At 41.4% G+C, this 70,255-nt stretch overlaps 5 protein-coding genes across 7 annotated transcripts; 2 read left to right on the top strand and 3 right to left on the bottom strand.

Moving 5' to 3' along the window:
* Positions 1-1,970: 1,970 nt before the first annotated feature.
* On the bottom strand, positions 1,971-4,260 carry LOC148102890 (uncharacterized). The gene has a single exon (XM_087839620.1). The coding sequence runs from the start codon at positions 4,129-4,131 to the stop codon at positions 2,071-2,073; it is 2,061 nt and encodes a 686-aa protein (XP_087695746.1). The 5' UTR covers positions 4,132-4,260; the 3' UTR covers positions 1,971-2,070.
* A 2,338-nt stretch (positions 4,261-6,598) lies between these two features.
* On the bottom strand, positions 6,599-13,683 carry LOC148102889 (uncharacterized). The gene is made up of 5 exons (XM_087839622.1): positions 13,648-13,683; positions 13,045-13,076; positions 11,687-11,789; positions 11,054-11,605; positions 6,599-8,069 (listed from the first exon to the last, which is right to left on the bottom strand). Exons 2-5 carry the CDS (start codon positions 13,069-13,071, stop codon positions 7,651-7,653), a joined length of 1,101 nt encoding a protein of 366 aa, XP_087695748.1. The 5' UTR covers positions 13,072-13,076; positions 13,648-13,683; the 3' UTR covers positions 6,599-7,650.
* A 4,396-nt stretch (positions 13,684-18,079) lies between these two features.
* Positions 18,080-28,808, bottom strand: cdc42ep1b (CDC42 effector protein (Rho GTPase binding) 1b). Of its 3 annotated transcripts, XM_035910794.2 has the most exons (5): positions 28,644-28,808; positions 27,838-27,997; positions 23,718-24,233; positions 22,174-22,728; positions 18,080-19,272 (listed from the first exon to the last, which is right to left on the bottom strand). In XM_035910794.2, the coding sequence occupies exons 4-5, from the start codon at positions 22,625-22,627 to the stop codon at positions 18,641-18,643; spliced, it is 1,086 nt and encodes a 361-aa protein (XP_035766687.1). In that variant the 5' UTR covers positions 22,628-22,728; positions 23,718-24,233; positions 27,838-27,997; positions 28,644-28,808; the 3' UTR covers positions 18,080-18,640. The 3 variants fall into 3 exon arrangements, with proteins under 3 accessions (XP_035766687.1, XP_035766686.1, XP_087695741.1); XM_035910793.2 differs by lacking the exon at positions 27,838-27,997; XM_087839615.1 differs by lacking the exons at positions 27,838-27,997; positions 28,644-28,808 and having other exon boundaries at positions 23,718-25,158.
* A 7,670-nt stretch (positions 28,809-36,478) lies between these two features.
* Positions 36,479-51,854, top strand: zmp:0000000896 (caspase recruitment domain-containing protein 11). Its single transcript, XM_087839614.1, has 24 exons — positions 36,479-36,619; positions 39,767-40,012; positions 41,189-41,322; positions 42,454-42,644; positions 43,108-43,246; positions 44,810-44,980; positions 45,096-45,215; positions 45,311-45,436; positions 45,555-45,734; positions 45,834-45,938; positions 46,319-46,355; positions 46,533-46,570; positions 46,658-46,746; positions 46,830-46,876; positions 47,013-47,133; positions 47,875-48,052; positions 48,203-48,326; positions 48,452-48,692; positions 48,906-48,975; positions 49,096-49,198; positions 49,315-49,473; positions 49,569-49,681; positions 50,461-50,576; positions 50,808-51,854. The coding sequence occupies exons 1-24, from the start codon at positions 36,613-36,615 to the stop codon at positions 51,013-51,015; spliced, it is 3,063 nt and encodes a 1,020-aa protein (XP_087695740.1). The 5' UTR covers positions 36,479-36,612; the 3' UTR covers positions 51,016-51,854.
* A 757-nt stretch (positions 51,855-52,611) lies between these two features.
* Positions 52,612-69,992, top strand: LOC102778811 (trinucleotide repeat-containing gene 6B protein-like). The gene is made up of 21 exons (XM_006797957.3): positions 52,612-52,930; positions 54,286-54,373; positions 55,159-55,180; positions 55,432-55,866; positions 56,175-58,967; positions 59,099-59,251; positions 59,453-59,637; positions 59,768-59,830; positions 60,264-60,419; positions 60,856-60,993; positions 61,797-61,988; positions 62,187-62,309; positions 62,591-62,798; positions 63,202-63,354; positions 63,511-63,678; positions 63,935-64,081; positions 64,980-65,072; positions 65,240-65,455; positions 65,571-65,641; positions 67,679-67,818; positions 67,915-69,992. Exons 2-21 carry the CDS (start codon positions 54,317-54,319, stop codon positions 68,486-68,488), a joined length of 6,087 nt encoding a protein of 2,028 aa, XP_006798020.2. The 5' UTR covers positions 52,612-52,930; positions 54,286-54,316; the 3' UTR covers positions 68,489-69,992.
* Positions 69,993-70,255: the final 263 nt, after the last annotated feature.

Raw genomic sequence — 70,255 nt, 5'->3', positions numbered from 1 at the left:
ATATCTGGACTTGGGACCGGCAAAAGTGACCCGAAAAAAGTCGTCATAAGTCTTCAATAACAACGGAAAAACTCGACAGATTTGTCGCTTTTTAGGGGAAAAAAAGTTGCTAAGGGAGTCTGAAAACTCAACAAAGTCGCTAAGTTGGCAACACTGTACAGGACAGCTTGGATCAGACAGCCTGCAGGGAAAGAAGGGAGTTGATTGGGATGCAATAAACTGAGCGCTCTCACTATAAAGACTGTCTGAAGAATAGTTTAATATTAACTTAGATGCTTTAGGCAACACAGGATCTGTACATGGACGAAATGCCTGAGGAGTTTTAGCATGAAACAACCAGAGGAGGAGCCCTTTACCCATCTCGTGTCCTGTGTCTTCTAAAGCTGTCTGTACTTTTACAGACAAAAGTTCATCAGCAAACAGTTTGCAGGCCTCTAATTATCAGGCTGTACTCAAGCACTTGAATTCAACCTAAAAGCTGTGCTGTCATACAGAACCAAGTACCCTCCGCGGAAACTATAGCTAATGTCACAACTGGATCTGATGAGACAGCTATGATTTCTGGACTCGAAGTAAATAATCCTGAATCAATTTATACAACATCAGTTTTTTTGTTTTGCTTTCATAACAAATAGTTTGAGCCATAAAAAAAATAAAAAAATTAAAAAGAAAGTATCATCAAGAGAAAGACAATAAGCTGCCTAGTTTGTTCGAAAGACACCGCAGTATAATATTATATCACATTTTTTATCTCTAGTTTTTCGTGTCCGGTTATTTACAAATGAATACTGTGTAATGCTTGTGTAAGTGAAAACCTGTCCGGCTACCTTGATCAGATTTTTACTGCACTACAAACCTGTAGTATGATTAAAAAGAACAAAGAAAGCACAATGAATATAAACAGAATATAATGCTTTTCACTTAAAAGTAAATACTGCCCAGAGAGTGAACTACTGTGGTGGAGTGCTTCTGGTGTACGATATAATTTACACGTGAGCCTTGAATTCCAGTTTATGAAATGGCTCTTGCTGATCATGCAAATACCTCTGCCCTGTCCTCACTTTCTTATATCTTTGTTCCATGAAGTTGGGACATATTAATGATATTTTTTCCTGTAAAATTCAGTAACTCTTGCTTTAGCTAACAGTTCCAATGTGTGTCAAAGTGTACAGGTCCTTCTCAAAAAATTTGCATATTGTGATAAAGTTCATTATTTTCTGGAATGTACTGATAAACATTAGACTTTCATATATTTTAGATTCATTACACACAACTGAAGTAGTTCAAGCCTGTCATTGTTTTAATATTGATGATTTTGGCATACAGCTCATGAAAACCCAAAATTCCTATCTCAAAAATTTAGCATATCATGAAAAGGTTCTCTAAACGAGCTATTAACCTAATCATCTGAATCAACGAATTAACTCTAAACACCTGCAATCATAGAATGATTACAATATTGAAAAGAACAAATGCCTGAATCCTAAATTGTGGATATCCTATTGTTGTGATCTAAAATGTAACACTAAATGTGATTAAAACACTAAAAATCTGGACTCCTGGGCTCAACGACTGGAAGGATCACCAGCCCAAGGAAAACACAAAATACACATGACCCCGTGACAAAGACAATTCATTCTTGAATGAAGACATTGATCTGACTTTTTAACATTTTGCCAATTGTGTTTATTATTAATTTGGGAAATAGAAAGTGTGTGTGTGTGTGTGTGTGGGAGGGGGGGGGGGGGGGGGGTTGTAAAGAAGAAGGGAAAGGAAAGGGATAGAAAGAAGGAAAGAGAGAGGAGAGAAAACCCCAACAATCCCCTCTGAGCAAGCACTAGGTGCGACAGTGGATAGGAAAAACTCCCTATAAAGGAAGAAACCTATGACAGAACCAGGCTCTAGAGGGGGCAGTCAACTGTCGGGACTGGTTGGGGGGTGAGGGTGAAAAGAGGGGGGGGGGGGGGGGGGGGGGGGGAGAGATGGGACAGGTGTTAGGAATTGAAGGGAGACTGGTGAGGGAGAGGTGTCAGGAGAGAAAGGGAGAGAAAGGGAGAGGAGAGGTGGAAATTAAGATGGAACAGAGGTGGAGGAAGACGAGGTGACATCAGCAGTAGAAAAAGTAGAAAAAGAGGAAAAAGCAGGAGTGTTCCTCCTCCAGAAGAAGTGGAAGCGTTTTTTCTTCTTTTCCACGAGCTTTTCCACGAGCACTTTTTTCTCTAGGATGAGGGTTCTCAGCTGATCGATTGTCTCTGCATTCTCCTGCTCAAGTTTCTTGCATGTTTTCTCCACTTCTTCTAATTTGGCTTGTTTGTCTTCAAGCCTTTCTTTCATTTCTTTAGATGTTGCCTCCTGCGTTAGCTTTGCCCCGTGCAGCTCTGTATAACTCTGTTGTAATTTGTTGTGCGTGTCTTCCAACTGCTGACTGCTCCTCTCAATTTCTTGAAGTGTACACTGCAGGTCTTTGTTTGTTTTCTCTAGTTGTTGCTTTAGCACCTGCATCTCAGTGTTTTTGCACTTCAAGTTGTCTGAAAGTTCCTCGAGTTCTGTGTTTTTTCTCAGCATGTCATTGAGCTTACTCTGCATCTCTGAGCATTTGTTTTGCAGTTTTTCCTTTTCCCCTTCCAGTTTAGTTGTTTTGTAGTTCAGTTTGTTATAAAGTTCATGCAGGTTTTGGTTTTTCCTCTCAAAGTCCTGAAGAATTTCTTTGTCTTCTTTCTGCTTTATCTCCTTTTGTTCTTGGTCTTGAAGCAGCTCTTGATATTTGTGCAGTGTTTCATCAAGCTTTGCCTGCAGTGCTCCGTATTGTTCCTGCACACCTTGCATGTCTCTCTGGTTAATGTCCAGTTTGTCTTTCTCTTCAAGGATTTCTTTATTCTTTTGCAGAGCTTCATCAAGCATTACTTGCAAGCCTTTGTTGTGTTTCTCGATGTTCTGAAGCTTGCAATCCAGATGTTTCTGTTTCATGTCTTGCTGTTCTTTCTCTTGAAGGAAATCTTTATTTCTCTGCAGAGCTTTATCAAGCTTTATTTTCTGCGCTGTGTATTTTTCCTGCACGTCTTCAAGCTTGCAGTCCGTTTGTTTCTGTTTAATTTCTTGTTGCTTTTGTTCTTGAAGCAACTCCTTATTTTTGTTCAGTGTTTTATCAAGCTTTACCTGAAGTGCTTTGTATTTTTCCTCCGTGCCTTGGAGTTTGCACTGCTTCATGTCCTGTTGATCTTTTTCATGGAGGAGCTCTTTAATTTTTTGGAGAGCTTCATTAAGCTTGATTTGCAAGCCTTTGTTGTGTTTCTCCATGTCCTGAAGCTTGAAATCCATTTCCTTCTGTTTTATCTCCTGTAGCCTTTTTTCTTGAAGAAAGTCTTCCTTTGTGTGCGGTCTTTCATCAAGCTTTATCTGCAGCGCTCTGTTTTTCTCCTCCATTTCTTGGAGTTGGCACTGCATGTCTCTCTGGTTAATGTCCAGTTTGTCTTTCTCTTCAAGGATTTCTTTATTCTTTTGCAGAGCTTCATCAAGCATTACTTGCAAGCCTTCGTTGTGTTTCTCGATGTTCTGAAGCTTGCAATCCAGATGTTTCTGTTTCATGTCTTGCTGTTCTTTCTCTTGAAGGAAATCTTTATTTCTCTGCAGAGCTTTATCAAGCTTTATTTTCTGCGCTGTGTATTTTTCCTGCACGTCTTCAAGCTTGCAGTCCATCTGTTTCTGTTTAATTTCTTGTTGCTTTTGTTCTTGAAGCAACTCCTTATTTTTGTTCAGTGTTTTATCAAGCTTTACCTGAAGCGCTTTGTATTTTTCCTCCGTGCCTTGGAGTTTGCACTGCTTCATGTCCTGTTGATCTTTTTCATGGAGGAGCTCTTTATTTTTTTGGAGAGCTTCATTAAGCTTGATTTGCAAGCCTTTGTTGTGTTTCTCCATGTCCTGAAGCTTGAAATCCATTTCCTTCTGTTTTATCTCCTGTAGCCTTTTTTCTTGAAGAAAGTCTTCCTTTGTGTGCGGTCTTTCATCAAGCTTTACCTGCAGCGCTCTGTTTTTCTCCTCCATTTCTTGGAGTTGGCACTGCAAGTCTCTCTGGTTTATTTTCAGGTGTTCGTTCTCTTCAAGGATTTCTTTATTTATTTTTCTCTGAGACATGTTTGAATCTGTAAACTGTCACTCTCAAAAGGATCCAAATGTTTTAAAAGATTTCTCTGGCGAATGTTTGAACGCTACGAACATAAATGCTGCGAATAACGGACTAAAAGTGGTTGTGTCTCACCCCTATTTAAGGATTCTTTAGGATCAAAGGATCAAAGGACAAAGTGGTCATAAGATTCTAAACGTGTCATAGTTGCCATGGTGGCAGTTTAGTTTCCTTTTTGCATTTGAAAATAAACACTGGGCTGATTTTAACACCATTACAAGAAGTGTTGTTAATCATTCTTTTTAAATCATAATCAGGTTACCACAAATTGTTTTTTAATTTAGTAGAACTCAAAATATTTGTCAGTGGGTAAACAATTCATAATGCTACCTCAGAAACATCAAGTTATTCTTAGTACAGCATACTTGCAATGAATAAGTTGTCCTAACAGTCATCTTAAGTAAACTTTACTCAATTTTTTGGAGGTAACGAGTTTGCATAGTTTTTTGAGTTCTGGGAACTAATTAGATTTTACAGTGCAGTAGTTTGAACATTTATAATAACATTTCTGCACACTGGAACAAACCTGTCTCCTTTTCTAGAACTGTTGCTAACACTTATGAGATGAAAATGAATCTTCCATCGTGAAGATAGAGAGTGACAAATGTTACTTTTCTTTTTTTCTTTATATCTAAACTTTAAAAACAAAAAACTGTTGAAATTACCTGGACTGCCTCAGCCCAGGTGATGTAACATTAGCAGACAGAGGGTTTGATGTTGCAGAATCTTTGGAGCTGTACCATGCTGAACTGAAGAGCCCAGCTTTCACCAAAAGGAAGAACTAACTGGTGTTATGTGTCAAATTAACTGACATGTTAGCTGGTGGAGTACCCCCTGCATTATATATATATATATATATATATATATATATATATATATATATATATATATATATATATATATATATATATATATATATATATATATATATATATCATCTCTTTTTTATAATAAATAATCAAAAACTTTATTTAAACTAAGATTTTAAAAATATGTGCAGTGATTGATGTGCTTTTAGGCACATGCTTCAATCCACACACAAATACAAACCGATCTGACCACACGTACAACTGTTTCACAAACTCTATAAAGCATTCACACTCCAACGGATGCATCAGAAAGCAACTTGGGATTACAATCTTGTCCAAGGATATTTCGCTTGCAGATTGGAGCAGCCAGGGATCAAACACGAAAACTTATTTTCAATTGATGAATTTAAACTTATGGGAATGATGGAGCATTCTGATTGGCACATTAACTTCAGGCTTATTTTCCCTGGTGGTTTTGTCTTCAGCAGACACGTGGTTCAAATCTGGGCAGTTGGAGTCAGTTTTTGACTTTTAGAATCATCTTTTCTGTCTGGCTAATTAGAAATGAAACCATTTACCTGTCTGTAGTGGATTCTCCTACATTTCAACTCATCTAACCTAATTTAATGTCTCTGATTTTAATCTGTATAGTTTATCTCCCCACTAACACACAGTCTTAAAAGAAAAACAAAACATGCACAGACACTCAGCAGGTTAGTGTCACCTGATGACTTCCCAAAGATTTGAATGAGCTCTTAAGACGGAGAAGATTAAGATTCCTGATTTTAGACATTTAAAATACATAATTCCAATCTTCAAGTGGTTTAAACAATATTTAATATTTCAACATTAATTCAGATATTTTGCTAATTCAAAAATTTATTTTGCCATTAGTAAGCTTTTCCTAATGTACATATATGATGTTCAGCTACTTGCCAACTTTAAAGCTTTGGTACTTCAGCTTTCAACAGTTCTGTACTTTGGCTTTCATGTGAGTGATTTGGTATATTTCAGTTCATTTGCCTTTTTTTTTTCTCACCAAAGATTCAGCAGTTATAAAAATTTAACTCGTATCACTCAGCATTCACACTGCATTTTCCTGAGGAAATGCATTCTGTAGTTTTCTCTTAAAAACTGGAACTTGACATCCGAACAGAAGTTATACAGCTTTTGAAAAAAAAAACTTGTATTTCTGATGATTAGCTAGAACATAAGTCTTACCTTTTTATTGAAAATTGTATTGTCCATCTCTTTTGATGCAGGTTTAAGGGGGAGGGGGGGGAGCAGAAATCACAAGGTTATAGTTTAACAAAATTGCATTCTTTTAGTATTGTACATTATTGACTGAATGAAAGAAAGCATTTAGCATTGATAAAAACTCATCTATAGAGTCAAAAAAAAATAGTGTTTAAAAGATATTTTTGGGCCTCTTCAGATCTGGATGTAATAACCACAAAGAATCCAATAAATAGGCATTAGCTTTTTGTTTTTTTGTTTTTTGTTTGTTTCTAGAGGCTTGATTACAAAACTGGTGTTTTTATTAGTCTGGTTAATATCTAATCTAATAGCTAGTATTTCCTAATTAAAAATAGGCTTAAAATTGTGCAACTTTTGTTTTGGTAACATTTATTTTATTATGACTTTGTACACAACAGTAACAGATTATAAGTGTTTAGATACATAAAGGTTTGAATACATGTAGAATTCTCATGCATACTTTTAATATTTATTATTAAACATTGAAATTAATTTTATTAAAGAATGAAATAAATATCATGCATGTACTATATTCGCATGAAAAAGGTTTCAAAATATCAAAGAAAACAAAATGAAAATATACAAAATACAGTACTATTCCCTTAATAGTAAGTACTGCCCCGACAGTGAGTTGCCTTGGTGAAGGCTTGTGTTGTTGGAGTGCAACAACTTGCTGTTGTAAATTAACTCATGATTGTATAATATTAGTTGTCTGTGAGCTGAGCCACTACAAATAAGTAAACAGTAAACAGTGCCCTCTACTGACTGAAATCACATATGGCGCTATTAAAATGTAGTCTCACACATCCTTTGTTTAGAGACTGCAAAGTAAAGGAGTTAGGGAACTACAACACTCATTTTTTTCCAAATCAACAAATATATTGTTTTATATATTTGATTAAACCAAAATCTTTTGGTGTTTGTATATGATTTAACATTATTAACCTCTTAAGAACTGAGGGAAAAAACGCACCTCTCTGTTTATCTGTGTCAACTACAGAGGACATAATGAATAGGCTCAGTCTCAGGGGGAAATTTACATAATTAAAGTGATGATATTAGGAAAGAAAGCTTTCCAGATAAATAGGGGAGCTAGTCATCATTATCGCAGTTGTAATTTCTGCCCATTGGGTAATTTTAATGATTTCTTTTGATAAAAATTTCCCTGAGATTTAAAAAGTTATTTTCCAGAGTGACCTGGGCAACAAGGAAGCAGACATTATGATAAATGAACATAAAAACACAATGAAAATGCACAAAAATTCAACTGGGATAGATTACTACTGGGTGGACACAATGTTGCATCATATATAATACAAAATCTAGCTCAAAACGGGAACAATTTAGTCTGTTTAAAGCAAATTCTGCATTTGGAAATTTGGTCTTTAAAATATAAACAAGATATTAGAGCAGTGGCATACAGTCCCAACAATGCCGCCTGACCATCCAACACCAGCGAATGAACTTCCAGCATCCGCGGATGACCTTCCAGTAGCAGCGGCTGACTGCCCAAAACCAGTGCCTGAAATTCCAAAAGCAGCGGCTGAATGCCCAGCCACAGTGGCTGACCACCCAGCAGCAGCGGGTGGCCAACCAAAGGCAGCAGTTCATCGCACGACCACAACGGCTGACTGTCCAAAAACAGCGGCCAACCATCCAACCACAGCGGCCAACCTTCCAACCGCAGCGACCAAATGCCCAACTGCATCGGCCAACCGTCCAAAAACAGCGGCCAACTGTCCAACAAGCAGAGGCTGACTGTCCAACAGCAGATGCTGATCGCCCAACAGCAGATGCTGACTGTCGAAGAGCAGAGGCTAGTTCTAAAAGTAATAATAATAACATCAAAATACATTTCAATAATGGTATAATACACTACAGTAGCAGCACAATTGTATATAATAAAAATTAAAGAACATATCCGATATAATCTGTACAATGAGTAAATAAACAGTCAAACTGCAGCAAAAGTATTTCATGAACTTTTTTGAAATGCACAATGAGGTAAATTTGCTGGGGGAAGCATTGTGTAGCCAACTTGTAAAATTAGTGTAAAAAAAAAAATCTTACACCTCCCTCCTTGTAAGTTTACATACATGCAGATTCAGACAAACACAAACAGTTTCACTTAAAGTTCCTAACTGAGAGAAGTGACCCATGTCGACCATATTAGGAGCTAATTAAGTTCTCTAAATAATTAGGAATGGTGGTTCCATAATTAGTAAAATGAAGATACTATTTTTGTAGTTTTGCCCCTATACTCCTCCACAGTGGATTTTAAATCAAACAATCAAGATGTGAGGGAAGCAAAGACTTTTATCTTTAATTAAAGGGATTTTACAAAAAAGGTTGTATTAATTGTTTAGGAATTGCAGCCATTTTTATTCATAAGCCTCCGTTTTCAAAGACTTAAAATTAATTGGACAGAATGACATCATCCTAGATCCTAGGTCAGGATTGTAGAACAATTGTAGAATTGTCAGAACAATCCTAGATCAGGATTATTTTATCATTTGGATGAGAATCCATTGCAGTCAATGACTGACTGAACTCTAAAAAACATGGACCAAATGCTGTTTCCTCTACTGAGATGCTCTGCCAGGCCTTTAATGCAGCCATCTTCAGTTTCTGCTTATTTGTAGGGTTGTCTGCATTCAGTTAGATCTAACCAGTCCAGTCCAAGGCCAAGATGCAGTGAAGCCCAGACCTCCCTCTCCTGGGTCCTGGGTGCAGGTTTCCCCAATCTTCCCCAATATACTATTTATACGATTGGGGAAACCTGCAGTCGGCTGAGACTGAAGAAGTCTCAGCTGACTTTGTTGAGTGACAAAACATCTCTCGCACTGAAAACCCTACGCCCAGATGAACAGAATCAACTTTTTGGGATGCACAGAGTTCTCTTGTTCCCCTCATTTGTGAACAACACTCCAAGAAACTTAAACACTTCCACTTGGGGCTGCAACTCATCCCTGGGCACTAACCCTTTTCCAGCTAAGAACCATGGCCTCACAAAAATGACTTACTGTTGGTAATGCAAACTAGGGTCTCACTGAGATTGTGCAGGGACCGAAAGGCTCATAAGAATGGGCCAGGTACCCAATACTCCAAAAGTACCCACCACAGAATCCTTCGACATGGTGACTTATTTTCTGCAAGTCTACAAAGCACATGTAAAGTGGTTGGGAAAACTCCCATACACACTCAAACAGCTCAGAGAGGACAAAGAGCTGGTTTAGCATTCCATGACTTGTTCTTCAATCTGAGGTTCAACTAATGGATGGACTCCCCTCTCTGGTACCCTAGCACAGGCCTTCCTGGGAAGGCTGAGTAGTGTGATCTGCCTATAGTTGTAGGGAAACAAGAATGGAATCTTCCTCATCCACCTAATTTTCATCTCCAAGGATATCTTTGTTAATATCCTCCTCATCATCTTCTCTCTGCCCTTCTTCAGAGTCTAGGACAGGGGTGTCGAACTCCAGGCCTCAAGGGCCGGTGCCCTGCAGGTTTTAGATCTCACCCTGGGTCAACACACCTGAATCAAATGATTAGTTCATTACCAGGCCTCTGGAGAACTTTAAGACATGTTGAGGAGGTCATTTAGTCATTAAATCAGCTGTGTTGGATCAAGGACACATCTAAAACCTGCAGGACACCGGCCCTCGAGGCCTGGAGTTCGACACCTGTAGTCTAGGAGGGAAATGAGCCTCCGTGTCCTCGACTATGTCCACCCAGCAAGCAGCAGCTGAACTGAATTCACCACTAGGCTTCGCTGTTGTGTCAGAAACACAAGCAATGGCTTTTCAGGCTGCCAACACCTGCCAACACCATTCCAACAATCTGCATTATGCAGCAGTGCTCGCAGGAGTCTAGGTCTGGCAGCAACACTGTGTGTGCTTGACACCCATACAAACATTGAAAATGGGGGATCTTCCTCTGAGATGGTCAACCTGGAAGCAGCTGGGTGAGGGCGGGGCACGACCTCCTTAGCCAGCCGCCACTGGCATTCCCCTGACAGGATCCAGTAGCCATAATTACTAATGCTCAGCTTTGACAGCTACCAATAGCCACAAATACGAAAGCCCACAAGGTACTTGGGTAGCTAGTCCTGTGTGCAGCAACACAACAACCCCTATTAGAGGAAAATATTTTCTCCACTAAAATATTTAATTACAGCGTAATAGATATTCCTGAAACCCAGAAAACCCATGTTCATGGACTACTGTAACAGCTGCGTCATTGAACAGTTACATGAATTATCCTGATCCTGGACTGAGTAACTCTTATGAGCTTCTCAGGGAAGAAAGTGTTAGTGGGATTGGGAAGCTATATTTTTTCATTTCTATGTGAAGACATGTTATTCGTGTTTTTGTTTCTATTTAAAAGCTATATGTTCTGGTAGTAACTGGTGAGGATTGTTTGGTTTATGTATTCAAAATAATAACTATAAACCAGTGCCTCAAATGTTAAACTAAGGAAAAAGAAACCGACCCCTACAATGAGGGGATCTGATATATAGTTGGGGGCATTTTGCTGACATGAGGTAAATCCTGTTAAAACGAAATGGTCACTGTAAACATTCAAGCAAACCAGTTATGGAGTTAATAACATAAAGCTTCTACTACATCTACTGCTAATTTCTACGGTAATTGGGAATTGGATGTTAATAAAAAATATTTTTTGGAAAGCCAAGAGCAAAAATCAGGGGAAAAAAACAATAAAAAGCATTAAAAGTAAAATAAAAACAACAACATTCAACATAAAAACCTGTATTTATGGGAATTAAGTTCTCTCCATCATAACATCTCACCTTTTTGTTTTTGCTGCAGATGATCCTCCTCTTTGTCTTCATCACACATTAGTCCACTGTAGCAGTGGGGATTGTTTTCAGAGACCATGATATCTATTTTCTCTAACAGAGCTATTATCTCATCTTCATCTGTCATATTTCTTGTACATGTGTGGAATCTTTTTTCAGTCAAACCACTGTTAGCTTTCAGGTCTGCCAGTGCACTTTCACATTTTTCACCTGGCTCACGAGTTACAACAGTCATTACATAAGGAAGAAATCCTTCTCCAAACGTCTTTTCTAGCCACTGAATCCCTGAGCTGTAATGGCTGCTATGCAGACCATATGGTACCAGTAAGAGAAAGACATGAAATGCCTGATTTGATGGGATTTTATCAACGTTTTGGAGACCGATCATATTAATGACAGAGATTCGCCGACCACACATATCATACAACTTGGATGAAAACTGATCCACATTGGATTTCTCTGCATGGTCAAGTAAAATGTTGTTTGGCCCAATCGCCATGGAATTTGTGTCACCAAGTAACACAATTGTGAGCTCAGGCAGTTCTGAAACAAACCAAACAAAATCAGTAAGTTTAAAATGCAAATATAAGCTATAAAATCCAACTTTCTGATTAAAAATATTACCTTTGTCTTTATCTGCAACTGATTCAGACGTAGTTTTAGTCTTGCCCTTTTCCTCATTCTCTTCTGGTTGTTGAGCTTCATGAGCATCATTCGCTGGATGGCACTAAGAAAAGAGTTACAGTGTGTTTTTCCATAATTTCACTTTGCATGTACAATGACAATAAAGAGCTATTCTGTTCTTCTATTATAGGGCAAAACATTCAATCAAAACATTTTAATCTCAAATGAAAAAGAGAGGTTCGAGTATATTTAATAAATGCTCATTTGAATGAAAAAAATAATTACTTAAATATGAGACGATAAAAATCTAGAACCACTCATATCACAATAGGATTTCAGACTAAAACAGTTAGGTGTGTTTTATTTACAGACAGCCCGACAGGTTGGGACTTCAGACAAATACAACAAACGCCCACATCATTACACTTAATCACTTTTTAAATCCGGAGCATTAGTTCAACCAGTATTTCAGTGTTCAGACTAAACCATTAGGTGTAAACTCACATTTACTCTGCATCCTGTAAAGATTATGTTTCTTTCTTTGTGTAAAAAGGCCAAAACTGGTTATCCAAACACTGAACAGAGAAACTTGAACTACAACACACACCAGGTTGGTGTGACTTTGTTATTTACACAGGATGCCATAATTCTACTAAATCTTTACATAGAAAATACTACATAGTATTGTTTAGAATCCGGTATTCATGACTCTGTTTAGTGAAATTAATCTTTGTGACAAATCTGACACCATAAACCAAATGCAGGTCACAACAGGTGTGTGGAATGTAGAGGTGAGGGCCCAAATGTGGGATGCAGGCTGAACTGTTCCAACAGTAAGTGAGCCTTTAAAAACCAGTAAACAACCCCAACATTAACAAAAACAAACACAAAAACCAGCGATGAATGACAAGGACCTCCTTCTGGAGAGCACACGAGGGACCGTACACAGTGTTCGTGACAATGAGGGCTGACGGGGAATGAGAGACAAGAGCGGAACAAAGCTGTGAAAGTAATTTCACACAGTTGAAAGCATGCAGAACAATCACAAAGGAGAAACAAACGAACGCGAGCCACCAAAGTAACTTGTGGAACTGGAAATAAACAAGAGGCAAGTGCACTGACACACAAAGACTAACACTAAACAAGACCCAAATAAACAGGACCGCAGGAGGACAAAGGTGCAAACACGGAACAGTTAGGACAAGTCAAAAAAAAAACAAACTGAAGCAAAATAAAATAAAAGTTAAACTAAAAACGTAAGAATGATAATAAAAGATGAATCCAAATCTCAAAGTGACACAATCCTATTACCATGACGATGTAACTGTGAGATAAGGACATCAGTGAAATTCCTTTACCTTGTTGTCAGCTGCCGTCTCCTCCATCTGAGCTGCAGAGTCATGTAAGAGAAAGAAAAACAGATATCTTGCAGTAATAGGAACAAAAGCTATTTAAAAATGAAACACATGACAAATGCACTTCACTATTATAAGATCCAGTGTGTAAATATGCACCGGTGTGTAAATATGAGCTCTATTTCAAAATCATTTCAATTCTGCTTCATCAGCCTCTCATTTATCTGACTGCCGTGAACCCTTTACTGTCTCTTTTGCTCCACCACCGTGTTTGATCCGCTGATTTGCTGTTGATTTCTTCATAGACTGTAGTTCTTTACTGAAACGAACTGGCTGCATCTTTGTTAACAAATTAGCGCATTATTAGTAGAAAATAATCTGTGCTTTTCTCTCACATCAGCATTTTTTCTGATTTACCCCGCTTAGTAAATTTGCCCAAACAACATCCTCACAGTGCTCCTTTTTAATGTTGTGACTTCAGGCAGCTTTTCAGTATCATTTAGACCTAAAGGCAGCTTCACATTATTCAAAATGATAAAATGAAAAGGTTTAGTTTGAATCATATATTTGAAAGTGTATTCTGTAAGCTCCTTAGCATGGACTCACCTTGTGTTCCTTTCCTCGGGTCTGCTTTATCTGAGATCTGAGGTACTATTTAACTCCCTACCTTAACAAATCCCTCCTACCTCCTTTTAACAGAACTGTGTGCAGTGATCCAGGAAAACTAATTGTACATAAAACTGGCCATTCAGCAATGAAAACAGGTAAAGAGAGAGAAACAAAATTCAAGTCAAGACTTGCAACTTACAGAAAACCCCGCGTATGTTGCTGTTTGATACTGAGACCTGTAAGGCTGGTCAGACTTGATTTTAAAATACCACCAGTTGGGTTTTGGTTTTATGGTGTGAACTAATGCAACAGGGACTTGACTGCAAGATTTATCTGGAAACAAAAAGACTGTAGGCTGAGTGCAGCCCAAGTGAAGCAGGTACTATTCTACAAGCAGGAATTATAGTAAGAGATACAATATTTCCTGGAAACATGGAGGTGACATAGAGCGTTAAATCCTACATTTATGCTCACTTGGTTTTACCTTTTCAGCTTGTTATTGAAGGCAAATACACACACACCCACACACACACACAGATTTTATCTTTTCTCACAGGTGGCTGCCCTACTTATTGGAATAAATAGGAATCTGACAAGATATGAGGGAATACTTCCAATAGACCACAATGCACAACAGAGGAAGCTAAAGAAAACCCTCCTGCATGCAGATGACTCATAAATAAGAGACAGATAAAATCATTAGTACATAAAAATACTTAGAAGAGTATTTCTGTCTGACATGCTAAAACTTGCCAGCCATGCCTGCTGTTTCTGTCCACTATCTCAAATCACCTGAAATATGATCCACAGTTAAAAACACTTGTATGTATGCATCCAAAATGCTGCAGCACGAGTACTGACTGGGACTAGAAAGAGAGAGCATGTTTCTCCTATACAGCTTCCCCTCATCAGCTCCCTCCTAAATCCAGAACTGAATTTAAAATCCTGCTCCTCACATTCAAGGGCTTAAATATTAATGCCCCATCTCATGTTAATGACCTTATAGCACCATATAACCCCATTAGAGCACTTCGCTCTCGCACTGCAGGCTTACTTGTTGTTCCTAGAGTATTTCCTAGAGTTTTCAGGCCCCTCTTCTATGGAACCAGATTCCAGTTTGGATTTGGGAGAGAGACACTATCTCCACTTTCAAGATTAGGCTTAAAACTTTCCTTTTTGCTAAAGCATATAGTTAGGGCTGGACCTCATGACCCTGACTCCTCCTTTAGTTATGCTGCAATAGGTGTAGGCTGCTGGGGGACTCCCATGATGCACTGAGTATGTCTTCTTCAGTCACCTCTCTCATCACTGGCTCTCTTCCACAGCATGTCTTTTGTCCTGTCTTCCTTCTCTCACCCCAACTGGTCACGGCAGATCGCCCCTCCCTGAGCCTGGTTCTGCCGCAGGTTTCTTCCTGTTAAAAGGGAGTTTTTCCTTCCCACTGTCGCCAAAGTGCTTGTGCATAGGAGGTCATGTGATTGTTGGGTTTTCGTCTCCATGTATTATAGTAGGGTCTACCTTACAATATAAATTTAAAGCACCTTGAGGCGACTGTTGTTCTGATTTGGTACTGTATAAATGAAACTGAATTAAATTGAATTGAGGTCATTTGAAGAGAAGTGGAAGAAATCAAACAAGCAATGATTTAAAAAAAAATCACACAGACCTTATAGACCTGGGTTTAAACCTGTTTTTTAAGTCTTTACTATCGGGCGCAAATAGACATAAGAGCAGTCCAAAGGTCCTTTATTGTTAAAAAATTGGAAAAACACTGATAACAGGCTCTGCCAGCTTTCAGATGAAACTGTAATACTAAGAAACATCTGCAAATGAACCAGATTAAGCCTGAATGTACCAACCAGACGTCATGCTTCAAGCATTACCAGACTCATTGAAGGATTCTGTGAAAAGGTGGTATTTGCAGAAGGTGTGACAAACACTTCAGTGCTAGTCTGGACGTAGCGTTTTCAGTGGGAGAAACGTTTCGTCACTCATCCAAGTGACTCCTTCAGTCTCAGCTGACTGCAGGTTTCCCCAATGATTGAAACCAGACCACAGAAGGAACAATGGGCTGGGAGGCCAGTGGAGGTCAGTGGTCTTTGATCAGTGGTCTTTGATCAGTGGGCTTTGATCAGTGGGCCTTGATCAGTGGTTGTTGATCAATTGTCAGGAGAATTTGCATAATTATGATAAAGAAACTGACCTCCCAGCATTAAAAATTTGATTTAATTTCATTTATACCAACAAAGTGACTCTATTTTAGGACCAAAGTAATTATCACAAGACACATGAGCCATAGACGTCCAGGGTAACTGGTGACCTAAAGAGCCTAAAGCCAGTATGCATCTCTTTGTTTGAGGTGATAATACTATTTAAAAATTCATGTATATAATTATCACTATTAAAAAAATGTTGTATTTTACTGTATATAGTAACCATCTGTAAATATTATAGGATTTTGGCTTTTTTTAATGCGCTGATATAATATATCTCCAATTCACTTTTCTAGCTGTCAGTTGTGCTGCTGTAACAAGTGAATTTCCCAGTGTGGGATTAAATATATTCTATATTTATGTATGTTTGGTGTCCACTCTGGGCATCAAATGCATCAATAGCTTCTATACCTGACGTCGTGTTTGGTTATATCATCTGACTCTCCACTGCAATCGGCATACTATTGCATTTGAATGGCATACAGCCTATTTTTAGTGAGATCTATAAAATCCACCACAAATGGTTTCAAGTTGGTACACAACACGGATTGTAGCTCCAGTTTGTCTTTAATGGTTGGAACCCTCCTGAAAAAGATTCATGTGTGTATGAGTGAGTAAATCAAGTCTCCCATGAAGAAATGTGGCTCTCAATGATGTCCCATTTTGTTCTTCATAGTATGTTTAATCTGGACTAAACTAAGGCTCGGATATTTACTGGTTATTATGTAAGGTAGTTTTAGAAAATACATTGATCTGAGCGTTGTCATTGTTATATTCGCAGGCAAAGCAAGCACATCAGATCGACTGTAACAGCAGTTATGCTGAGTGTTGAGGTAGCACAGAGTGAAAATTTGGATGCTGATGCTTCCAAAGCATTTCGCAATCCAGCCAAAAGATGTAACAGTTCTGACTCGGCTGCTCCTCCTGATGGGACACATCTGAAACACCTCACCTAGGAGTGTCCATCAGGCTTCTAGCTGGCCTAACAAACTCATCTAATCACACTGATAATCTCCATTTGGCAGCTAAATACATTTTAGCTCGCTTGCTGACAAAGAAAATGTACTTACACATACCAGTGTACTTATTCTATCACCACACGACCTGCGCAGCTGCAGTTTTGCACACATATTTTCAGGTGTGCTTTTGCACGTCCTTGCAACAAACGTGGTGAACACAGTTGTCGAAGACATGACTGAACCCTAAGAATCAGTCTACTACATTCACTATTAAACATTTACTTAAGTGAAAAAAAAATCATAAACTGTTTTCAAATAAATGAAAATTTAGAGATTTAGAGATTATGATTGTTAAATTAATACATACAATGAAGTTGCAGGACATGCAGCTCCATTACGGTTTACTAAGAGAGGCTGCAGCAGCCTCAACATTACTTCTTCCAAATACAAACCAGACCAGAAGTCAGGCTTAGTACACAACCTTGAAGGATGTATCAGTTCCTAAAATTAATCTGGAAGATAGATAAAAGAGGAGGTTTGTGGAGGAGTTATTATCAAGGATGCACAGGTGTTTCTTTTCTTGTCTTTAGTTTTGCCTCCTGTCTTTTTGTTAGTGCCACTGTGTCCAAACCAAGCATCACAGCAGATTTTACTCTCATCTTATAAACCTTTGCTTTCACTCTTTCTGCTATCATTGTCACACATCATCCCTAACACTGGTCTCCACCTGCTCCACCCTGCCTGCTCTCTCTTCTTCGTCTCTCTTGTGCACTGACCATTTCTTTGGATGGTTGTATTTAAACTCCTCTGCCTTAACTGTCTCTGCTCCTTGCATGTTCTGTTTCCACCTGTCTCCCTCTAATTCAGACACATTTCTTTTGTAGAAGTGTTGTCAGCTTTAGTGTATATGAGGCAGGGTGCACAGCTGAAACACTTCTCAGAGTTTCTTATTTGTTATCACAGATGTCTGACGTTGTGCAGCACTTTATCACAGTTAAACAGGACTTGTAAATAAGCTGACTCCGGCCACTGTAGTGGTGCAGACCATCCCCTCTCAAAGTAGGTCATGAGTCAGAGTGATTTACAGTCTGACTCATGACTGTTCACAGAGCCAATCGGAGTCATGAGGCAGGATCACAGTAGACCGAGCTGCATTGTATCAGGATCAGCCACGTAAAACATTAAGATAAGGAAATCCAGAGGAAAGACTAATAGTGGGAGTGGGATTACATCATTAATGGATAACGTAAGCAGATATTTCATGTTTTAAATCAGTCTTTTATTACACCAGCCCACACTTTATTCAACATCGAGTCTAACACTGATACATGTTTACTGAGTATTATAGTTGTTACAGGAGGTCATCATATAGACTTTGGATTAGTATTAGAATTGAACCTGTAAAAAAACAAAATAAAAACAAAACAATCCCTTCTGTTAAATTTATTTACAGGGACTGTAATGTGTTAATATTGAAACATAATGCAGCTACTTTGTTCCTTTAAATCCCAGCTTCCCTTTGACACCTCAGCCCTGCGAACTCTTCATTGTTCTTTTAATTTGCTTCAGAACATCATGACTACATAGTGTTATTTGTCTGTATACTGAAAAGCAACAAATAAATAAGACAGTTTAATATCACAACAGCAGTGTTGTCCAGGAAGAGGGGGGAGGTCTGGCATCATGACTGAGTACTGGTCAGTTACTTCCATGTATATGCATGTGTAAAGGATGAAGGATGTTTCTGTTGAGGAACAGAAAGTCACACGTTCCTCCCTCGTGAACCCAGGTCGCTGGACAGTTTCAGAGTTTTGACATCTATACTTTTATCTCCTCCTCTTCTTCACTTGATTCGTGAGATGCTTCGCGGCTTTGGGAAATAGATTGGTTTGTACCGCTACTGCTCCTCCTCACTCCCTTCGTGAAGGATCCTCCGCCGTAGTGGCGGGACAGCACGTCAGCAGCCTTCTGGAACCTTTCTGCCTCCATGACAGGCTCCGATCTATGAGGAGACCGAGCGGACGCATCCGGTGTCCTTACAGACTTCCTGTCCTCCTCCTCTGTCAAATCAGAAGTACCAGAGCACCGCCTGTTGTTCGTGTCCTGCCCGATTGACCCGCTGCACACGGAAAGGTCGGGTGAGGTGACTAGAGGGGTCTGCACGGGCGTCTCTGTTAGCGAGCTGTTGTCGTCTCCCTCCTCACCCTGCTCTTCCTCCCCTGCCTCTTGGCTGTGATTGGATATCCGAAGGCGGTTGGGGTCGTCAATCAAGCCCAACACCTCAGCCATGAGAGAAGGGCCGAGGTCCACAGTGAAGGAAGTGAGGGAGTCCGAGCGCGTACGTGTTAGCCTGCCACTGTCTGGTGCCGAGCCTTTCTGCGCGTTTCCATCATGGAATTGTCTGTCGATGCGGGAGAGGCGCGGCAGAGTGACAAACCCAGACTGCAGACCTGCAAACAAAGACAAAAAGATGTGAATTAATTATATTACCAAATCAAACTAATCCTTTTTTTGATCTGCGAACAAGAACAAACATAAGCTGAACCTCAGCTGATCATGAAATGACCACATGTTGCTTAAGTTGCTTATATCTGCCTACAATTACTACAAGCTGCTTTATAACACATCTCCCCTCCAGCTCCTCCCTGCAGTGCCATATATTGATTATACTGATCAGTGTCATATCTGCTCTCTGATCAGTCTGTTGGTCTTCTGCTGCTGGTCCTGCCTCCAGCTTTTCATGTATGCACATGTGAGGTGAGGACAGATCCACACTGCTTTTTACACTTTTTGAGTTACTTCAAAAACAATTGTCTTTGCAGTTTGAAAATCTGAATATCACGATCAGAAAAAGAACAATGCCTGTATGTTAAAAAAAACAATAATAAGCTTTAATTCTTAAGTGTGAGCTGGAGGTTATGTTCTGCAGTTTAGCTCCTTGACCAGAGGGGGCAGCATGTAACAACCCACTGGTAGTGTCAGGCTCCACGGTGCCTAACCAACAATAACTCACGCTGCCGTAAACACTGTGAATTAGTGTCACCATCACTTACTGTTAACTGTCAGTCAGCAGAAATGCAAGAGCGGTGAAGGGTGTTAAATGTTTTATAATGAAAGTCCAGCAACGTTAGTGAAGTGCTGGTGATGTTTGATTGATTTAGTTTTAAATTATATGTGTAAAATTTTGAGAAATAATGTTTAAGAAAAAAATCCAGACTGCAGAGCATCAGTGAAAAAACTATATTTGCAAATGACAACAGAGGGCGAATTCAAGACTGATAAGAAAAAGCTCGTGCCTTAGCTCACTGACTCTCTCTCTCTGATGGCTTACATCATCAACTTTGTGTGCATTCCTTATGAAGTGGGTAATAAATCTGGAGAGCAAAAGGGGATTTCCAGTCTCCACACTGCAGACCGCTGCCCGATAAGCTCTGAACGCTCAGCAGATATAATGAATGGTGTGTTTATGGCGTTCACTGAGGCACACGCACACTGAGATGACAGGAAAAGCCCTGGGAGTCTTTCTCTTTCTTCCAAACCAGCTGTGTGTATGTGTAAGTGTGTGTGTTTATGGGCCTAATTGTGTACAGGGGTTGCCTTGGTGATTCCAAACGATTCAGAAACCGGCGTGTTTACCGGTTGTCCTGGAGGAATGTGGGAATGGTGCTGAAAGAAGGGCAACCTCACCCTCTGAATTTATAGTCCAAGTCTGCTGGAGAGTGAGCTCAGACGACAATGAGAAATTGTATCATAGTAACAGTTTGAATTTGAAGAACAAGCTGAATGAAGATTTGGCATAGTTCATCTTGAATATGACAGCATGGCTTAGATACTGGCTCGCTGCCTGGTTATTTTTGGGCATCACATTTAACTTTCTATATAAATACCTTTTGCAGGAACTTCTATCTCAACAACAAAATAGCACAAATTGGCTGTGATGTTAATGTGGCATTGCAAAGCTTCTAAAAGACTAGAAGATCATGACGTCAAACTCATATAATCACCTTGGTTTGTGCCCCTCCTGCCAATACTAATCGTTCTTATTCTACAATAGAAAACTTTGTCCCATGTGAGGTGAGGAGAAACCACGAGTTCCACATTTATCAAGACTGTCAAATGTCAAATGTCAGACCAAGTACAACAAAAAACAGACGATGCTGATGTGTCTTAAAAAAATAATAACTACAATTTCAGCAACAGGATGCAGTTTTTGGACATTCAGTCCGTCTGACTGGACAAATGTGGTATTCTCTATCCACACAGCTAACAGCACTGCTACTCTAAAACATGCTCTGGTTACATATTGTGTTGTTTTTTGTAGTTCTATCCTCTCTGGCTGACCACACAAACTTCTCTACAGAGTTCAAAGGATTAAAAATATGCATCTGCTGGTGTCAATACAAAAACATCTTTCACAGAACAAATTATTCCAGTCCTTTAACAGCTTCACCGACTTCCTGTAAAATACCACACTCAGTCTAAGATTCTGCTTCTTACTTTAAAGTCTCACCATAACATAGCACCTCCATTCCTATTTTCTCTCTGATGTTCTGCACACTTCCCCTCCTTTATATACTCATGGGATCCCTCTGTTGATCTCTTTAAACCACCTGCTCATCTGACCACCACAAACTTTTGTGGAGCTTTTTTCTTTGGAGTTCTCTCTTTTAAAGCTTCCCTGCTCCGTTTGATCTTTAATTCTATGATGTATTAACTTTTGATTTTGTTTCCACCTGTTATTTTATGAATACTGTGCCTTTTGGCATTTAATCGCTCAAAACCTTCAAATGTCAAGGCAATGTTTGTAGGCATGTTTGACACATGTAGTCTAGCCTCTGTAGCCTCTGTTGGATAATAAAAACTAAAAAGATCAAAAATGTGTGTGAGATAAAGGAGGGGCTGAAGGCTAAAGTATATTCATTATTATAAGAGGTAACAATTCTGGTTATCTTGCTGGGTTTATTTGTGAGGTTTCAGAAAATAAGTTTCAAAATAAGCTTCTGTCACAACCTCACAGGTTTATCTGACGTAACAGGAACAAGCAATTTGTAAATGGATAGTGCTTCTAATGGCTTGTATTGTGACCTTTCACCTTTTCAGCCAACTGTGCAGTCCCACTGTCAACACGAGCGCACGCAGTCTGTGCTCGAAGTCGATTAATCTGTGCCGCCGTAGCTCGTGTGACACTCTTTCAGATAACACGCTGCTGCCTTCTTAATAAACCGTTATATTTGCGTATGATCGCCGCCTCTACATTTTCTCTGCTCACTTTTAATGAAGATAATCTCACCACTAAGATGCTTTACATAAGTCCAGTCCCATGCTGGAAGTGATTATCTGTATTATCTCACCATATGTGCAGAAGGAATCATCTGTTGAGCTGATGGAGCTGGGGAACGGCACCCTCTGCAGGCACCCATTGGGTGAGTCTATGTTCAGCTGGGGCAAGGAGATCGCATTCTTGATGATAGGTGAGATATCTGGCGGCGGGGAAGACAAATCGCGAGAACCCCCTCGTGGCCGCGGACCAGAAGTCTTGCGCACATGCCGAAAGGTGCGTGTGAAGAATCCTGTTGTTTTGGAGCTGCTCGCTGAGTCTGGACTTCCTGGCTCCTTGATGCCTCCGTAGTTGCTGAGGAAGGAAGTGTCGCCAAACACATCCCCGCCACGACCGACGTGCATGGTGTGCCGGAAATCTCCCAGTGGTGGGCTGATCATGTCCACAGAGAGGTCGCTCTTGAAGCGACGTTTCCCTTGAGAGCCAGACACAAGGCCTTTAATCCCTGGCAGCTTTCCAAGACTCATAGTGGCAAAGAAAAGTTGCGTAATTTCCCTTTAAAATTTGAATGGAAACGCCTGGACTCTGATTACACGTCAGTCAAGTCTAAAATCCAGTTTGGGGTCCACTGTAAAAAAAAAAAAAGAAGGAAAAAATGAAAAGCCTGGACAGCGAGGAGAGAGAACAGAAATATGTGGTCGTTCAGTCAGCAGAGAATGTGTGTATAATCAATTCTCAATACAGTCACAGCCAGCTATTCATCCACTGCCTGCCCCCGGCGTCCTTTTACATCTCCACTCTAAGATGCCAAAATGAATGTAGAGCCGTCCCCGTCGATTTCCCCCTCTGTCTCCACTCATTCACCGCTGCTTTTGTCCAAAATGACCAAATGTACTTCTACTGCGCAACTTTAGATTTCGGTGATGACAAAATAACAAAGATAAACGTCAAACCACGCTTCCTCCGGTTACCTCAGCCTGAGAGTATAAGGCTGACTGAGTAGTTATTCAGCAAATTAAGAAAAGAAAATCACTTCACAGCTGAAAGGACACTCAGCTGTCAGACAGCTGTTTGAAAACAATAAACCAGGCTGGTTTTTATAGTGCTTTCACTTAATTTAATCCTTTGTTTACTCTTGAAGAACTTAAATTTTGCTTGCACACATTAAGAGAATCATGTCACCAGGAAGTCTTATGAAGGTGTGCTTAATTTCCCTTTTATGAGGCTTTTCCACAGAAAAAAAACAGCAAACATTAAAGGGTATAACAGAAATATTACTACAGCCCTTCACTTGACGTACTTTCTCTTCTCACTATTACTGATAGCCTAAATTAGCCTAAATTTGAGACAAACACTTGAGTTTGTGCCTGAGGTGTTACTCAGGTCGTCTGTGGTTTCTAACCGCACTTTAGCAACTCATGAACATTGCATGCACACGGGGCAAGCAGTGATGAAATGCATGCATTCTGAATCACTGAATGGAAATTGTCAGTCTTTTGCTTTTATTGGTCAGTGAGCTTTATCTTGTTTGAGGTTCACAAGCTTTCAGGTACTTTCTGTAAAGACTCAAAAAATACAGCTGAAATTTAACACCGCTGCATTTCCGATATTGCTTACTGGCATTAAGTGTTTGTTCTGAGAGGGTCTTAAGTGTCTTATCCACTGCGCTGTTCTCCACTTGTCTTCCTTAGTGTCCGAGCAAACAAAAAACAGAGCGTCCGCTGCCATGCACAGTCTACCGCTGAAAAGATTTATCCATGTGTGGCACCACACTGTCCACAGGACATCCTGTCCCCAGGCCTTGACGCCCGGCTTCTTTGTCCTCTGTTCTCTGTTCCCTGTGCACCCAAGAGGTAAAACCTTTTGAGAGCCAACGAAAGCAATCAGAGCAAAAGAAGAAGGGCGATGCGCTCTTGGAAAGGGCAATAAAGTAAAGCGGTGTAATCCAGTAACTGTTTTGTCTGCATCGTTCTGGAAGAACGATAAAGCTCCTTCAGGATTGTCCGTGCACTGGATTAGCTGCTAATCCCTTCTGTCTTCCCTCCCTCTCGGGCTCCCTCACTAGCCTTCTTCAATCCACTTAGGACTTCAGTGTTTGCCAGGTAGGTTTTCATTCAGTTCACATGGGGCAAGCTAAAGATTAGGGAGAGAAAAGGAGAGAGATGAGAGTTACACACGAGACCAAACCCTAAACAAGGAGTTTTCAGGCAGACAAATGCATCAGAGCTCTAAAATGTTGCACTGCTGGGATTATTTGCTGGGCAGTCTGTGACCGAACTTGACAAATAAAACCTGACGGGGGGCTTACAGAGGTCTTCTGTGTGTACTTAGACTCACCTCCTTACCCTTTACACACTTTAGTTTAGAATCTGATTTAGTTTAATGTTGAAGCAGTGACTTGACAGGTGGGGAAATAATCAGCTCTTTGAATAAATGACTCTCCAAAAACATCCGAAGGTCCCCAGGTTCTGTTTTTCCTGGACAGGGACTGTCTTCCTTCCTGCTGAACGAATGAATCCGAGGCAAAAGGAGCACTAGTAATCTCCAAACACGAGACCTTTCAACAACACAGCCAGCGATGGATTAACCGCACAGGCTGCAGGAGTTACTAGCCGAGGCTGCTGCCAGGCCAATCTGGAAGTGTGATCTAAGAACTTAAGTACGATGATGGCACCACGCTTGGTGGGCATAGGTCTGAGCTAAGATCGCTTTCTATTAATTTTTGTTTACTGATAGAGTTCCAGTGCAAAGATTTTGAAACAGATAACATTTACTGACCTGAAGAAAGGAAAGAAATCAGAGGAAAAAGTAGACATATTTGCAGAAATAGCCAATATCCATTCATACAAGAAGAGGGAAAGTCTGGGGATTTGACCACTTCTGATCTCTCAGCTCAGCTTAATAATACTTAGCTTTAGTGATTTGGGCCTGTGCAGCACAAGAAGGTGAGTGACAGATAACCATTAACCTCAGAGGCAAACATGCAGTGTAGATGACAACACCAGCCTTGGAAAGAGTTGGATTGGAAACTGCTTTGTGCTGTTGGGAGTTTTAGATTAAATCCCCAACTTTTGAATTCCTTCAATTAAAATAAAAAATATGACTAGCTTTTTATTTTTATCCCTATTTCCCATTTCCTAGATATTAGTATTACATTTTGTTATTTTATGCACGAGTGGAGCACCCTTTCAGGCAGAGTGCAACTTGTGTTTTTGGAGCTAAAATTTACAGATGTCCCATAAACACATCGCGTGCAGGCAATCATGACCTCAGTTCTGAAAACAGGAAAGTTAGGAAGATTCACTGGCTGCAGTAAATGCTTGTGTCTGTGTGATTGTGGCTTCAACATGTTGTTGTGTAGAACAGGCAGAATGGTTTGCAGCTTTCTAAAAAACTGCTGATCCAAACATGTCCAGCTTTCTTTGTGGGGAGCAAAGTAATGACATTTAACAAAAGACACAACTTTATGGCCTGTCCTCACTTCTTACACCCATTGAAAAGGACTTTTTGAGAATTCGGACTAAGTTTTGGGTTTGGGTTTAGAACAAGGTCGGGGTTAAGTTAATTTGTCAATTTGTTCTGATGGTTAAATTTAGAAGTAAGAAGCTTGGCAATTATTTAATGTCAATGAATGCCCTGCAAAGATAACAAAACAAATGTGCACCTGTGTTACTATGTGCCCCTCCCACTACATACAGAGTGGAGCAGCTAGCAGTCACTCGAGGGCGGGGTTAGAGTGTTAACTTTTCCAAGTTAACCACATTAGAAACTGGGACTGTTGTGGAGGGCTGCATCAATGAACTCAATTCAATTCAATTTTATTTACATAGCCCCAATTCACAGTCATAGCTGCCTCAATATTCTGCTTATTATTAATTTTATCTCTATGTAAGCATTTTTGGTGCAGCCATCCACAACAGTCCCAGTTCCACATGAGGCCCGTTTAGCAAAATTAATTGCACACCCCTGCTCTAGAGTAAACGCTGCATAAACACTGGCATCATGGAACAACTTTTTGCGTACATATAAGAAGCACTGGTAGAACTGGTCTCAAACTCGGTGCTGCACTCACTCAGGTTCCTAGCGATGTTTGACAAGGACCATATGAATGGCTATCGACGCAAATGAAAAGCAAACACAGGGACAAAGTCTCCTTGAATTATTACTACTAAGTGTGTTAATCAGTCACAGCTTCTCATGGTGCAGCTATTATGTTTCTCCAGCTCTTCTAGCTGCCAAATTCTTCTAGGTACATAACAGACTTTTATATAATATTCTTCCCTCTCCCCTCTTGTGACTTTGTGAGCAGTAATTCAGCTCAGCTCTCCATGTAAAATGAAGTGTAATTCCGGCACATAAACTCAGTTTGGAAACTTCAATCCTACAATTGGCCTTGTTAGGAACACACAGAAAGACGTTTAGATGTGCTAAACATGCTAATTATCCCTAAATTGAACCAGCGGGCATCCGTAAACAAACCTGTTTCACATGAGCGGCCAGGCTGATTGCAGACACAGTGGCAAACATGCAGGTCTGAAAAGTGTAATGGGAACAGCGTGCAGCTGGGAGAGCAGACCGGATGGCATCAATTATGGGCATCAAATAAAGGATCTGGGGACGCTGATGAGAAGCACATTTATACCTCCATCTTTAAGTGTGTGTCCCCATCGGCTTCTATTTTAGGCTTTCACTTTAATTAATCTCACTGTCCTTTGTCTCTGTCTTTCCCTATGTCACAAAAAACACACACTGTCAAACATGCTTCCTGTCTCTGTCAGTCACCCAGCTTCAAGTGGAATTACCGTGTTAGTTAAACATCTGGTACCACAGACCCACAAACTGCAAAAATGGGCTCTGGAGACATCTGAGAGGCTGGCAGTGAAACATGGTCGCATGTAGACTTATATGGAGATGCAGGGCTGAGTCAGAGTGGATCAGATCTGAAGTTGCTTCCTCCCCTGGACCGGAGGGCCGTCGTCCTCTTAGAGCACTGCACCAGCAAACTGTGGTTGAGGTCAGAGCACCCTGACCATTACACACAGCTCAAAAATACAGCATGCGCTCACTTTACAAGGATCGACTGCTGCAACGTGGCAATGCACTTCACGGCCTGCCATGAGGGTGTCTGTGCTGCACACATTCAAGAGCACTATACATGATTTGACTCTGTCAGTGATGACTGAGGGGTGTGACATCTGGGTTTACGCTGATTCAACTGATATCACAGTGCGTACATGGAAGCACTTACTTGTATATGACCTTTCTTTTCCTTCCTCTGTCGCGTACCTTGATGTTCTCTTGAGTCAACAAAACTTGTGCAGAAACACTGAAGATAACAACACTTAAGAGCTCCCCGACGGGTTCACTAACTTATTTTTTAGTGCACAAATACTGTGAGGAAAGCACTGCAAAACAACTGCAGGGTAAGCAAACACATCAGTCACTGTGGCCATGTTTAACACTCGCCATCTGTCACTAGTTTCGTGAATTCCTTTTTTTATGTTTGGGACTTGGGTCAACAAAACTCTGGGGAAACGAGGCCCGGCAACAGTTACGTGCAAACACGTCTGATTCTATTTGAGAGCATCGCCTGACAAAGGCTATAATGAAATCTGCCAAACTTCCACCAAGCAAACACAATGAGAAGGTGCAGTTGATGAAATATTAAACTGGCAGTTTAAAGGAGTAATTATTAAGCACATAAAGCACGTTTAGTTCATTGTCCTCGTTCACTCACCATCCTCAAGAGAGGTCAGCAATTAACACAGGCCCAAGCCTCTGAAAGGACTCCAGTTGTTTAGATGGTTGAAGGGCAGCCTCTCTAACAGTGACGCCCGCTCCCTGACAGGCTGCCAGCCCAGTGATCTGAGACCTGGCACAAATCTGGGACAGTTGTTCTGTGGCTCGGCTGGAGGAGAACACCAACCAATTGATTTAAAACGCTTAAACCAAACAAAATCTCACCACCTCACTTCTAAACGAGCGGGGCTGCAGTGCACGTTACTGGCTTTACAGTCACTTCTGTTTTAATTTGATTAAAAACACAAACCACCTCTGAGTTTGTGGGAAGTGACGCTGTTAAAGAGGATGTACAGAAAAAGTTACGCAAAAAGTCACTTCAAATTAAGTGACGGACAAGCTCGGGGATACAGAGAGACGTTTACTGAACAATAATGCTGCATTTGGATTGATACACCTGCAAAAAATGAACCGTGTGAAGCTTGGATAGCGCTTTTTGTTTGTTTGTTTGTTACTTTGCAGAGACAAACAGACTCTGTCATTGGAACAAAGGCGTGCAACAGGTTATTACAACTGAATAAGACGCAAAAGTGAAACAGCTCCATGCTGTTCTTCTCATATACTGAATGCACGCCTAAAAACGCACACACTGGAGCGTAAATTCATAGGAACGCTTTATTCAGACCGCGTAACTGCACCTCGGCTATAACTTTTTCTGTTCTTATCGCAGGCTCATTAGCAGTTATCGGTAAATTTCAAGCCACATGCACAAAGCCATTAACAAACTCCCTCGATTAATCTTACCTTAGAGAAAAGAAGGAGAAAAAAAAACGCAGAGGGCGGTTTCTTAAAAAATTCGAGGTTACCATCTATTTTCGTTTTCATCCTGCTCGGTTTGCGGTGTGCACCGTAAGTTTCTGCTGGGACATCAGTGCACCGCAGCAGCGTAGCGGATCCGTGCTGCTGCTGCTGCTGCTGACAAGTGAACTGGAAGGGGATGGGGAGGAAGAGGAGAGAGAGAAAGAAGGGTGTGGGTGGAGGTGGTAGGAGGACCTCGGAAGTGTGAAACCCTGCCTTATGCATGCATGTTATAGGTAAAGCAATGCAAAGCTAAAACCTGACCGAGAAGGATCAACATTAACTCAACATAAGAGGAATGAAAAGAAGAAAGAGTGTGAACAACGTGCAGATCTGTTCATCAGGCTTGTGATAAAGCAGAACGACTCAAACAGCAGAAATAGCTGACACAGTGATCTGAGGTCATCAAAGGAGGCAGATGTGAGCCTCATGGAGGGCTGGAGGCTTTAATAAGAAACTATAGTGGCCGTTCCCACACTGTCCAGCCACTGTGAGGTTATACTTATAAATATGAGCACAAGTCTAGAAGTTTTGCTCTTGTTTATTTTATTTTTTTTAATGTGCATTTACTTCCTGTCTGAACTCATCTGCATCTTTGGCCCTGCCTTTGGGCAGGAAGCAGTAACTCTTTATCAAAAACCTGATATGTGCAGCAAATACACACACACATGCACACACCCTGACCTTTATTCAGATTTCCTCATATATGCATAGATGTCATCTGTGGGTTTGTGGCTTTTTGAGGTGAAAAAATACACTCGTGGCCAAGCTTATGTGGCCATGCAACTATCTGTTTGCAGGTAGGTGTGTGATTGTGTGGGATATCTGCGTGAACAGCTCTTTAACAAAGCACATATCTCACACATATATCCACAGCAGACACAAAATAATTCTTTACTTTAAATCTGTTAAACCTTTGCTTCAGTTGACATCCATCAAAACTCTTTAATATGACTTTTTAGAAGAGTTTTGGTGCTTCTTATTCTCACTAGTTTTGCTCTTTTAAACCGAGATTCAGAGATTAAATTATCCCCGTAGGTCCACTAATGTCTACTTATCACTCACACCAGCTGTTGTAGTCCCAGAAATGAAAAAAAAGAAAAGTCTAGAGATTTGACTGGATGAACAGAAGCCCAGATGTCTGATTTGATTACCTTATGATGTATATATGACAATGAAAGATAATTTTGAAACCTGCAAAATATGATCTCATTGCAAATGTTAAAGAGCAAGATAAAAAAAAGGGGGAGAACTGTGGGAGAGAAGCTGATAGCTCACATGAAGTTGGTAAAGTGGAGGCGCTTGAAGAGAAGCAGATGCGATGAAGGGAGACGGTACTGTGGACGGATACGAGACAAGGAGGTTTCATCACTGCTGTGTTAATCTGAGTGGTTGAGCAGCTCCCACTGACAAGTATCACCGGCTCTCTGATGAACAGCGAAAAAAAAAAGAAACAGAAGACAGAGGGAGTGAGCAATAACAGGAAGTCAGACACCATAAACTATTGTGCTGAAAATATTGTCTCTGCTCAGAAGTGTTTGAGATCACATTTTGAATTCTTGTTGCACAAGCAAGTTATGGCAGGAATGGGCTCAAGCGTGGATTAAAGAGGACAAACTGACCAAAAAACACACACAAAGCTTGTGGGAAAAAGAGGAGGAAAGAGAAGGGGGTGAAGAGGAAGGAATGCTAGTCAAACAGGATGAGAAGTCTCAGACAGATGAAGGCTTTCTGCACAGGAAATGGCTTTCTCGCAAATCAGAGAGGACGCCAAGAAGCTAAAACTCCTTTCAGATGCTGAAATTCATTTAGCAGTTAACGGCTCACTATCGCCATCGGCCTGTCAGTGTAATGAGCTCATCCAGTAAAAACACATTTAAACAAATTAGGTATGATTAAATATAAGGGTGATTTCACTTTGCACTTGGCTCCTGATTTAGAGACTGATCTCCACAAACCCAGATGTGCGTTTGTAGAAGACTCTGAAGGTGATATATGGAAGGTTTAAAAGGGACAAAAAAAGAAACTGATCTCTGTGTCTTTGCTGGATCTACGCTCCTGTTTTGGATGGATTCAGGCCTGCCAGGAAGCTGAGTGTTGGCCCGGAGACAATAGAGTATTGTAAAGTAAATCCTCAGTGCTTTCTAGGCTGCAATAAAACAACAGGCATGAACACAAAGACGCATGCTGAAACACTTTGTTTTTAGATACCGGGGTTTAAATTTAGGAGAGCGGTGTTTTTTAAGACAATAACGTCTGACGCAGATTATCTGTTTATTCTATTCTATAATTATACTGAGACTCATTCCCTGGAAACTTTGCAACCAAAAGTTTCTCACCTTTTGCATCACATCAGCATTTTTGCATCAGAATTTTGTTAAACTCTTCCTGCAAAGTAATCTACCTCTTAGCTGTTGATCCACTTAATCCCCAAGAGAAGCCCAGAGAGGCAAGTCAGATGTGTTTTTATGATGATGCAGATCTTTTGCAGGTTCTTTTTAGAGTTGCTAAAAGCTAAAGAAAAAAATATGAGACTAATGAGGAGTAATTGGTAAGTCTTGACATTTGGCTTGAGCTAAAGTTGAACCCCAGTGTCCAGGGCAAAATTCCAGTATTTGACCCACACATCTACCCCTCCCACGTTCAGGGACGTTGCTCTTTAGTTCTTCAGCAAAAGCCATGGGGTTGTGCAATTCATAGTTTTGTGGTTAAGTTTTACAAACAAACACTTTAAAAAAAGAAGAACCACAAAGAAGGAAAGAAAGCAGCTTTTTCACCAGTTCCTGAGAAAACATTTTTCCTCAACCAGTTTTTACCAGTTAAAAACAAAGAAGTCAACAAATTATCCCGGCTGAGCTCTTTTCGAACCTTAATTTATGTCTTAAAGGAAATAAATAAATTTAGATCAGACTGAAAATATGCCTAATAACAATGGTGATTTAAAATGTGGTGAGGTTTTATATGAGTGGGGTATCACACAATTATTGTTGCGTTTCTGCAGTCTGCTTTAGAAAAACAAGACTCTGGAATACTGAGATCTCTTAAGACATTTCAATGCATTGCATCACGTAGTGTCCAAAAATTCAATTTGCATGTGTGTGCTGCATGTCTGTCAATTTTCTAAAAAGTGTGCATGCATGTATGAAGCTTTACTTTGCTCTGTAGGAAGCCACACTCCAGCTCATTTATTCTCACCTTCTGCAGTGACAGAAAACAGCATAAGTAAGTGAGGGCACAGTTTTGTGCAGGGATATTGCATGACCTTTTTAAAAGCCAGGAGGAATCATTAGAGATACAAAGACTCAGCAAGAGTTAATCTCTTGTCCCTTTATGTCTGCCTGTGGAGACAGATGACGGTGCCTAGGAGCACTGGTGAGAAACCAGCCACTGTTCTCACAGAAATAGTTGCTCCTGCTCAGAGCGTACACCCAGATGCTGAGCTGGACATGAAAACAAAGCAGAAATGTGATTTTGTCAAAAGATTATGAGCAACAACTAGATGGCTTCTTGAATTCTTACTGAATAACTTAACCCAACTAATACTCTGTCCAGCTCACTTCTTTCATTTCCAAGAGGGTTGATTGTCCTGTTGGTGAGTTTCATTGATGCCAGTTAACATGAAAAAGCCAGTGGTATGTGACCCAGCAGCAGGTGTGGCATCTGTCAAACCTTTGAACAAACAATGACACCCAGATGCTATCTCTGCTTTTGTCCTCTTCGACTTTATATAAAGCACAGAAGCAGGATCTGCCACAGAAAATAACACCGGGCATGTTGACATGTGAGCTTAAATACTCAGAAAAACGAGCGGAATCCAAAAAGACCAGAAAAATATATATAATGTGTATTGTGACGATTTTATTACTATATAATCCTGATTCTGTCTAAGGCAACTTTTAGCATGCGGTTATAGCAAAAGATGCCTTTTTAACACTGCGTATCTGAAAATTGATGTGCAGCGGTTTGTAAAGTTGTCTGTGTCTGCATTTCAAATGTGTGGTGAAGCTCAGATTTAGACAGCCATGTTACACCCTGTAATTCTACTCAAACCTCACTGCTCTGGAAGGAGAGTGACAGGAAGAGGAGCAGGCCGGGGCGCCAGTTTTCACTGGCACCACAAAGATGTTTGTGTGTGCGTGTGCGAATATTTGTCTGTGTTGGTTTATATAAATGTGAAAACAGACTCTAAGGAGCATAATGGGTCAATTAAGGATGATTGATGCCGTGTTTTAGTGTGGGGGGAAAGGTTTCATTTAGTGGTTGACGTTACTTTTGGACTAAACTACCTTTTTTTACTACTAGAGTGTACATTAAGAGTTTATATATGCCTTTCACACAGCTCTAGATGTGTGCGTCCGTTTGTGTTGTATAATCCCAACTACAAACCAAAGACATTTTCCTCTTCTTTCATTCCAGCAGCTGCAAAACAGCCTGACCAAGACCAATAATGCATGATTTGTATAAAGAAGGAGACACCAAATTGATTATGCACTGTGTTGTGACTACAATACTGGCAAAAGAGCCAACCGTCATTTATATTTTGCCAGGAAAAATATATGGAAATACATATGCAAACATAGAGTTTGTACAATTCTAACGAGCTTGAAAGTGAATGTTTGATATATTTGGCACCTCTATTCTTTAAGTAGTGTTCAGGAATAGTTCTCCAGCTTTCTTGAAGGACATCCAAAGCTCTTCTTTAGATGCTGGCTGCCGTTTGTTTTGTTGCTTTAATAATGTTGAGGTCCGACCTCTGGGGAGGCCAATCAATGAATGATGTCAGTGTTTATTGTGTGTTTTTCTATCCCGGTATGCTTTTACTGCCCTGGCAGTGTGTTTGGTATCACTGTCGTGCTGACAAATGAATGAGACACGTTCTAAATTGTATTGCATAGTGGATCAAAGTCTGACTGTACTTTTCTGTGTCCATCATTTGTGACGAGAATTGAAATATTTCAATTTCTATTATCTTTAGCACTTTTCATAAATTCAACTAAAGAAATGGGAACAAATTATTTTTAACAGGCTGCTAGTTACAAAGTGTCTAAAAGTTATATTTTTGATAAGTTGACACAACACTGGTACACACCTCGATGTGCCATTTTTAAGCTTGAATCTTTCTCAGGTTATTTACTTATGGTCAGGTACAAGGACTGGACTAAAAAATGAGTGAAAAGCAGCAAATGTCTAAAGAAAACTGTCACAGACTTTCAGGAAACCCAGAGAACTATTGCTCAAGATGCCTTTAATAAAGTATAACAAAGTCTGGCTCCTTGGAAGCTAAATATAAATGATGTGTGGCACAAGACCTTTGAGCAACACTGTATATAATAATATTTTACAAAGGCAGGTCAGTTTAAGGCAATTAAAAATACCACCATAACAAGAAGGTTATCAGATGTCATCCCACACATTGTTTTTCTAGGCATGATGTTTGCTTTGCTAAGAATTTCTTCCTTCACTCTGATGTTCTGGTGATTATCGATGTTGATTCCATGCTAAACAGGAAATTGCATATAACTGTGGGATATTTACAAGATCTCATTAAGCTATGCTGGAGTTCCCACATTAGAGGAAAATCAAGTGTATTTCTTGGTCGTGGGAATCTAATCAGGCTTTTTTACAAATCTATCTTCCTCTTTACCAGTAGGGAATAGTTGCTACACATCATTTAATATTAACCTAATATTAATTTCTCACTTATAACCGTTATCTTAAAGTATCCCTTATCAGCAGCCTGATCAGTCAGGGGATCTTCTGTCACAATCTTCTGCCGCCAAAGGAAGCATAAATCACATGTCATCAGATTTAAATCTGTCTCCGTTACTCATGCCCCCGCAGCTCGCTTTCTCTGCCTCTGTTTTCTAAAAAAGCCAGAAAAGATGCATTCTTTGTGGACACAAAGGGGTGATTCTGTGCAGCCGCCAGCCTTGAGTCATCGGTGGGGTCAGCTGCCGGGTGAAGAGCGAGGCCTGTTGTGTTCTGAGCAGGAGCGGAGAAGAACAACACAGATGAACCCAACAGAAATCAGCATTTTTAAGATGTTTTCATTCTGTTCTGGGTTCTTTTTGCTTTAGCTGAAGTTGTTGTAATACTGCATTCTTGTGGTCACGATAGTGCATTTTGCTTTTCAGATGTTGAAGCACGCACTTACTTTTTTATTCATAAAAGAAAAAGTCAAAGAGAAGAAAAATTAAATATGTGCAGTGAACGTAGGAACTCTGTGCAGACTATTTCTGTCTGACTGAACTTCCACAATATCACACATTCCGGCATGAACAAACTGTGGGGTCCGGTGCCGTCTTCAATGGCTCCTCTGTGCCGCTGTCACCTCAGAAACAACAGGAATGCTCATTCACTGCAGCCCTCCCTCACGCCGCAGGCCAAGGCCTGAACCGAGCGTTAGGGGAATGGATTGGGCTGTCTGAAGAAGAAAGCTGATGACAGACAGTAAGGCAAAGTGAAAGAGAAAAGGGAAGAATAGAGAAGATAAAAGAGTGGGCAAGAGGGGGCACAAAAGAGGGGGTCAGGAAGGCAGACAGGCAGAGGCAAGATATGACTTTTTGAGCTATAAGTACAGACGGGTGAAACTGAAAGTCAAAGAAAAATGATACACCAGAAGATAAAAAATAGAGGGAGGAAGCTGAGCTATACTCTGTTTCCCCACCTAGCTTCCTGTAATGTATGGGTGTATGAATGCATATTTTAGTATCTCATTTACAATCCCCTGTCTGCATTAACCCACGCTGTCTCTCAGCAGGACCACAGAGACCCCAAGCCCAGAACTGGGGACGGAAAATGACCTTCTTCTGCTGCCCCCCTGCATTTCCTCTCTGAATTATACTGTAACTGAAGGACTCATTTCACATGACAATCCCTGAGTGAGCCCACTTTAAGTGTTAGCTGCCCTGAAAAAGAAACGGGTCTATGGGTGGCTTTATAACCATATGTTTTGTTTATGTCATACATATTAAAGATGTACTTAAATTTAGTTTAAAGGGGAAACGAACACAGATGTCATAAAGTATTTTACTGCTCCTCTACTTCCTTATATATGACTGGTAATTGCCACCTATCCACACACTGATTTTCCACACCTCCACACCTTCCACAGGCTTGTTACCTATTTTCTTCCTGGATGGATGAGTCAGGGTTCCCACTTATTTGAAACCCTGATTCATTAGACTATATTTACTAAGAGATTTGGAAGATACCGAGGACAAGCCCAAACAAAAGTCTGAAAAAAGTCTGAGAATGAAACTGTGCGTCACTGTATTTTGGGCAAAATGCTCTCTCAGGTGTCCCTTGTCATGGTGACTAACCTGCAATAACAACCGTCTCCTCTGTAGTTTTAAAAGGTAGCAGGTTTGTTTGTATTTTCTTTTACTCTTGTAGCACCTGGCGGATGATTCACAGTGTTAATGACTACTGTTTTCTTTATGACAATTGCGTGGCAACTAACAATTTGACGCAGCAGTGAGAACCGAAGGTAGACGGTCTAATTTTTCCATCTGACAGCCGTGGAAAGTGTGAAATGCGGAGCTTATACGTGACAGCTGTGTGTGTGTGTGTGTGTGTGTGTGTGTGTGTGTGTGTGTGTGTGTGTGTGTGTGTGGACGAGCATTAGTTGAAAGCGCCATCTAGTGCCTCCGGCCTCTGCTACACTGACATCATATATCGCGGTGAAGTCCCGATAAGGAAATCCGCCGTGATTTGGAGAGGAGTGGGACTTTTCCCTCCTTCCTCTTGCCTGACAATTGGATGTTGTGGTTGAGGGTGGAGGAACTGGAGCAGAGTGCGCAAAGGTGTGCGAGCGTGTATCGTGCGCTCCCCGGCTCTGTTTGTGGACCTGACTGGGATGTAAAGACTTGATCGCAGTGCGGTTTACTGGGACTCAGATTCACAGGAGAAAATTATGAGTGGTGAGTCAACATTTAAGATTAAAGTAACAGATTTTTAGTCGCTGTTTAGCGTAATTTTTTAGCTTGATTAGCTTGAACGGTGTTACTAGTAACAGGTTACCAGACTTTTCTAGCAATCATTAACCGAATAAACAGGTGTTACCGGGCAGCAGGAATGTGCTGCTGTTACTGGTTTATTATCAGTGGTACGCTTTTATGTCTGATTTCTGTAAACAAGCATAACAACTGCTGAAGTATTAACAGCTGCAGTGACAGTCTCTGCAAGTTTATTTATTTATTTTTGATTTTTTTAAGGCCAGTTTCTTGCAACAAAATAATTTCAGACCATAGTGATTTATGAAAACTTCTAGTATATTTTTAGTCATTTCAAATACAAACTAGGGATTTTCCCAAAGTCCGACAGAGTCTCTCCTTATTGCTTTATGTTTTAATTGGAAAACTGAAAATGGTTACAGCAGTTTAAAAAATATGCAAACATAAATGGAAATACAGTATAAGGCAAAAACGGAGTCTGTATAATTATAACATACTTGAAAGTCAATATTTGTTATGACCACCTTCAATCAGATTTCTTGTTCTTCAGGAATAATCCAGATTATTCCAGACTCAACAGTGTGTTTTTTCCATTTACACTTTTACTGTATTGGCAGTCTGTTTGGCATCATTTATTCTCGCCAAAAAATGAAATTGTTTCTAATCAAATGCTACTCCACTATTCTGCATTCATAATTCTATCAATTCAGGGAGGATCACCACTGACTGACAGAGTCTCCACGTGTTTTACTGATAGATTTATAAACTCACTTTTGTACCTCTTTCCTGATCTTCTCCAAACTTACAGACGATTAGCCAAAAATTTCTAACTTGGATACATCACTTCATAAGACCTGCTTTCATTGCAGTTCTTCTGTACTTTGGCTACCTCGGCCTTTATTCCCCTTCATTAAGAATGACTTTGTTACAGTAAGCCTTCTACTGAGATCATTTTTGGTTAGGCTTCAGCGGTCTGTTACAGTCCATGGATCAACGGAAGGGCCAGTTGCATCTTTCAGGTCCTGTGTTGGGACTTTTAACAGCAGGACTTCCAGGTACTGTTCATCTGCTTTAAATGGTTTTGTAGGCCTGCCAGTTTTTCTTTTTTTTTATCTACTTCTGCAGTTTTTTATGGACACACTGCACACCACACACAGCACATACTGCCGAGATATCCCAAGTTTCCGGCTAATGGCTCTTTAGCTCTTTAGAGTAGTACTTCTTGGCTGTCAGACTGTGTTGTCTTTTTGTCTTTGACATTTTTCATAGATTCAAAAAACAAATGGGAACAAACTTCTAGTAAAAAAGTAAAAAAGTAAAAAAGCCTCAAGATACAACTTTAAATTGGCTCGTTGCCAAATTTTCTTTTATCTGTAGACACAACAAACACTGTTTCATCCCTCGAGTTAGCCTGAATGCTTCGAAGGTCAGCGTTAAGCAGCTTAACAAACAAAAAATAATACTCCCCTGAAAATTGTCAGGTACAAACACTGGACTGAAAACAAGTGGGGAAAGCGGCCAAAGAAAGAAAGAAAAACTTTGAAAAAGCTTCAGAAAGCTTCAAGAAACATTGATCAAGACTGCTTTTTATATTTACAGGAAAGTCTGAGTCCTTGCAAAATATAAAAAATCAGGGTTGACTCAAGACTTTTGCACTTTACAGAAGGTGTGGGGGTGTATCACATTTCCAAAACAAACAATAAATGAAATTTACTGAAAGATATGGAGATGAACCCTTTGATAAACAGGTTTCAAGCATAATCTTCTCATTGAACCAAACGATACTTAATTTTATCTTATTGGTGTTACTGTGTGCCGCTATTTTTATTTACTCTGAATATAAAACAGGTCTTTGGTTAGCAGTGCAGATGAACTGCTTCCTACAGCTATTGACTATCCAGTATTTGTTTTCTTTGAGTGTAAGGAGTTGCTTCGTAATCCCATGAAAACAAAGCCTTGATAGACTGTTTATGGGTAATAGCAGAGATTCCAGATCACCCAAGCCTGCCTGAACCTGCCTGTTACCTCAGACTGCTTTGATCACCTGCACAGAGTGGCAGGAACTGACATTATCACTCAGGCATCAATATGGGAAAAAATCTCTCTTTTTTGTAATGGATCAGTTTGTTGGCCTTCCTGGAAATATAAACCACTATATTTGCCCCACCAACAAAAATGACATATGTCTGCGATCCATGCAGCGTTTGGGGGCCTTACGGTAGATTTTCGTACTTTATAGTTCACTGATAACTGAATCACCGCCCTTTATGTTGTCTCTTCTTTAATATTGAGGAATTCTGTGTGACGGTTTCTATTCACTTTCTCCCCTTGTCTCGTGAAGTGAATCAGGCTGAGAAAGCTTTTGTCTGTGGTCCCCTGGAGTGTTTGTTGATGTGCAATATGAGTCACACCTATCTTTGCATTCCTGTCCTCTGAGCCCATGATTCGGAGTCCTCCCCGCTACTTCAACAGCAGACCCTTTGCTCTACAACAATTTAACTACTTCTGATTTGTTATGTTGAAGTTCCTGTTCGCTTACTTCATCAAATCAGTTTCTCTTTGTCTCTTTAGTCTTTTTTTGGAGACTCAGTTCCACAACAGTCTTGTCAGGCTGTTTTGTAGTGAGTAGACTCTTCTAAGTAAAGGAGCCCCATCTCATTTCCTCGCTATGCAGCAGATTAATCCAGTAATCCTACCAGGAATTTATAGCCTTTCAGTGTGAGGCACAGTGAATTATGGCATGAAAGTATATTAAACTTGCTCTCAAAAGTTTTTTTTTATTATTATCTGTTAAAAACAGATCGTTAATGTTTAGAAAGCGCATAAATGACACAATGTTTGACCTACTTTGATGTTTGAAGGAATACAGATAAGAGGGGTCAGACAAAAACAAATTCACAAAGGGGAATTCTGCTTGGGAAAATATTTAGTCTGGGAGTGGACATAGGACATGTCTGGAAATCTGGCTCGTAAAGTTGAAGTGGGAGATGAGCAAGGCCCAAGGCAACAAGCATATTTTCGGTAAATGGAAAAAAACATGAACTGAGGGACATTGTTTTATCTTTCCAGACCAGGCGCTTTTCTGAACTGATACGTTTTTTTGGTCGTGTGCAGGTGTCACCGTCTGGATGGAGGAGGAGGACGACATCGCTCAGGAGGAACCACAAGCTTCTCCCTCGTGGTCAGAGGAGCGCTGCGAGGAGCTGTGGGACCGCGTGGAGGGAGTACGGCACAAGCTCACGCGGATCCTCAACCCGGCAAAACTCACGCCGTACCTGCGCCAGTGCAAGGTCATCGACGAGCAGGATGAAGATGAGGTGCTCAACTCCACGCAGTACCCCCTGCGCATCAGCAAAGCTGGTGAGAGGAAGAAGAGCTCGGCTGAAAAGTCAAATCAGTGATCAGCACCTACAGATTTATAGAGACATGAGGAAAAGATAGTGTGTTACTGCTGTGTTAGTTAGCACTGTGATGCTTCAGAACGATACGAACATGCCATACCACAGGGGTTCAGAAGTACTGTAGCTTTCAACAGTGCACTCACCCAGCAAAACCATCAGCGTACATCCTCCGCAGTCAGTGCGACGCCCAATAACTTGTTATTGGGCGTATATATATGAGGTCATATCTTATATATATATATAGGTCACATCCCACGCTTCCTATAGTTTTCTTTCTTAATCCGCTTGTACAGACTTGTACTGCCACAGCTGAAAGTGCAGTAATCCAAGCTTTAGTCACAACCAGCAATGGTCTACTACAGTTCGTGGGAGTGTAACATAACACTGGGCCTTTCTCTGTTGCTCAGGGAAACCCAGATGTTGTAATTTGGCCCGTTAAATGATTGTAACTGAGATATAATTAAATACATTTGAAGTCTCAGTGCGAGCGACGCCTTGAGGAAATGATTCATAAATTGTCATTTTCAGGTTTTCTTTAGAATCAAAGTGACATCTGTGCGTCAGCATCGTTTCAATGGTGTCAGAGCACTGAAATTTAAGCAAACACGTGATTACTCATTTGACGCTGAGCTGCAGTCTTAAAAGACTATAAGAAGTGGGTTAAACATTAGATGTGAATGTTTGTCTAACAATTCATCAGTTAGAAACAGGAAAACTGAATAAATGCTCCAGTGAGAGAAAAAAGCAGGAACTTCATTGCTAAGTCGAGGCACGCAGAGAGAAGGATGAGGATAAAGATGAAAGGTATGTTGTAAATTAAGAGACACTGAAGGCAAACACCTGGTCCAACCCCCGGAGAATTTTGTTGTTTCAGTCTTTTATCATTGTCGTGTTTGAAATACCAACAGCATGTAACTACAGAGGTAATGACACATACATCAAAGAGGTAGCATTCTTGTGCTGAGACTCTTTAATCTGTTAGTTAAATGTGCTGCTTTACCCTAACCTGACCTTTTGTCATCGCACTTATCTTTCAGCATTGTCACTGTATAATGTCATGCAACGGAAAGTAAATTATTCCACACTTGCAGTGTTACTCACCTTGTGTTTTCTGTTCCCTATTTGTCACAAAAAGGCCGTTTGCTGGACATCCTGCGCGGTCAGGGCCAGCGAGGTCTTCAGGCCTTCATGGAGTCACTGGAGTTTTACCATCCAGAGCAGTACACACAGCTGACCGGGCAACAGCCAACACACCGATGCTCCCTCATACTAGGCAAGCAGAGATTTTTTTGTGGATAGAAAGAAGAATGGCATAGTAGTGGGACTTAACCATAAATTAACCTTAAATTAAAACTTTAAAGTTAAAGTAACTCAGGCTTAAGGAAAATCACCCAAAGCATTTACGTGACATGGAAAATGTTCCATGTATGGGGATATTCTAGATTTCATGATGAACTTATACACTCAAATTACTGTGGGTGTGTTTTTTTTTTAATGCATTTTAGCTTAATTCACTATAAATTTTAAAAACAACTGCTGTTTGTATGTTTGCATCTGAGTGTCTGTGAAGACTACTAAAGTATTTTGATGATTACATTTAAGGATTTAAGGTTTATACTTAGGCAGTGCAATGGTTAGTCTGTCACGTCACAGTCATTCAGTCCCAAGTGTTAACCCACTTGGCGGGTACTCTGAGTTCCTCCCACAGTCCAAAAACATGCACATTGGGCTGAATGATGATTCTAAACTGTGACTTTGAACTTTAATGGTTGTCTATCTCTCTCTGTTAGCCCTGTGACAGACAGATGTACCTTACATCTAACCCCTATGGCAGCCAGGAACCTATCCCAGCTGTCATAGGGGTTCTCACAGTGATGCTGTGAGAACCTCTATGACAGGATAATAACATCGATGGTTGAATATACTCATTTTCACATAATTCAGCTCTGGACTGCAAAAACTAGCCTGGCCCAAAGTGATGAGTTCGATGAGTTCTTCTTTACTGACAACCAAATTAAAGCCAAGACATTTAAACTTAAAAGGGGGCCGTATGTGAATCTTATCCGCAAACACATCTGATTTACTTTCATTGCTGACCAACAGAAATGGTTAACAAACAACTGGAACATAAGCGCTTTCTTTGAAAGTGAGCATATGATTATTTGACAAAGCAATTATGTTGCCCAAGAGCAGAGAAAAGAATGAACACATTTGCACATTTGGCATTGATGTTCTCTTGCGTGCCATTTACTGACGACCACAACACATAAACATGTATTTGTCCTTTCCCCCCACACATTAAAGCCAGTTTCTCTGGCTCACAATTCAGTTTACAATTTCCATTGATTCACAATACCCTCCTTCCATGGTAATGACCTCCACGTGTGACTCTCTTTCTACACAGATGAGGAAGGTCCAGAGGGTTTGACTCAGTTTCTGCTGCTGGAGGTGCGTAAACTGAGGGAGCAGCTTCGAAACAGCCGCATGTGCGAACGCCGCCTGTCTCAGCGCTGCCGGATGGCGGAGGAGGAGCGAAGCCGCGCTGAGCGTAAAGCTCAGGAGTTACGCCACGACAAACTACAGCTGGAAAGGTTTTAAACAACTTTTGAACAATAAAAAAACACTTTTATGAACGTTTCATGTTACTTTCTTCAAACTGTTTTACTCTCATTCTGCAGAAATCATTTTAAACACTGAGAAAAACATAAAAAAATAAACATGTTGGTTGTGGTGGCATCTTCCTCTGACACACCATCTCTCCGCGAGTCTTCCTCCACTACATCTATGAGCTTCCTCTGTGGATTTCGTCTTGTCCTCCAGCCTCATGTCTGTGACTTTGTCTTTGCACCACTTAATCTGGTCTGTCCCCCTGATGTTCATTTCTAATCTTGTCCATCCTGTTCACTCCAAATTCAAATCTCAACATCTTCACCTCTGCGAATTCCAGAGTTATCTAAAATTGTTGAGCCACGAAAATTCATCTTTACATTTGTAGAAAAACGAGTTGGTAACAAAAAGTGAAAATGTGTGATCTGGATGGTTTTTGATCTCAAGGCTGCGTCAAGACTGGGAGTTAGCCAGTCGAGAGCTGGGAAAGCTGAAAGACCGACACCTGGAGCAGGCTGTGAAGTACTCCAGGGCCTTGGAGGATCAAGGCAAAGCCTCAACCAGAGAGAGAGAACTGCTGAGTCAGGTCAGTTGGTTTGGGTGAAAGAAAAATATATTTTTATATTAATGTTAGTTCTCTTGCATTTTGCATCTGTTTGATTTCACTTTTAAGCTGCTGTTTTAGGTGCTCCATGTCAGCCAGAAAGGGCTTTGTTTGCTTTGATACGACTTTGATACCTCTTGCTGCCATGCATATAACAGAAACAAGCGCTGTTCTCGGAAGTTATGTGTTGTCTGAAGGCATAAAAAAGGGAACAAATAAAAGCACCTGAGGCAACGAAACTTCTTTGGATGGCATGCAGCAAAAGAGATCAATGAAGCGGCTCGAGCCAGCAGGGGCAGATGTTATCAGCCACCCCAGGATTTGTTACAACATGTTGACAGAACCACTGAGGAATGAACCAGCTGGCTGTAAAAATAAGGCGATATTAATAGCAGCAAGTCAGTGTATGATCTACAGTCTATCTATGATCTTTAAAATCCTATATTTTTATTAGAATAAAATCATCATTATTTAGCCCTGGGTTTTTTCTTATTATTTTAAGTCCAAAATGGCAAAACCAAGAGAGGTTCACCCACCCTATAGGCCTTCCTGTCATCTTCTGAAGAGCCACAGTGGACCAGTTGACACCTTATACTTTTATCCCGAGTCCCAGCCTCTGAATTCAGATTACTGAGAGATTTTCACAGAAACGTAAACTCTGAAAGAAGCAACTTGTGGAATTCTCTTTGGTTTTTGCATTTAAATGTTCCACCTTAAAGCTTTAAGCTCATTTCCAGCTGTTTACTGAAAGTCATTCATATCTCAAAGTGGGATCTTTTTGCCAGCGGCTGCTGTCTACTGTCTAAAACAAGCCATTTAAGATTTCTCTCCTTTGAAGGCCACACACCATTTAAGCCACTTTACTTCTGTTTGCTGTCCCTCGTAAACACAGAGTTTGTTTAGCGGTGGGTGGGGCTTCAGTGCTCCCAGCCTGATCTGTGTGACCATATTAGGGATGCCCGCTTTGACCCACATCATGCTGACCTAAAAGCAGAAACGACTATTTTAAGAACCAAGTGGTTAAAACGTTTCAGTGACATCATTTCCTTTTTAATTTTTTTAATTCTCAGTTAGGTCACACCGTTATCTATTTCCCTTCCTGTCTGTGAGTTTTCCATCCTTCGTGGCTAGATGCCCGTTTTTAAATAGCCAATGCCCCTGCCTCATATACACACCTCCACCTTTGCACTGCTAATATCATCTTGCATTATATTCATTTTGTCTTCTTTGTGACTTTCCTTGGGTCTCACCTTTTGAACTGGTTGTGGATTACGAGTGTAACAAGTCCCCTTAATGGATAATATTTGTAGACTTAGAGATACTGCCATCAGTGGGACCTTTGTGTTATTGTTCACATATTTGCCTGAAAAACAAAAGATCCCTGGTTCAATATCAGGGGGGAAAAACATTTGTCGTGACCTGCTGTGGTAACCCACTGTCAATAAGGGAGCAGCTGATATTAGCTCCTGATATTATTATATAAAAGAGTCCCACGCTAGCAGGTTATTGATATGCTTATTATTTGCTTGTTCTTCATACATGCAGGTAGAGGAGCTGAAGTCCAGGCTGGCAGCAGCAGAGAAAAAAACAAGTGCTGCCCCTGATGCCTCTAAAGCTGTAACTGGTTCTACACCTGCTCTACCAGAAAACCTGCCTAAGAAAACTGAGACTACAGGAAGTCAGATGAGGAACTCGAGCCCACCCACTGGAGTCGTTGTATGTTTTTGATTGCATATTGTGTATCATCTGAAATCATGTTTTTTAAGCTGTTATCATTCTTTGTTGTATTTTTTTTTTTTATCTGTGTTCATTTTGTTTTGGTTCACCTCAGGCTCTGATGGATATCCTGAAGCAGGACCGCAGGGAGGCTGCCGAGCAGAGACAGGAGTTCTGCGATATCATCACCAAACTACAGAGCGAGCTCCAAAACACTGAAGAGCAAAGGGACAAGGTGAGAGGTTGTCTGCCACCATATTATATAATACATTATAACATTATAATGACCTTTTCCTTCATGATGCTTTCTTTTCTGGACTGTACTTGCAGTTGGAGTCTCAGTGCGAACAGCTACAGCTGAAGGTGAGGACTCTCCAGCTGGACTGGGAGACAGAGCAGAAGAGGAGTGTGTCCTATTTCAACCAAATCATGGAGCTGGAAAAGGAGAGAGACCAGGTTAGTGAGAGCACACTGTCTAACCACAAAGAGTTCATCAGTCACTTTAGCTGCTCTGGCTTATCCTCACACATCACCAACCTATTCACTTTCTGCACTTCTGTCCTCTCATCTCAAGGCCCTGCGCAGTCGAGACAGCCTGCAGCTTGAGTACACCGACTGTCTGCTGGATAAGAACCGTCTGCGTAAACGCATTGCTGAGCTGCAGGCCAACCTGGAGCAGCAGCAGAGAGAGCTGGACAAAGACAGGGAGAGGAGCCAGGAGAAAATGGAGCCAAACAGCTCCTGCCTGCACTGTGTGAGTTCAAACGCTAAGTCATGAGGGCAGCGCTCACCTTCCCCTGCCTTCTACAGAAACTTTTTAATGCAAGTGTTGTCCTCCATCTCTGCCCCCCAGTCCCACCTGTCTCTGTGTAGTGAGGAACAGTGCTTTGGCCCCTGCTGTTCCCCCGGCCTGGATCTGAGCCCGCAGCCTAGAAGAACCAATCTGTTACTAAGAAAGGTCAGTGCTGCGGTCAATACCAGTAGTTTAGGTATTATGATGAGAATTACAATAACAACAGAATCTTAACTGCCCTGTTTGATTAAATTAAGATCAAAAGGAATCGAATCAGGCGTTACTGACCTAACTGCTGTGTAATCACCACGTAATTTTATATCATAGGAATTCCCACAGGATAAAAACTTGTTTTTTCATGCTGTTTGTGTGCTATGCATCTTTCTGACTGCAACATTTCATTGCAGCTAGACAAGGCAAGGGGTCCTATTATGAGCAGGAAATGTTGCAATGCATTCTTGTGCAACTCCTTGCATGTTAGTGCCTGTACCTTACATCTCATTATCTGCCAGCTCATACTCTGAGTCATCTTTTCTGTGTCACAGGTGCCCTCTAGTGGCCCAGCCAATGAAAACTCAGAGGGTAAGTCAACCACACTGGCAGCTGGATGATGCTTATCTAGTGTTTCTTTGTGCAAATTCTTTTGCTTTTGTACTTTTCATTTACACAAAGTAGGAAGGTCGGTGGGGGATTTCATCACCTATCACAAATAAGTGTTTTAGGTTAAAGTAAACGGGGTGTTTTTCTGCTGATTCACAGATTCTGGTTCAAACTCAGAGGAGAACCTCTTGCTGTCAGTGAGTATCAAAGCCCTGCTCTTAATAAAAATAATAAAAATAAGATTTTAAAGATCTGCATCTTTATGTTTACCTCCTCACCCTCAGACAGAAACCAATGAAAAGGAAATAAACCGCCTTTCCACATTCCCCTTTCCTCCTTGCATGAACTCCATCAACCGTCGAGTCAACACAGAGTGAGTTCATATATTTTTCACCCTGCAATTTTCCCCGTTATTCTCACGTTGATTACCATTTTCCTCGTTTTGCTTCCACCAAGGTTTGACTTGGACTCATGGGGCAGTGATGAGAATGACAACATTCCAGGTACATTTGACTCTTTGCATTTACAACCAGCACAATCTTTGTTTTTTTTTTAATCAATGTGTTGGTGATTAATCATGTTCAATCTAATAATAACAAAAATGTAAGTGTGCATTAAAAGGCTCTCTGGTGTTTTCAGGTGAGCAGAGTGAGCCTTCTCTGTCAGATTCGTGGAGCTCCTTGCAGTCTCATTTTTTCCCCCCTGACCTGGTCAACCTGCCCATAGTCTCTGCACAGCAGCCCAGTCCCAAAGTGCCCAGGTACAAACTTACAGCTTTAAAGCCTGTCACTGAAACCAGTAAAAGCTCTGTTAAACTGTCATTTTTCCTCCTTAATTACAAGTAATATTAATTTCTGCAGTGCAATCTCTTAATCTTCGTAGGTAAGAATGATGGTCCTAAAAGGTCCTAACATTAACATTAGTATAGAAGAGCATTAACATTTCTTTTGTCAGAGGTATGTTGTGGATATTGGGCCACAGACCATTACACAACTCAAAAATAACTTTATTTATTGTAAACAAACAGACGAGAACAAACCAACAGAGGTAAGAAAAAGAGCAGATGTCAATCTACAGCTTCAAAAGAAAAAATCTTTCCAGCACATGAAGTAAAATTTTCAAATTTAAACAATTGAAGAAAAAAACTTCATGGTTTAGATGTTTAGATGTCTTTGAAATGTATCTGGTTTGTCCTTCATTTTATTTTCTCCTGGTGGATTATTATTATTATTATTATTATTATTATTATTATTATTATTATTATTATTATTATTATTATTATTATTATTATTATCTTTTTGGTATTAAAAAATTGAGTTCATTACATAATTACTGTATGATAAAAATTTAAACAGTTTTGAATGTGATTAATATTATATAAGTGCAATTTTTTGTCATAGTGTACAACATAATGTAAAGAGCACAAAAGTGAATGCCATCACAGACTAATGTTATGTAATTTCATCCTTACTGCTGCTGACGGTCTTCTGCCATCTCTCAGGAACCTACAGTGCTCACCATCTCCAAGTCCCCCAACCTCTCCAAAGCACGGGAGAGCAAGTCTTGCCGATGACATCACCATCATTGGAGGAAGCCAAACAGGGATATTTGTCAGCCATGTGAGAGCAGGTTCCCCAGCTGAACAATGTGGACTGAAGGAGGGCAGTGAGCTGCTGGAGGTGGGCGTCTGCATATGCGATTAAATCATATATGAGCACTTTTAATGTGTTGCTGTGGAAATACGTGTCCCACAAGGACAAGTGTGTGCTTATGCTTCTATGAAAATGAGGCTGTAGAATGACATGCAGTTTTTGTCCTGTTGTTTTTAGCTGGAGCAAGTCCTGTTTGGTGGGGGAACTGTGCTGCTGAGTCAGTGCACTGCTGAGGTGGCCCACTTTTCTTTGCAGTGGTGGACCGAGCCGTCAACACTTAAATTCCAGAGCAACCCAGAGGGTGAGTCTGTTACTTCAGAGGTTTGAAAAATTCATATGAGGTCGGTCAGTCTGCTCTTGAAATCTCCCCTCGTGGTGCAGAAAGGTGACGCTGAGGTGCCCCCTCTCATGCTTTCTCATCCTCAGGGTACTCAAACCTGTCCTCGCAGGTTTCATCGCCAACTTTTTTGGGTCCCGACTCTTTCTATGTGCGTGTTAATCTCAGTATGGAGCCTCATGGTGACCCGCCATCTTTGGGTGTTTCTTGTGATGACATTATACATGTCACAGATACAAGGTACAATGGAAAATACCAATGGCGCTGCTCCCTGGTGGATCCGAGCACAGCCAAGCATTTGCAGACAGGATCCATGCCCAACTACAACCGGTATGTCAGTCAGACTTTGACGTGACTTTGCTTTATTATTATTTTAAAGGCACAATTCAGTCCCGAAAGTTCCACAAGGCCAGTGTTATTTAGTTCAAGTACATATAAGAGAAGGTAGATATATTTACAAAACTGGCGAATAAATTTAGATTGATAACAAAATAGCTGTGTGACTAGTGTAAATAACTAAGAATATATCGACTTCTCTTTCAGGGCTCAACAGTTGTTACTCATAAGGTTACGAAAAATGTCAGTGGAGCAAAAGGACTCTAAGAAGAAGATGGTAAGTTGATGCATATTTAAATTACATGATCAGCATGCACAACGACTGTGGTTATAAGTGCCTCATATTACAGTTTTTGCCCGTTTCCTCATTGGAAGATGTATATTTTTCTTTGCGTAGTTCTTAAAGAAAACATCAGGCCGTGTACGATTGGTCAAAGCGGTGGATCCAAACTGCCGTGGGATTGGTTCCACACAGCAGGTCCTTTACACGCTCAGCAAACGTAAGTTGAAGCCCTGTCGCTCCCTCAATGAAATAGCATGTTTGTGTCATAAATGACTTGTTTGTGTATGTGCACACTTTGTGTTGATGTATTTGTACTTGTTTTTGCCATGTCAGGCCATGAGGACCACTTAATCCCTTACAGTTTAGTACAGTCAGTGCAGGTTCAGACCAAGCGGCCAGTCATCTTCTCCCCGTCTCTGCTGTCCCGTGGTCTGATAGAGAAGCTCCTGCAACCAGCACAGTCTGGATTAAAGTTTAACACCTGCCAGCCAGGTATCTGCACAACACTCAGACCTGTCCACTCGCAGTGACCCAACAGTGCACAGAGTTTGGTGCTGATTTGTTGATCATACATTAAATATTTTCAGAGCCCATTCCAGCTTCAGAGAGACAAGACAAGAGAATATTCTTGTTGGATTCTTGCAGTCCAGAGAAGGCCCTTGGCATAAGGCTGCAGTCAATACAGGATGTCATCAGCCAGGTAAGGTCAGCAGTGTTTTCTGGGGGTGTGGTTTTCAAAAAGTTGCTTTTGCTTTGCCAGACAAAAATGCAAAAATGTCACCACATTTTGCTTTACAACCATCCTACTAAATGTCTTCCTCAAGGAGAATGAAGAATGCTGTTTTTAGGACGATTAAGTAACCAATAAAAGTCAATTACCGACAATCGTGGGGAGAAATTTCCACAGGACTCTGAAATCCTTTAAAAAACTAGGTCCACCCTTACTGCTTCCATAATTAAGAATTAAGAGGAAATTTAGAGAAATTAAGAGAGTAAGGAGCAGCCGGGAGCTGCTAATCAAATCCACTTGATTAATTGATCATCAGCAAGTGTGAGCACCTCTATAAAAGGAGATGTTTTGGCAGTTTGCTGCTCCTGAACATGCAAGTGTGCAGGTTGAACTCTGTTAAGACAAAACCACAGTCGTCCCAAGGTCAGATCGTGCAAAGATCAGAAAAACTGCAAAAAAACATTTAAAATCCCAGGTGCTCAATCTCAGACTCACCTGGCCTCAGTTAGCGTGTTAAATGTTAAAGTTCATGAGAGCATGATTTAAAAAAGACTAAACAAGGATGGCTTGTTGTATGGCAGTATACATACAGAGATGTTTGGTCATAATGGAAGGCACCACGTTTGTAGAAAACCAAACACAGCAGGTTTTGCAATGGCCCAGGCAAAGTCCTGACCGAACCTGATGGAAATGGTGTGTTGGGACCTTAAACGAGCTGTAGATAAACAGATGCCATCTCTTTGTCTCAGGATAAACACTGCCTGCTCGAGCTGGGCTTGTCCAGTGTTGAAGGCTTATTGAGACTTGGGATTTACCCCATCGTCATCCATATTCGCCCCAAGAACAAAAAACACAAGAAGCTGAGGTAAGCGCACACACAGGCAGTTTTCAGTTCAGTGCTACAGTAAGTTCTGGTCTCACCATAGCAGCACTACTGTACTTTATCCAAGCTTTGTATGTATTTAATGGCAATCCACTTTGTGGAGTAAGGAGTGTTTAACTTCTCTAGAGTGATTATTTCTTACCTTGAAATACATATATTTGAAAAAGTCATGTCTTAGATACTCGGTGATTATTTATCCATCACTTGAAACAGAAAGTTTTTTCCACGTTGTGGGGAGGACAGTGTGATGGAGGAGCTGTGCCACGCCGAGGAGCTGCAGCTGGAGACACTGCCCATGCTTTACTACACCCTGGAGCCCAACACCTGGAGCTGCACTGATGAGCTGCTGGCTGCTTTACGTACCAACATCCACAGCCAGCAGAGGGCGATGGTCTGGGTTGAACTGGATAGGCTGCAGTAGAAGACAGAGTGTGTGGTACCATGTATTCACTAGTGCATGTGCCAGTATCTACTAAGAATTTCAAAGGAGCCCACACTAGGCTTGTGTACATACATTTTAACATAATTTTGAAATTCTCATAATTATAGGTCTCTATAATAGCCAAGCTGGACTGGCTAGAATAAATAAAAAAAACTGCAACTTATTTGAGCCGCACAAGGAAGGTACATGTAAGTACAAATGTACTTACCTCATTAAAACTGCAATCTTCCCTTCAACTTACCACACTTAAGGTTTTATTATTATAATACTTCTGTACTTCAAAACTATATTCAATAACACAAGGAGCCTAGTTTTTGGTATTTAGGCCACGGGTCATTTAATTATGTTTTGAGTGAAAAGCTGAAGCTGTGAGAATATTAAGTGTGACAGATGTTGTAGGTTAAGGGAACTGAAGCTTTTTTTCCATACAATGTTATCTGTGCATTATATATCTAGGCCAGTGTTTGTTTGGACAGTTACATTTTATGTCAGCCTGTTTTCTTCAGCTTTTTTCATTTGAAGTGAAATAATGAACGCTCCATTAAGGTGTCGAGTTTAGACAGAGTGGATTCATTATTGTATTTCAATCTGAATGTACTGCAAACTGAACTGAATGCAAAGCAAAGAGCCTGAAACAATAGGTTTAACTGCTCAAATGTCTTCTAGCATGGACACTAAACAACTATACATATCATATTTAAGTGTTAAACAATGTGACTTTATGTGAACACATTTTAAAACACAAACTGTGCATTTTTTGATCATTTTAAGTGGATTGTTTTTGACTAGTCGGGGAGTACTGCATTTCTCTGCTATAGTGTACTCTTTTTAACTGCTATTTGTATCCATTTTAAAAAAATAAATGAATTAAATTTCACTCGTGTCTAAAGTGATTTGCTTTTTCTTTAATTATTGAAATGCTGAAATATATATATATATACGATGGCATTAAATGTGACATAATACAGTGTGCAAAACGGTGCTAGCGTGGTCAGCACTGTGGGCTCACAGGAAGAGGATCCTGGGTTTTAACCCTGCTGGGGGATCTTTCTGTGTTGAGTTTGTTGACCTTAGGTGTAAATCTGAGCAGTAATGGTTACCTAGAGCTGGTCACATGTGCTATAGAACAGATGTGATTTAAGCTCCGGGCCTCACCCTGAATTCGATGAGTGTAAGAAAATGGATGGATGGGTTGATGGTGTGTCACAGTGTTAAACATTTCAATGTATAGCTCACGGGAATAAGAAAATTCAGTACAAGCTCCAAATAGTACCATATACTGTACAATGTCCTATTACAGTATTAATTAAGTAATTATTAAATACTTACATCTGAGCACATTTATTATTTTATCTAAACTAATTAAATGTCAAACATGGAAAAGGGGGTGGGGGTGGGAGGCGCTTGCTGTGTTGTGTTTTGTTTTTTTCAGCACATTTGTTTACTTATTTATGCATGACGTCATGTTCCAGAGTTATCATGTTCCAGAGTTAAAGCGCCCTCTGGTGGACAGTGTAGGCGCGAGCCCTGCTCCTCCTCCCCTCTCTGATCAACAACGAGCCTGGTGATATAATACGCTGCCTAAAAACCTCCACACAGAAGCAAAATGGCCGATAGTAAACTAACCGATCACAGAGCGTCTGACAGTAATCAAGGGGTTATGCATGTTTTGTTTACAGCTTGAGAGCTACAGTCGCGCAAAAAAGGATACTCGCCTTTCTTCAGTTTTTCTACGATTAACATTTCGCCTTTCGGTGATGTCATTTCTTATTCAATTTAGCCTTGAAAGCCTCGAAGAACTAGCTCGCTAGGGTAGCTACCTTGCTAACCTGCTAGCGGTAGGTTTGCAAGAATTTTTGCACAGAAGCACTTTATGTCCTGCGTGATTCCCGAGGTGAGTACTAAAACACGGACGTTTGGCCTTCACACAACAGAAGTACCGAATAGCAACGCGAAGTATTTATTCACTCACACGGCGAGCATTCGAGGTTTCTCGGTTTTTGGAATAGGCTCGCTTGTTAGGCGTTGAAAAGCTGGGTAAACGTCACAGGTTCGTCGTGTGTTTTGGCCCTGTCGACCCCTTGCTACGGACTGGTTTTCGGTGTATTCGCTGACATGTTAGTCCTGGGTTTTGCGCCCGCCGTGACGTTACGAATTACAAGAATAAACCGTGTAAAAGGAGGGGGCAGCGTGTGGAAATAATGGGCCTGACGTGCCTCATTCTCAGCAGTCAACTTCGCTCTGGTTACGATCGCGCGGAGCCACAGAGGCACCTTCCTCTGTGACAGCTCACCGCCGCGAGCCCGGGCTCTCGGGTCAAAGCGCGAGAGCTCACCTGCCTAGCTGCTTTAAAACCCGCTACCATTAGCCAGTTGCTCTCCCGGTGCCCCTTCGTGGCTGCAGGTCTGTTCCCTACCCTACCGACCTGTTATATTTACATGAGGTGCAGGTTGTTTGCTCCCAGTACTGCGCAGATATCTGGCTGTGCTTCTCATCATTACCTGTAATGTCAGCGAGCGACATTAAACAGTGAAGGGTCACGGCTGTAACTTGTCGGGTTAGCATTCAGTAGCGTCTTGTGTCGTGGGGCTAATTATCAACAGCTTGGCTAACAGAATTACTTGGCTTAGTCACATTTACAGCTCTGTAGAAGCTGGGATCCCTTTATGTTTCCCTCTGTGGCCGTTTTTGCTATTTTAATGTCATCTGTTTTGTTGTTAGATGCGAGCTGTGCGTTTGCATATGTCATTTGTTTACTTCTGGCATGGTGGGGAGGTCATAAACAAGTGTCTCCTTCATAACAGTGGACAGGTCGCTATTTCTTTTTCTTTTGTACCCTTTGGGTCATTGCAGCCATTTTACTTCCTACTTTACTGCCTGAAAAAAAATCTAAGTTTTTTTCCCTTTTTTCCCAGAAATGCTGTAGACTATAAAGTCATGTTTGTTTGGCTGCTGCTCTGTTTGTCCACTGGTTCAATTGCAGTTGCTTGCTGGTTAATGAATTATGCAGTGAGAAACAAGACTACCAAGGGCTGTTGTCAAGCTGTCTGCTTCTGGTTAACGTTACAGTTCTTACAACACTGACTGTGTAGGAGTACACTTGGCGGTGATCTCGTGATAGCATGTTATAAATTTCGAGCCAGAATTTATGTGTGTGAAACAATGGTATGCTCTCTTTATAAGCAACAAGCCAAATTCATTGAGGCTTTAGTTAGATAAATAATTGAACATGTATATTTCTCTTTTCAGACAGGAGAATCAAGAAGGGGAACAGTAGTTCATGGAAGACAAGAAAAAGAAGAAAGAAGATAAAAAGAAAAGGGAAACCTCTCAGAAGGTATGCTGTGCTCTGTGTAGTTTGCAGACAGTCTGTTTGTGTATCACTGACTGTTTGTGTTGAACAGGAGTCGATAAAATTTACATTTTATTTGCCAGATTTTTGAGCCCTAATAACATCATTTGAAATTTTCAGAGCTGAAATTGCTTTAACATGCTGTAACTTGACAAGCTGCCTATCCCACACATTGGTATGACTCTTGAAAGTTTAGCCAAAATGCCCTGTTTAGATTAAAAAAAACAAAACAAAATAAACCCCCTCCCAAAAACCAAGCATGCCAAACTATTGTTTTTCTCCCTTTGTGTCATAGACATTGAATTGGTAAAGATTTGCTAGTGAAGCTATTATATCCCATTATAATTTTTGTTAATGCTGGTTATAGAAAAATGTTGAGTCGACCAGAAATGAGATTTTGGCTTTAGATTGTGACACTTGAAGCGGATGTAAAATTGCCGTTTGCTTTATTGTGCACACATGGCCAGCCTCCTGTATTCTAGAGGACTAAAAAAAGGCTGGAAAATAACACTCTGAAATAAAAATCACAAGTTATTTATTTCAAGGGCCTTTACCTCATAAAAGTTTGAGAGTATTGTGGCAGAATCTTCCATATCTTCAATAAATAAACTTAAGGTACTGGACAAAAATCTGAGATTCTCAGATGGGTATTTTATATGGAATGTCCCCTGTGGACATAGGTAGTCACAAACCTTTTTTTGTATTAAAAAAAATCTAATTATCTCCTGCTTTACATCTCAGTTTCTTTTCTTTCTTTCTTCTTTTTTTAGGTGCCAGAACAAAAAATCAAAGGTATGTGTTTTTCATGTCACTCTTCCTTCCTCCATCACTGAGTATTCCACATGTCAGTTTAATGACTTTGTTTCTTCTTCTTAAATATGCTGTAATGAACTTCAGTATGAGGTAACGACGTAGGGAATTTGTTGGATGTGGTTATGCACATGCATACATATATGTTAGACCCATAGTGAATGTTATTAAACTAATCATAAATTGAGTAACGCACCTACAGAGTGATGGTTTCTCTCATTTGTGTCTGCCAGTGCCAGAATCAGCCAAGCCCTCCTGTTCCCAGCCACCTGTCACCCCAGGCTCAGTGTCCCCCAGCCCTGGCCCTGTTGCCCCCTCATCCCCCAGTCCTGGTGCAGCTGGGGGTTCTGCCCAAGTTCCTCTTGGTGGTGGGAACAATGCAAAGCAGCGGACTGCTGTGGCCAACGGACAGCCCTCCACCTCACCCTCTGGAAGTCAGACTACCCAGCAGCAGCGATACATGTCTCGCGAGGTTCCACCAAGATTTCGCTGCCAGCAGGACCACAAAGTGCTACTGAAGAGGGGCCAGCCACCGCTGTCCTCCATGCTGCTGGGTGGAGGTGAGGGGGGCTCTGGAGGGGCTGAAGGAGGCAGCGGCTGGGGGGCCGCCCCACCTCTTCCCTCACAGGGAGCAGATAACCCCAAGGCAAACACAGCTGGAGGCACAGGTGGGTTAATGTTTCAGAACATACGATCAAGTTTAATAGGTAGTCCAGTAACACAGTAGTAGTCTTGTCCTACATTAGAACAGAAACTTTCTTTTAAGGTGAATTTTTACAGATAACGCAATGGAGAGAACCAATCAGTGGCCTTTACAATTAATTTATTAATTATAAAGTTGTTCATGACAGTAGTGATATGCGTTCGCTGTTCTAATTAGTCAGGTAGTGTTAGCAACATGTAGTAAACTCTGAAAGTTTTGAGTGTTGTTCATGATTAATAAAGGTTTAATAAAGGTTTGCAATTTTTTCCGTAGATTCCAACCTGGGTTCATCCTCCCCTTCACCCCCAAACTCCTCCTCATCCTCATTATGTGTCGCTGCTCCGTCGTCTTCTACTACTACTACTTCAACTTATGCAAATTCCACATGGGGGGCAGGCTCTGGCAGCCAGTCCTCTTCTCAGGGCTGCGGGAAGGTGTTTGTGGATGGGACTGACCTGGAGGACTGGCCTACCATTATAGGGGGGGCCAAAGTGAGTTCCGATGGGGCTGGAGGAGGGGTGCAGGACTGCCCCGGAAACAACAACAGTAGTGCCTCATGGAGTGAGATAAGCATCCAGCAGAAGGGAGGAGCAGGGAACATGGACAATCCTTCCCCCCCTCGTTCTTCTCCTCTATCCTCCACTTCCTCACTAAACGAATGTGTTCAGTCAAGTGGTGGTGGTGGCGGCAGTGGTGTATGGGTCTCTCCCACCTCATCTCAGGTGGATGCGGGGCTAGGATTAGCAGCATTTTACAATTCCAAAGTCTCTCATCTTCTTCCTAGCCCTCAGGAGAGCCCTGTAGGTGGCAGCAGCAGTGTCCCTGGTGCCAATTTCAACCCTGACATGAACCCCTCCGCTTGGCCCGCCCTGGTGCAGAGTGGGACATCAACTTCGGCTGGGGACAGTGCTCCACTACACTCATCCGTTACTTCATCTTCCTCATGTTCCGCCAACACCACCCTCATCACCACTCACACTTTTTCATCTGTGAATCAAACTGATCTTTATCAGCAGCACACTGAAACAGCTGCAGGTGCCAGGAGTGGAGAACAGCAGCAGCAGCACTTAGGAAACCCAGGACAGGAGCTGGGTTCAGGCGGGGCGGCACGAGAAGCAGGACCAAATCAAGAAGGTGGCAGTGAGGGGGATTGTGGGGCTGCTAGTGAAGAAGAAGGGAGCAGTAATCTTTCTGGCTCTACGTCTTCCTCCTCTGCCAGCTCTTCTTGGAGATCCATACCCCCAGTGTCCACTGACCTCAGTGCAGGGGCCTCACAGGCAGATGGGTGGGGTGGAGGAGGGACTGGAGCTCAGGGGCAGGAAGGGAATGTTTGGGGCTCTGGTACCCCAGGTAACAAGACAGGGTGGGGCAGGAGAAATGGTGGTGGTTCAACTACCCCAGTGGTATCTCAGGGACCGTGGGAAGGAAGCAGTTCAGATGCAGAGTGGGGTGAAACTGCAGGAAGTGCAAGTTCAAGTAATTTAGCAATAGCCAGTGGAAGAGAAGAAGAGGGGAGCAGCATCAGCAGTAGTGCAGGCAGCCTTGGTGTTGTTGGCAGCAGTTTGGAGGATTCTTCCTCACCAAAGTTTGCAACTATGACAAAAGCTTGGGACAATCAGAAAGGGATTGATACTGGGGACGGGGCAGTTATGGAATGGGGTGGAGGCACTGGAGGTGAAGGACCATCCTCTAGTGGAGGAGGATCCATAGCTGGAAGTGGTGGAGGAGGGAGTGGTAGCGAACAGAAACAAGAGCATTCCTCATCTGAGCACCACCACTCCCATCAGACCTCCAATGCTGAAGTGGCCTTACTTAGCTTGCTCAATCGGCCTGACCTGGACCCCAAGGTTCTGTCAAACACAGGCTGGGGGCAGACCCAGATTCGACAGAATGTGGCCTGGGACCTGGACACCTCATCAGGAGTCGGAAACAGAAATGAAAGAAACACTTCATCTTCCTCTGCGTTTTCATCAGCAACCATGAACACTACCACTAGTCGCAGTCCTAGGTACCCATCTAACACTGGTTCAGTAACTAATGATACATCTGGTGGCAGCCATGCAACCAGCCTGAACTCTACAGTAAGGGATGGCTGGGATGGTGGCGCTACACAGTCCACCTGTGGTCCTCATATGCCAAGTAGCACTATAAGGAAGCTGGGATCACCAGAAGAAGATCTAGAGGGCAGCCAGGGGAAGGCAGCTGGAGGCTGGGGTGATCTCCCACCTGAAAGCCAGGGCAAAGCATGGGGGGCTGAAGAACAACAATGGGGGGATCAAAGAGGAGGTAACTGGAGAGACATAGGAGAACAGGGTAGTGGGTGGAAAGATGGTCCAGAAAATAAAGGAACAGGGGGGTGGAAAGGAGGTGGAAGAGGGGAGACAAGTGGTTGGGGGGGAGGTGACTGGAGACAGAGAGATTCTACACCTGGAGGTGGGTGGGGAGATGGGCGAAGTAGAGGTGGGAGCAACTCTGATGAGGGATCTTCCTGGGGTGCATCGGATGAAGGAGGGTCTCAGCGAGGAGGATGGGGAGATGGGGGTGGCGTCAAATCCCATCCGGACTGGGGGAGTACAAAGCCCCATACAGCAGCAGCACAGATACCAAACAGCCAAGCGACACCAATGAAAGCCCCAAATCAGCAGCAGCACCAATCACAGGGTCAGCAACCACCAGGAGGTCCCATACAAGGAGGGTGGAACAGCCGGCCAAATGTTGGAGGTGGAGGTCCACCTTCCAAGAATCAGAACCAAAGTTCAGGCTGGACCTCTGGCCCGATTCCCCAAATCTCCGGAGGTGGCAGTAGTGACACCCTAGAACCCAGCGGCTGGGAAGAGCCTTCCCCTCAGTCCATCAGCCGCAAAATGGAAATCGACGATGGCACATCAGCCTGGGGAGACCCAAACCGCTACAACACCAAGAACGTGAACTTGTGGGACAAGAACAGTGCAATTGCAGGCCAGAGCCATAGTCAGCAGCCCCCACCACCATCCATGCAGCAACAACCACCTAGAAGACAACAGGGGATGCAGTCCAGCAGCACAACTCCTGGCAATGGCGCCGTGGGTAAGAAAAAGCTTCTATTTCAGTGTCAGCCTTGTTAACAACCTTATGGACATTTGCTATTAAAATCATAAACTATTAAGCTTCTTTTACGTAGTACTTTCTTCTAAACTACAATGTCTAATTTTATTAAGGTGCAGGCATGTGGGGAGGAGGTGTACAAACTGTGGATAATGGTACGGCAGCTTGGGGTCAGGCTTCAGATGCAACATCAGGTTGGGGTGATTCAGATGAACCTGGTAAAGCTTCTGGCTGGGGGAACCCTTCACCCAACCCTGGTAAACCTGGTAAGGATTTAAAAAACAAAACAAAACAAAAAAAACAGCATTTTGTTTTTCATGTGTTGATGATGCCTCAGAACCACATATCAGACATTTAGCAACATTGCACTTCTTAGTATGACTAGGCTTCATGAATGTTATCTCCACAATCCCCAAATAGAGAAACAGCTGACTTTATCATAACCATCTGTTTTGTTTTCACTGCAGGTGCCAAGTCTATTGAAAACTGGATTGGAAAAGGAGACTCTATTTCAGCTTCCCGTCATCCAAGCTGGGATGAGGAAGAAGATGGTGGCGGAGCCTGGAACAGCACGGGCTCCCAGGGAAGCAGTTCGTCCTTCAACTCTGGAGGCTGGGGTCAGACACATGGGGGGAAAAGAGGAAACATGAAGGTGAGGAAGAAAGATTCAAGGACACACAAACGGCTATAAACTACCAATTGAAGTTTATTGTACTGCAACAAAACACTTTGATTTTTGTTTAGCACTTAAAGGGTAATGTTTGGATTTTTTTTCCTTAAAGGCTGGAGGAGGGGACAGTTGGATGAACCCAGTGTCACGCCAGTTTTCAAATATGGGCATTCTGGTAAGATACGAATAAGATAATTATTTAAAAAGACATTTTTTAGCTCTCCTCTCACAGTCTAAAGACGTGCAATTAGTGGAGTTCAGTTAATTGGTAATTCTAAATTGCCCATAGGTGTGAATGTAAGTGCGAATGGTTGTCTGTGTGTTAGTCCTGTGACAGACTGGTGACCTGTCCAGGGTGTAACCCGCCTCTTGCCCTAAGACAGCTGGGATAGGCTCCACCCACCCCGACTCTGAATTATATAAGGGAAGAGAGTGGATGGATTTCTAGCTTTCATGTATTTGGTGCCATTGCTGCTGTATGATTTGATATAATATTTTTTCCCCCTCTATCACTAATGTTGTTATAATGGTTACATTATCAGTGAGGGTACTATCACTGTACTACTAAAGAGCGAGGTCACTTTTTTCTTTTTTCTACCTCTCTCTAGGATGATCCAGGTGTCGACAAAAAAATGGAAGGAGACAAGAGAGGAATAACTGACTATAATGGAGAAATGCGGAGGGGAGGAAGAGGTGGAGGTGGTTACCGCATGCCTAGTTCCAAAGATATGGGCCCTGTTGACATGGGGCCCTATGGTGAAAAGGTGTGTTGGGAGTGTTAAGTAGTCTTTAATTATTATAAGAACCTTGCGTTTTTCAAAGGTAGCTGTCAGTTTGAATAATTTGAACTTTAGTACTCACAGTATCGACTGAGTGTTATAAAATATTACCACAAATAAAGTAAGGGTTTTAATGACCAATTAAGGAAGCTGGAAAGTTTTTAGATGTAAAGTGGCACTTCTACACTTTGGCAAGCTTTATCAGTGCTATGAAGATTTAATCAATTATGGCAGGTAGAACCATGGAGCTGAAATTGAAGAGAAATGCTCCTTTCCTTTTAAAGATAGCATGATATGAACTGTGGATGCTTCGTTTTCTCTTGCTGTGCTCAGGGACTGTACAGAATATTACCAAGGGCCTCCACTGGCCACACTTCGAGAGCCCTGGCTTTAGTTGTAAATTGTTTGTATTCTGCTCCAGATGGGTGGCCACGGAGTGTTTGTCAGTGGCGGTGGAGGGATGTCTCAGCCTCGAGGGATGCACCAGCCTGGCATGCATTCGATGAACCCCTCCCAGGGGTTACGTGCACAAGTGCCTCATCCGTTCCTGTCTGCTCAGGTTTGTTTCCTACTGTGATGTTATTAATTACGATGAAAACAAACAAACCAAAACCTTGTTTTGGTTTGTTTTTTTTGGTATATTGGATATCTTATACAAATGCAGAGCATTGAGTCATCAAGGTCATCTAACCTCACACATCTGGCGGTCTCACAAGTTTTTTGAGAAGAGTTTATACATAATTATTAAGTATATATAATAACATAGTCCATTAAACTTTGTGCCAATTTTATGAAGGTAACAGAAACCTGTACGTGACACTAAGTAAAGAAAACAATTGATTTTCACTATACATGACATAAACAAATTATAGCATTACAGTTGGTTAGTTAATATTAAATGATATATGATATAGTTATATTATTGTTAACAACTAATTAAACTTTAGCTTAGTTATTTTACTGACTACTCCCATCACTTATTAAAGTAATTATAATGGCGTCGCCAACTAATATTTAGTCATATTCTGCAATCGCAGACTATAAAAATTTCAGTTTTATCGAACTAGAAGCTGCCTCCCTACAGCGTGCAGAGTCACTGCAGTATGCAGTAGCACATGTGATACAGGCACATAATCTGCCTCATGTAAATGTGACACCAATTTGAAATGTTTTTAAACTGAATACCAGTTTTTGACAGGGCTTTCATACATTTCTTGCTGTTGGTTTTGATGCTCCAGCTTATGCACTGCTGGAAACCTGACAGGGCTTATTGATAGAGTGTCCCTGTTTCTCATAACGTGCCCTGTTTCTCATAACGTGTCTTTCAGCACCCATATACTTGTGAATTCTTGTGGCTTGCAGGTGCCGGGTCCTATGCTGAAGCAGATGCCCTCTCCTGGTGGAAGTGTGGGTGGTGTAGTTGGAGGAGTAGGAGGTGTCGGTGGTGTTGGAAGTGTTGGAGGAGTTGGCGGAGGCGTGTTCCCTCCCCAGATTTCCCCACAGCAGTTAGCAATGCTCAGCAACATTTACCCCCCCATGCAGCAGTTCCATCTGGTAAGTGCCTGAATGATACGTCATCGATTGATTGATTGCAATAAAACATTGTCAGTAGTTTTTCTTATTAGTTTATAGTGGAAAACATTGATGTCGAAGCAGAAGATGTAGACTAAATAATGTTACTTTGTAACTGATTAAAATGTTTGTGAAAACAGCTGTGTTATGTTTTTTTGTTTTTTGTCCGCCAACACACAGGCTTGTCAGTTCCTGCTACAACAACAGCAGCAGCAGCAACAGCAGCAGCAGCAGCAGTTTCTGCAGAACCAGAGGAAGTTCCCTCAGCCTCAGCCTCTCAGGCAGCAGCCAGACCCACAGCAGGTGAGCGTGCATGCCAATAAAATGCCATCGGCACAGTAACAACACTATAAATAGTACTCTGTAAAATGTGGTCAGAAATGCTCAGAAGTTCTGTGAGGCTAATTAGCTGAGGTGTAGTTCAGAACCATCACTTTATTTTTAACCTTTGGTGACAGATGTGACACTAGTGTTTGCTTCAGTCACGTCAGACTAGAATATGTGAAACTATGTAATATAAATATAGATTATTGGTGACCATTCAACTGTACTTTTTTTTTTTTTTTCTTTCATCATCTTGTCAGCTGGCGAGGATTATGGCTATTCTGCAGCAACAGAGACAGCATCAGCAGGGTGGAGTTGGAGGAGCAGCACCAGGAGGGAGTTCCAAACTGTCCCCCTCTCACCTGGGGGGAGGCCTATCCAAACAGGCCATGGTAGACCCTGTTCCACATCCTGGAATTGGGGGAACCTTATCAGACCTTCACACCAAAACACCAGGGATGTACTCTGGTGAGTGCTTGTGGTTAGGTGTAAATGCAGCGCTCCCCAGATTTGCATAATATTTGGTTTTATTTTATTTTTTTATAGCACCAAATATCACAACAGTCACCTAAAGGTGCTTTATATTGTAAGGTGAAGACCCTACTATAATAGACAGAAAATCCCAACAATCGCCTTGGAAAGACAAATCCATCTGCTGTGACCAGTAGTGGGTGAGGAGAGGGAGACGGGATATAAGGCACACTGTGGAAGAGAGCCAGAGATTAATAATAACAATGGTTAAATGCAGAGTGGTGTGTAAATATTGAGTGAAGAAGAAATGCTGAAAGCTGAAGGCTCTGACTATCAAAATATTATGTGCGCATTAAAGCTGACCCTTTTTTTTTTTTCTTTTTTCTTTTCATCTTGCCAGGGCTTACTCCTGGAAGTAACCTGTCAGGACTGGAGCTCGGTCCCATGATGGGAGGGATGAAGGATCTAGGAGGACAGCAGTCCCGCTTTAAATGGATGATGGAGGGACACTCTCCAGCTCCCTCTCCCCCCGACTCAACCATTCACAAGAACGGTAGGTAAACAGATGGTCTGTTCCTATCTGCAACTGGTCTGGTAATCATCTTTGTTCACAGTGTATCTGAATGAGCCGCTGTGAACCAAAATGTTGCGAAACATATTCATGTCAGTCTGTCTGACCTCCTTGCTCTGTCATGTCCCATTTTTAAAGGCCCTTTACCCAGTGCTGTAAAGGTTAGAGGAGGGTCTCCTTACTCCCAGTATGAAATGCTGGGAAGTGATGGTTTGGGGATTCCCCCTCAGGGCTCTGCAGACAGCTGGCACCGGACCCCTGGTAGTAAAATGGGGAACAAATCTGCCACATCAAGCTGGCCTCCAGGTGAGTGTTTTTTTTCTGTTTTTGTTTTTTTTTGTCTGCTACTTACCGAAACAGCTGTTTTTCATTTTAATAACTAAAGTAGTTAATTTGCTTCTAATGCCGGGGCCATCCAGTATGTGTAGTACTTAGGTTGAAGACTTGGAGCCAGCATAGTTAACAAACCCTGCAGGCACACAGTTATTAAGTTGGGCTGTTTTGCACGGCATATTTGTTAATCAGGGTTTTGTTTTTTGTTTTTTTTCCTCCGTAATGACAGAATTCCAGCCCGGTGTGCCCTGGAAGGGCATACAGAACAGTGGAGACCCAGAGTCTGATCCCTATATGACCCCTGGTAGTGTTCTTGGCTCCCCAGGATCCCCAAGCCTCAACGACTCTGACCACCAGTTACTGCGAGACAACATAGGTATTTGAAGTTTTGACGAGCATAGGTGTTGGTTTTGGCTCTGGTATTAAGATTTGTGTTACAACAACTCTGCTTCTGTCTCAAATAAAGCCCAGAATAGATTACAGGGACTCACTGTGGTAATGATTAGTCATTTTGAGAATGAACCTGAATCTGAAATTCTGCCGTCTAATCTGCTATATCACTAAAGGTGCAGTTGTTAATAGACTGCATTACAATCTAAGTTCCCCTTTGAAGGCTGCAGCTCATCCCTACGAGGATTAAGGCTAAGTACTAAATCTTTTCACCACTTACTGTTATAGCCGTCAGCTGGTGATTGTTTTATATGGCAGGCATTTCTTTTGTGTTAATTCTTACTACAGAGCTGTTAGTTTGGCTCTCTTTCTCAGATTCCTACCAAATAGAAACAAAAAATCCCAAAAAACAGGGACTCGGATCTGAAAATGACATTTTTACTTTGTCTGTTTCTCTTGTAGCCTACAGTTGTCTGCTATGCCAAGCTCAGGACCGGATAAAGCAATTTTAAGCATATTGCTGCTTCTTCTTAATCAGTATAAGTTATAGTGGCTGCATCCCCTAAGGTTCCTAGTTCTGCATTTGTCATATACAACAAAAGAAGCTGCACTAGTGCTTTAAACAGTGTCTCACTCTGTATAGTATAAAAAAGATAAAGACTACTAATAGTAGAAGAGATGAGAGGAACAAAAATGGAGAAAATAAGCAAATAATTCTCTCACACAAAGGTGGTAATTTGAGTTGGTAGACTATGCTTTAAATATAAAATGAAAGACAATGATTTGGCAATGACAAAGTCACAGCATTCAGGGTGGTGATGGCCTTTGTGTATAAACTTTTCAGAAGTGTAGTGGTGTTTAGATAATATTGTAATGTTTTGTAGGGCCAAATCCTTCTCTCAACACCTCGCTGCCTTCACCCGGTGCCTGGCCCTACAGTGCCTCAGACAGCCCCCTCAGCAATGCACACAGCACAGGTGGGTTTTTGATTGGTGGATATTGTTAAACTGTGTTTACATTTTGACTTATGCTTAGTCTTATTAGCTTCATTATATTGTTTCTGTCATGTGTTAGCACTGTATTTTACAAGTTAAGAGTTCTTTTGTTTTACGCCTCTTTCTTCCACTCACCTTTTCCTTCTTAGGAAAGTACTCTGATTACAAGCCCAGCTGGCCTCCAGAGCCCATTGGACAGAACAAGTTGTGGAAAACCAGTCGCAACAGCTCCCAGCTGCCACGCCCCCCTCCTGGCCTAACCAATCAGAAGCAAGCCTCACCCTCGCCATGGGGTACTGGTGGCCCTCGGTTGACCCGGAGCTGGGGAGGGGGTGGGATTAATCAAGAGTCAAGATTTGGGCAAGGTACCTCTACAGGGACCTTATTTCATAGTTTACAGCTCAACTGTTTATGATATAGAGGATGAAGTCAGTGTAAATAAAGAAATCTTACATTTGTCATTTTATCCCTAATTTATAGGCTCAGCTTGGAGTGATGGTGCAGCCTCCAGAGGCAGCTGTTGGTTGCTGTTGAGCAACCTGACCCCTCAGGTAAGGAGGAGAAGGAAACACTGAGAAAAGACTAAACAAGGCAGTTACTGCCATCTTCAGAAACTGAACTTGTGCGAAAGGGTGATGTAAAATCGTAACAGGACCGTGTTGTATGAGCAGTGTGTCTCACACTTCATGCTTTTGTTTGATGATCGCCACGTCATTCATATAATTATGTGAATAAATAATGATCGACAATTTAATAGCTTGAAGGAATTTGGATGAGCTTTTCTTGTGAAACATAAGAGAAGGAATTTAAAGGGGAGGAGGGGGGATCTGTGATGGCATTAATGAATCCCCCCCCCCCCCCCCCCCCAGATCAAGCTACAGCTGGGAAACCTTAAAAATCAGTCAAGCAGTCACATGGAAAATTGATTATGATGATTCAGTAATAATCAAACTCTAATATAAAGATTTTGTGTAATTTACATATTTGTGGTTTTTATTACATATTCCAAAAGTAGAGTAACTGTGCCATTACTTTGTTCGCCCCTTATTCTTCTTCTGGCTTTGCAATAAAGGCGTTAACAGGCAGAGAGGTGCTACTGCTGCTGGTGGTCAGACCAGGACGAGCTTTCCCTGCCATCAGTAGCAGAACTATATCATCCAGTTTAATAAAATGAATGTGATCTTTGCACAACCGTTAAAGGTGCACAGTGAAGCAGACAACAAAGAAGAGAAACAAGTGCAACACTAAGTGGCACAACAAAGGGTCCTGTTAATTTGAGCTGATGAAGGAATAGGTTGAGAAAAAAAAAACAAAAAAACAAAAAACGAAGTGTATAGACTTGTTTGGTAAGAAAAGAAACCTGGAAGCTATACAGTACTATACCCAAAGCCAGTGTAGCTACTTTCAGCTCTTCCCTTATTTAAAAGCAGGTGTCTGTTTGATTTGGCAGGGTTTTTTTTTTGTTTTTTTTTTATTTAAACACTGAATAACACTCTTGACATGATCCCAGTGGAATTTGTCTCCTGGGATCAAACCAGGGATCTTTGTCTCATTAGGCAGGTATCTAAACCACAGCTGTTTTCATATGCAACATGAAAATGTGCACAATGGACTTTGTGTAGTATAAAATAGTAATGAGGAATAATGTACGCTATGATAAAATTATAGATGCGATTAAAATTATTTAAAGTGTTTTTTGTTTTTACCTCGAATGGTTCATTGAAGTCCTCAGTTTTAAAAATCTATTTTCTTAAGTACTTCATGTGTTCACGGGTTAAACCTCTTTGACACAACAGAATTGATCATGGCCATAAATACTTAGACCATATTAACAGCTACATGTACAGATCGGTCAGGGTTTAGGCACTTTAAACTGCTTTTCTCATTCATTTGCATTCCCCTTCACTCTGTCCTATGCAAATTACACGGACCCATGAATGACCCAGCCGTAATTTGATTGCCAAGTTGGATGAGCCATTTAATCAATTAGAGCTTGTATAAATGACACTTCCATGACTTCCTCTGTGAAAATTATAGAAATTAAAGTGTTTTCCAGAGTAAGACCAAGTTTGTTCTTGTTAGAAAAGTTGGTTTTTCAGTAGTTTATTTACTCACATCTCACATGCAGGCTTGCACAACTTGAAGATCTTACTGTAAATGTAACTTTATTACATGTCATAAAGCCACACCTTACCACTCACATTATTTATTAGTGCACAGTTTTTCATGTACATAATCATTGTTGTGTGGCCTCCTTACCTGACCTTTCTCTGGCCCGATAAGTGATCACTCAAGATAGTGGATAATTGCCCTATGAACGTTACATCACACATCCACGCGTTCTGCTGAGGACATTGGTCGATGTAATATAACTCCTCGCTCCTTACTTTTACGTCTACCATTGCAATAAAGTCACTATCAGTAATCTTTTCTAATCAAAGTCTTACGTTATGTTTGGGTTCCTCAGAACTCAAGAATCTCTTCACAGTAATGGATTTTTCACCAAAATTGGTCCTTCTAAATATGACAAACACCTCCAGAGTCTAATCCTATACGGTATTTATACAATTATTCCTTCTTCCCTGTAGATTGATGGCTCCACGCTGAGGACTATCTGTATGCAGCATGGCCCCCTGCTGACCTTCCACCTTGGCCTGACCCAGGGCACCGCTCTGATTCGTTACAGCACCCGGCAGGAAGCAGCCAAGGCCCAGGGTGCACTGCACATGTAAGTTTACCTATACCCTCACTGCTCCGCGTGAAGCAAACGGTAACCCTGCACATACTGACCTGAAGAACCTTGTCTTATAACTTTCTTAAACAGGTGTGTCCTGGGCAACACCACGATCCTGGCGGAGTTTGTGAGCGAAGAAGAAGTTGCTCGCTATGTTGCACATTCCCAGGCCGGAGGGGCAGAGGGAGCCAGCTCAGGAGGGGCAGCGACCGGTGGGGCACAGGGTTCATCCGGAACAGGCACAACTGTGGTGGCCAGCAGTGGAGGAAGTTCTCCGGGGAGCGAGCGGGCAGCTGTGGGGGCAACTTCGGGTGGAAACGGAAATGGCAGTGGAGGAGAGAGTGGAGCAGCAGTTCTAGCTGGAGTTAGGTCCTCTGGCTCTGGCTGGCAGAGTCTTGATGGTACAGGTAGTTCTTCAGAGAGCTCCTCAGCCCAAGGACCCGGGCTGGGGATATTTTCCCAGTGGAGCACCAACGGGGCTGGGGAGGGAGGAGGCGTCGGGGGAGTCGAGTCTGGGAGGTCTGGGCTTTGGGGAGGCATGACTGCAGGATACCCCAGCAGCAGCCTGTGGGGGGCACCGCAGATGGAGGAAAGGCACCAAATGGACAGCCCTGCTGGATTGTTGCCCGGCGACCTGCTGGGGGGAGGAACCGATTCCATCTGAGGATTTTCCCCCCCCTGCTTCCATTTGTACGTGTAGGTTTGGACACACTGATACAGCATACACTGGGATTCATATGTACTTACTATGGCACACGCACACACATATACACATACACACACGCATTACATGGTATGCATATAAATGTACTACACATATACACACGTGTGCATACGTATACGTAGTATGCAAATTTATGTGCACACACAAAGCAGAAATGTGAGACATGCTTACACACATTCTCGTGGCCAGACTTAAGCTATTATATAAAACAAATGCAGGGACTGTTAGATGTGTATACAGCCTTTTTTCCACAGATGAAGATTTCAACTGCTTAGACTTGAATCCTGAAAAAAAAAAAAAGAATGAAAAGTCAGTTGGTCTGAAAGACTTGACTGGATTGCAATGTGCTTAGTAAATAGGTGACTTTTCAGCAGATTTACATACACATGCACACACCAAATACAGAGAAGCCTTCAGACAGATAGGCACTGTAAACAGCATTACCTTCATCGTAAAAGAGAACTTAAAACTACTACATGATGTGAGGTTTAAAGTGCAGTTTGTATTCACGTCCCCTTAAAGATGGAGATCGAATCCAAACACATGCAAACAGCTCTGATTGACAGCAGAACTGTATCTTACTGTGTATGTTAAGTTTGTTTTCTGTTTTGTTTTTGTTTGTATGGTTTTAATTTTTAAACAGTGAAAATACTGAAAAATGTCATTGTTCTGTTTTCAAAATGCTGACCTCCTACTGTTGTATCTCACGCACTCTTTTTCTCTGTTATTCTCTCTTGAACATGGTTGTTACTGTTGCAGTGATAAATGTTAAATTGCAGGCAGTTTGAGGCTATGATGCATTTCTCCATGTGTTGATACTGTGTGCACGCGTAGTGTCGTACACACTGAGCGTGAGTGAGACTGAGACCAAGTAAGTGGATTAAACCACCGCAGTTGTCATGCGTGAGTGCGTGAATGTGAGGATGATGTGTGTGCATGTTAATGCCTGTCATAATGTGGGCAAGGCTGCTTACTTATACAGAAGGTCTATACAAAAATGTTTTTGAGTGCATTCAGTATACTGCTGACTGTGTGTTAAGAAATATTCGCACTAATGCTTTTCTCTCTCATTTGAAGTTGTTTTTTCTTTTTTTTTTAAAGCAGACTTGTCTTTTTTTATTGTCCGACCTGCAATAATAAAAAAGAACATTTTAATGACACAAAGAGCTGAAGGCATACGCGTCGAGAAAAAAAAAATGGACATGCCAAAATCTTATCAAACTGTGTAGAGCGGGAGGGAGGGGTGGGATGGGTTGTTTACAGATGCAGAGTAAGCGTTACCGTACGTTTTTAATGTTCTGTTGTTGTGTATTCGTTTTAAATTAAGACAGGCTTTAACACTCCTGTTCAGTGTTTTCGTTTTGAGATTTTACAAATAAAAAAAAAAATTTATTTAAACAAAATGAGAACAAGATTAATAAAGATGAAAGTATTGGCTTCTAAACTTGTCCTTGTTCTTCTTTGTTATGTCATTTGTGTGTGTGAATTCAGGTGTCTGTCTGCTGTAATCCACACTTGGCTCAGCAGGTGATCATGACTAAAGAAAAAAGGTGTATGGACATGTCACATGTCAGTCACCCTCTCATCACTATTGACAAACCAATCCTATTTAACACTTGCGTCAGTCTCTGTTAAGCCAGTGCTTACTGAATGAAATTATTTACCCACACGGATAACCTTTATGAGTTCATCCTGTGTTGAACCTGT

This window comes from Neolamprologus brichardi, chromosome 4 (assembly GCF_056152115.1).
Source record: "Neolamprologus brichardi isolate AB-2024 chromosome 4, ASM5615211v1, whole genome shotgun sequence".
In the NCBI taxonomy this organism is placed as follows: Eukaryota; Metazoa; Chordata; class Actinopteri; order Cichliformes; family Cichlidae; genus Neolamprologus; species Neolamprologus brichardi.
The sequence above is the reverse complement of the archived record's forward strand: the minus strand, read 5'-3'. Positions and strand labels throughout refer to the sequence as shown.

Coding starts and splice junctions, on each gene's coding strand:
- zmp:0000000896 (XM_087839614.1), top strand. Junction 45,216..45,310: donor CTGAAGAGCAAAGGGACAAG/GTGAGAGGTTGT, acceptor CTGTACTTGCAG/TTGGAGTCTCAGTGCGAACA. Junction 48,327..48,451: donor ATTCCAGAGCAACCCAGAGG/GTGAGTCTGTTA, acceptor TCTCATCCTCAG/GGTACTCAAACCTGTCCTCG.
- LOC102778811 (XM_006797957.3), top strand. CDS start 54,317: ATGGAAGACAAGAAAAAGAAGAAAGAAGATAAAAAGAAAAGGGAAACC. Junction 55,181..55,431: donor GCCAGAACAAAAAATCAAAG/GTATGTGTTTTT, acceptor TGTGTCTGCCAG/TGCCAGAATCAGCCAAGCCC. Junction 61,989..62,186: donor CCATGCAGCAGTTCCATCTG/GTAAGTGCCTGA, acceptor GCCAACACACAG/GCTTGTCAGTTCCTGCTACA.
- cdc42ep1b (XM_035910794.2), bottom strand. CDS start 22,627: ATGAGTCTTGGAAAGCTGCCAGGGATTAAAGGCCTTGTGTCTGGCTCT. Junction 19,273..22,173: donor TGATTCCTTCTGCACATATG/GTGAGATAATAC, acceptor CTTTGTTTGCAG/GTCTGCAGTCTGGGTTTGTC.
- LOC148102890 (XM_087839620.1), bottom strand. CDS start 4,131: ATGTCTCAGAGAAAAATAAATAAAGAAATCCTTGAAGAGAACGAACAC.
- LOC148102889 (XM_087839622.1), bottom strand. CDS start 13,071: ATGGAGGAGACGGCAGCTGACAACAAG. Junction 11,606..11,686: donor AGTTGCAGATAAAGACAAAG/GTAATATTTTTA, acceptor GGTTTGTTTCAG/AACTGCCTGAGCTCACAATT. Junction 8,070..11,053: donor TCTGCAGCAAAAACAAAAAG/GTGAGATGTTAT, acceptor TATTACTTTTAG/AACTAGCCTCTGCTCTTCGA.